The 72,089-nt window shown below is 40.4% G+C and overlaps 3 protein-coding genes and 1 pseudogene across 5 annotated transcripts; 2 read left to right on the top strand and 2 right to left on the bottom strand.

Annotated features, from left to right (window-relative positions):
* Positions 1–1,484: 1,484 nt before the first annotated feature.
* emc7.L (ER membrane protein complex subunit 7 L homeolog) lies at positions 1,485–9,272 on the bottom strand. Its single transcript, XM_018231284.2, has 5 exons — positions 8,981–9,272; positions 6,588–6,707; positions 5,940–6,078; positions 5,502–5,582; positions 1,485–1,807 (listed from the first exon to the last, which is right to left on the bottom strand). The coding sequence occupies exons 1-5, from the start codon at positions 9,229–9,231 to the stop codon at positions 1,658–1,660; spliced, it is 741 nt and encodes a 246-aa protein (XP_018086773.1). The 5' UTR covers positions 9,232–9,272; the 3' UTR covers positions 1,485–1,657.
* A 5,873-nt stretch (positions 9,273–15,145) lies between these two features.
* On the bottom strand, positions 15,146–32,488 carry katnbl1.L (katanin p80 subunit B-like 1 L homeolog; the record flags this gene model as incomplete). Its single annotated transcript, NM_001095820.1, is given in 10 exon segments — positions 15,146–15,711; positions 17,775–17,868; positions 18,219–18,308; positions 18,641–18,730; positions 19,257–19,307; positions 20,497–20,615; positions 22,149–22,413; positions 24,432–24,475; positions 27,904–28,025; positions 32,413–32,488. Coding segments are annotated over 9 exon segments (894 nt in total). The 3' UTR covers positions 15,146–15,678.
* Positions 32,489–40,434: 7,946 nt separating this feature from the next.
* Positions 40,435–53,888, top strand: znf883l.L (zinc finger protein 883-like L homeolog). 3 transcript variants are annotated; one of them, XM_041573414.1, is made up of 8 exons: positions 40,435–40,504; positions 43,514–43,640; positions 44,913–45,275; positions 45,793–47,046; positions 48,762–48,888; positions 50,210–50,488; positions 50,582–53,406; positions 53,491–53,888. In XM_041573414.1, exons 2-5 carry the CDS (start codon positions 43,607–43,609, stop codon positions 48,836–48,838), a joined length of 1,728 nt encoding a protein of 575 aa, XP_041429348.1. In that variant the 5' UTR covers positions 40,435–40,504; positions 43,514–43,606; the 3' UTR covers positions 48,839–48,888; positions 50,210–50,488; positions 50,582–53,406; positions 53,491–53,888. The 3 variants fall into 3 exon arrangements, with proteins under 3 accessions (XP_041429348.1, XP_018086771.2, XP_018086772.2); XM_018231282.2 differs by having other exon boundaries at positions 48,762–50,488; XM_018231283.2 differs by lacking the exon at positions 40,435–40,504 and adding an exon at positions 43,320–43,379 and having other exon boundaries at positions 48,762–50,488.
* On the top strand, positions 53,726–53,893 carry LOC121397435 (annotated as a pseudogene).
* The last annotated feature ends 18,196 nt before the right edge of the window (positions 53,894–72,089 follow it).

Here is a 72,089-nt window from a genome sequence, read left to right as displayed (position 1 = left end):
ATTTTTTTTGGTGTTACTGTTCCTTTAAGCCAACCAACAATTTTCTGGATGAGGATATTTACTGGGCGGTGCAATTCCCATCCCGTTCAACTATTTACACTACAGCTGTCTTATGGCTGGGACAAATGTTCAAGCAGCTTTTAGCATTAAGTTACATGGAAAGTTAATTTACAGTAGGGATGCAACGAATCCAGGATTCGGTTCGGAATTCCGCCTTTTTCAACAGGATTTCGGCAGAATCCTTCTGCCCGGCTGGAACGAATTCTAATTTGCATATGCAAATTAGGGGCGGGGAGGGAAATCGCATGACTGTGTCACAAAACAAGGCAAGTAAAAAAAGTTTTCCCTTTCCCACCCCTAATTTGCATATGCAAATTCGGTTCAGTATTTGGCTGAATCTTTCGCGAAGGATTCTGGGGTTCGGCCGAATCCAAAATAGTGGATTCGGTGCATCCCTAGTTTACAGAGATATAATAAGAACAACAGATGGGTAAGAACGCTAAGCAACAGGTGTAATGCAACAGCAAACATGATGCAAATATGATCCCTGCAACAGGAACGTGCACGACCCAAGGCTGTGTTTAAATTTTGGGTTTTTTTCTGTACATTTTCAGTAGAGAAGACAATTGTATGATCCCAAGTGACAGCTGGGATGATGTATTAATAATAATGCTGACTGAATGTGAATGCCTGAGGCTGGATATGTATCACAGGCAGGTGATCTACAACTTAAAATCACGTGCACTTCCCATATTAGTTCCAGTGTAGGATGAAATAAGTATTTATTAAATGGCCCCCAAACTGGAAATAACAAAAATGATGTGTTTTTTTTGTTGTTTTTTTTTGGAAGATTAATAAATATAAAGACTACCCCAGTATTACATTAAAGGGGAGTCAAACCCAAAATAAAAAATTTGCCTAGTAAAAGAAAACATAATTCTTGGCAACTTTCCAATATAGATTTATTAAAAATTTTCAGTGCTCTTCAAGTTATTTGTCAAAAAAAATTGACATTGAATACAGTTTTTGCCCAAGGGTAGGACTACATGGACGTTTTTGCCGGCGTCAAATCGCATGCGACGGAAATACAGTAAGTAATGGAAATGTCGGGTGAAGTCGCATCGTTGATCAGACGTGACACAACTGTCGGATGCAGACGCACTATCCGATGCATTCACTTACCTTATTTCGGTTGCATGCGATTTGACACCGGTGTATTGTTGCGGCGTGTCGGATCGCCCTGAAAACGTCCATGTAGTCCTACCCTAACTCCTAGTTGTTACATTTTAAACAATGTTGCAAAAGTCTTGGTTCCCCAGCAAAGTTAGGCCTGTTAATCAGCTGCCTTGTCTTACATTGTATCAATAGTCTCTGCCATCAGGGCAGAGAATAGAAAGGGACAGACACTGCTTTCAGTAGCATGACATGTACAAATAAGTTAAAAACCATAGAAAGTGTGTAATGAATGTATATTGCAAAGTTGCTTAGAATTAGGTTTTCTTTTACTACGCAAATTTTTATTTTGGGGTTGATTTGCCCTTTAAGACCACAATGAGCTAGTTGGGTGGGAGCCACTAGACTGAAGGGTATTATTTATATCCGTTAGCAAGATCACATTCTCATTGGGTGTGACCGAGTGCAGCCTGTGGGACAGGCACTACCTCCTCTTCCCAACAACACTCTTTCCAGCTTTTCCGCTCCCGCTGGACTTGCTTGATGATTTGGAGGTGAAAAGTCTGGTCATGAATTCTGAAACGTCAGGCAGTTCTGGGTTGGTGTTGAGCATATTCATAGATTGCTCCATTTCCTACAGAAATAATAATAATTAAAAAAAAGATAATATCAAATATGAGTTAATACACTGTCCCGCAAGGCACAGAAAACACTGGTTCCCTCATATATACCAGAGACTGCTTGCAACAAAAACACCTTTGTAAATAAATATATATGGCTGTTTTTGCGACACTGTGTGGCAGATTTATTAAGGGTCGAAGTAAAAATTCTAATTTTGAATTATCCAAACTCGATTTGAGCTTAAATTCTAATTTCACGATTTTCTCATACTCTGGTCCGATAAAAAATCGAATTCGACTACCTTAAATCTGCCGAATTATTGTATAAGTCAATGGGAGAGGTCCAGGGATCAATTTGGTAATGTTTGTAGCCTTCCTGACTAATCAAGTTTTTTAAAATTCTAATCGAGTTTTAGTTTTTTTTCATTCGAATCGAGTTTTTTTTCATTTGAATCGAGTTTTCCAACCGAGTCTGTAGAATTCTAATCGAGCTTTTAGAATTCTAATCGGGCTTTTAGAATTCTAATCAAGTTTTTAGAATTCTAATCAAGCTTTTAGAATTCAAAAATTATAGTTCGAAATGAATTCAATCGATTTCTCGGATCATATAAATTCATTTTAGCTTACAAAATTTTATTTTATTAATAAATTTAAATACTATTTAAATAGTAGAATTTAGAATCTATGGGAGTTTAGGGGAGTTTAAAAAAAAAAAAAAAACCTCACGAGTTCGAAATACGACCCTTAATAAATGTGCCTCCCCGTATAGAGCAACAGGAAGGAACCCTAAGCAGAGTGCAGTGAAGAATCAGGATTATATAGGGCGAGCGAGATCCCTACAGCTGATACTAAGCAACTAAGTGCCAGCGCATGCAATTACAGTGCCGTACTCAGAGAATTCCCCTGGGACTGAGAACATTCATCCTGTCCGCCCCCAGACGATAGCTTCCATTCAGAATGCCTGTTTAACCCTTTCAGTACAGCGTCAGGCTTTATGTTCTTACAAGACGTGACACAAAGGCTGACATCAAAATAAGTGATGCTAAACTAGAAACCTCACCCTATAAATTATTACCTAAATGATTGCATTGATGTTGCACTTTTGCTTTGTCTACCACATGATCTCTGCTGGTGCTGTGCCAAGTAGTTACTTAATTCCCTGGCTGCTGTTTCTATAAGGATACACCCAACTGCCACACTGCATACTATTATATCTATAATTATAATATAAACATGTAGAAACAAGTGTCACATTATGAAGTAGGGCTATGACCTGCAGATAAATAAGGGTGTGCATGTAAAATAACCATGTTCATACCAAGGGGCGAAAGAATAAGAGAGCAATTTCCAAACAGAAAAGAAAGCCAAGCAACAGTTTGCCTTGCACATTACAGATTTTTAGCAGGTCCATATTGTTTACCAACATAAATATCCAAACTCACCAAGGGACATTTCAACTCTTTAAAGGGAGTGGTTCACATTTAGGAAAACTTTAGTATGGCTAATTTTAAGCAATTTTTCCATTGGTTTTCATTATTTAGAAAAAACTTCAGTAGGACATTACCCAACATTTTGCCACACCTCAGTGAATTTGACTCTTTATAAACGATAATGTATAATAGTACTCAGACAACTAAGAAATGTTGTTTAAATACTAATGGGCAGATTTATTAAAGGTCGAATTGAAAATTTGAATTAGAATTTTTGATTTTTTTTATGGTCAAACTGGCAAATTTGACTAGGGAATTATCCAAACTATATAGGGTTTGATGGTGGAGACACGTATAGTCACCTGACGCGTTTCATGCCTCTCTTTGGCACTTCATCATCCTCTGATGAAGTTCCAAAGAGAGGCATGAAAAGCGTCAGGTGAATATATGTCATAGGGCAGGAAGTACAACTGTAATTGATGCCTATTTACCATTTTAAAAAGTACTAAATAAAGCTCCTTTTTTGATTTTAACTCCTCATCTGCGAAATATATATATATATATATATATATGTGCGCAAGGAAAGCTCGCACTCACAGGTCTTAGGGGGAAAAAAAAGGATGTATTCAAAAATAAGGACTAATGTTTCGGCTAGGTCCCTAGCGTTTCTCAAAAGTGACGAGAAACTAACAGTGACAACCATTTTAAATCACAAGTGGCGGGAAAATGGACTAGGGTGACTTCATTAGGCCACACATTAGTATACTAAAAGAGAAAAGTTTTCCAAGATCGGAACATACCTACTGAGGAGACTAGTAGAAAACTGGAGGATGCGCTAACAGCAGATGCAGCAATTTGTGGCTAAAAGTGCGATAAAAGTGGCAGATCTTGGAAAACTTTTTTCTTTTAGTATACTAATGTGTTACCAACACGTACTGACTTGATCTTTTGTCATATTGTCTGTTTTTCCCCATATATTACGGATTGCCGAATATGAATGTGTAACACTGTATACTATTATGTTGTTTCTGTTACAACCCGACAGCCGAATATATATTTGCAACAATGCAATTATCCTGTTTTTGTTACAACCTTGCTATGTAAACACAGTACTGCACTATACCTGTGAGTGTGAGCTTCCCTTGCGTTTGTATACCATTTTAAAGCTTTGCACCCAGGCACATTATACTTTTATACGTGCTGTGCCGGCAATCTATATACTACTACTAACCGGGATGGAGACCAGTAAGAGGAAATACCAGTGCAGTGTGGAGTAGGCACAATGGTGGCTAGTTGGACAAGAACAAGTAAGTGCTATTTTTTCTAATAATTATCCAAACTAGATTTGAGTCTTTTTAAAAATTAAAATTTGATTTTCAAGATTTATCATACTCTGGCCCTTAAAGGAATAGTTCAGCGTGAAAATAAAATCTGTGTAAACAGATAGGCTGTGCAAAATAAAAAAAAATTCTAATATAGTTAGCCAAAAATGTAATGTATGAAGGCTGGAGTGACTGGATGTCTAACATAATAGCCAGAATAGCCAATTAGCTCTCTAACTCTGAGTTAGTCATCGACTTGAAAGGGGCCACATGGGACATAACTGTTCAGTGAGTTTGCAACTGATCCTCAGCATTCAGCTCAGATTCAAAAGCAAAAGATATGACCCATGTGGCCCCCCTTCAAGTCTATGATTTGTTACTGCCTGGTAACCAGGGTAACCAGTCAGTGGAAACCAAGAGAGTTGAAAAATTGGGCTGTGTTCTGTTATGTTAGACATCCAGTCACTCCAGTCTTTATACATTACATTTTTGGCTTACTAACTATATTAGAAACATTTTTTATTTTTACACTGAACAATTCCTTTAAGAATTTGAATTCAACTTTTCGCCAACTAAAACCAACTAAATTACTGTTTAAATCAATGCGAGAGGTCCGGGGATCATGCAGCCTTCCTGACATTCAAGTTTTTTTTCAGAGTAAAAACTTGAATCGAGTTTAATCGAATTTGAGTCGAGTTTTTGGGTTGTTTAAATTCGTCCGAGTTTTAATAATTTGATTTTATTAATAAATATCACCAAGTCGAATTTCGAATTCATTCTACTTAAAGGGAGTTTAAAAAAACTCACATGAGTTCGAAATTAAACCCTTGATAAATGTGCCTCTATGTATCATTAGAATCCTCAAGGATATTTTTATTTTAAAAAGCTTAAAGAGCAATATTTGAAATAACCTTTAGCTCTAAAGCAAAGCTAGATTTCAAAAGTGGTTTACTTACCTTTCTCATTTCAGGATCACTGGTGTTCACAACTTTGGGCAGCAGCACAAAGATTAGCAGTGGCAAAACCATCATCATTACCTGGGAAAGTAACAATAACAATAGTATGTAGACATTTTTGGGCAAATGGGGAAAATTAAAGCAATTAAAAGCCATTCCCACTGTATACCACAAGAACCAGATGCAGGACCAATACTTTTAACGGTGTTAATATAACAGGTATGCAAGAATTTGATTACGACATCTTTTAACAACAGAAAAATCACTCTTACATTTAGCACAACAGAAACCAGTAATGCTGCTTGGCAAGTCACACACACTTCCACACAGGCACCACATACTACAGCTGTATTACTATACAATGATATTATTGGTTGTGCACTGAACTATGCGTTTGCTAACCAATCATAGAATGGACAGCATTATTAGAGCTCTTACCATTGGGTTCATCAGAAAATCAGTCCAACCCCAGGTCTCCCTCTTAATAAAATAAGATGGAGGCCCGGAGGATTTCATTTGGAGAGGGTAAGGCAGCCGGACAACTTCGGAGGTTTTGATGTGATTAACGTATCTGGCCCTAAAGGCACAGAGAAAGAGAGGGAGACATTCAAGACACCAGTAATCAAAAACAAATGGGCAGTTTTAGGAAGGGACAATATTTTTTTTACTAATGAAGGTTACTGGTATTTTAATAATCTATACAGACTTTTCATTTATCAGTTGTGCTACACTGTTCCTCAACTTATGACGATGCTGGCTGCTCATCAGACCTGATTACTGTATAAGAGGATTCTAGTGAGCAAAGCAACAAGGTGTAATAACATATTTAGGGTCTGGTTTGGCTAGGGGCAGCCTGTCGGGACATATGTTTGTAAATGGAAGCTGTAGTACTGGAACCTGGGACTTCAAGAACAGCTGAAAAGCTGTCGGTTGGTATGACATATAAATTATACAGATTTCCATTTGTTATGAGGCATTGTATTTATAGTTATTTGTCATTTTACCAAAATTATAGTGTGTTCTAGTGACCGAAGTCTGAAGTGCCCCAGAGAGTCCCACCCGGCCTGATGGTAGAGAATTCCTTACCTCATTTTTCCCTTGGAAGTGATGTCCACTCTAACAGGCTCAAACCGATAAGCTGGAGAAATAACTTCTACCACATATGAGCCAGACTGTACATCGTGAACAGCAAAACTGCCATCAGTCCTGTGAATAAAACTCAAGAATTAAATGCAAACCCAAACTTCTCATGCTTTGGCCTTTCTGATTGGAGACCGCCTGTCACCAGTGGTGTGATGCATAAAAAGAAATCGCAGTGGTAATTTAGGTCATTTTGGTTACTGCTGTTTGTAAAGCAAAGCATAGCAGATGTCAGACCTCCCTTTGTACAATTGCCCTTAGTGCAGATCAATAATGCCCACCACACAAGACACAAATGTTACACAGTACCTCCAACTGTGAATGTAAACAAATATTTTATACAGTAACTTAATACCACATTTCACATGTACACTTTTTTTTTTTCATGTGCTTTCTGGTTTTCATAAATGGTTAATGGTTGCAAATCATTAAAGGAGACATAGGATTAATGAAAAAAAAACTAATTTTGTAGGCAATTATAAGTAATATATGGTATTGCTCTTACATGGAGCTAAAAATGTATATTATCTTTATAAAAAGCCCCTTTATTGGAGCTCCCTATAGATGTTTTCTGGTCCCTGTCTGTGTTTCAGTAGGAGGGGGGACAGCCAATCACAGTCACACAAGCACAGACAGGCTTCAGTTCCCTATCAGGTCCTGCTAGCTGCTGATTGGTTCCTGTACTACAGTGCAGTGAGGTGAGAGCCACCGGCCCCCCTGCAAAGCCTGGGAATTCAGGGAGCAGGAAGTGGAAGAGAAGGGAGGGATTATTAGTAGTGATGGGCGAATTTATTCACCAGGTGCAAATTTGCGGCGAATTCACAGGCGTCAAAAAAAAATGTAGTTGACGTCAAAAACGGACGCCGGCGACGTTTTGCAAATTTTTCACACACACATTCGCCCATCACTAATTATTAGGGTTTTTGCAGAAATATTCAACAAATCAGCCTGAAAGACTACTTTTTAAAGGACAATTCTTCTATATCTAAATGAGTATAACGCACTGGTACATGTCTCCTTTAAAGGGTATATCTTTCAAAAATCTGTTGTTTTTTTTTTTTGCATTATAATACCTATTATTATTGTCCAATAAACACTAAAGAATGTTACAGTGTCAGTTTTAAACACAATTGCAATTGGATCTCTGGTTCCTTAGCAGAAGTCAGTTCTCCTCCAGTTTAGATTTCTGCTACATTTCTTTATGCAATGTAAGAACCAGAACATACAGGACTACTGGCACCTACTGGGGATATAAATAGTTGATGATTTGTTCATAGAATATTTAAAATTTTAAATCCTTTGATCAAGTAAAGGCAGGCTTTTACGCAACAGCAAATGCATGGTTGCATTATTACCAACTCAAACATGCATCAACTGTGCAATGGCCAACGTCTCGATTACTTTTCAATTAATAAATATGGAAAATATACTGGACAATTTGGCAAATATATGTAGCCTATGACTAAGTGTTTGTAGACACAATAGATTAATTAAATAACCTGGTGGAAGATTGCCTTTATTTGAGTGCCTGCTTCAGAGAATTTTCGGTGTATCTGCTCCCCGTGCTGAGGGCGCAGGGCTGTGCACTTCCTTAATGTGGTGAGTAACCACCTTACAATTTGGAGACCCTCCTTCAAGTTTTAAATATATGTAGAACCCACGCCCTGGCATGGATTAAACATCGACATCGATAGGCTCTAAAGAAATGTGCTCAACATTGCGTAAAAACCTTTTTAATATATATTTCGTAAGTAAAAATTGTACTCGGATATGTACACTTATAAACAGTCAGTCTGTAGGTTTCTCAGCTCCAGGTTTCGCTCTGCCAAATTAGTAAGAGTACCCACCTGTTTTTATTATCTTTCATGTATTTTAGGTTACATTAAAAGTAGAGATGCAAGGAATTCAGGATCTGGTTTGGGCCTCTTTTAACAGGATTCGGCCGAATCCTTCTGCCTGGCCGAACCGAAATTTGCATATGCAAATTATGGGTGGGGAGGGAAATCGCGTGACTTCTTGTCACAAAACAAGGAAGTAAAAAATGTTTTCCCCTTCCCACTCCTAATTTACATATGCAAATTAGGATCCGTTCGGTATTCGGCCAAATTTTTCACGACGGATTCGGGGGTTCGGCTGAATCCAAAATAGTGGATTCGGTGAATCCCTAATTAAAAGCAATAAAAACAATTACAAAAAAAAAACTTTATATATAACCAAACGCTGGTATCAGTTACATTTACATAGAAAAAAATCAAATAACAAAATAACACTAAATGTATATCGAAAAACGAATATTTCATTGTGTAAAAACTTCATTTTTGTGTGGTGTCCCTTCTTACCGTAAAAAGCCGACGTGTTCTTCGCCATCGACTAGCACCCGGGCACTGCTCACCCAGTCCTGAGGCCTCACCCCGGGCACCACAGCCCTGCCCTCCACCTTAAACTTATCTCCGCCAGAGCCTGGACTCAACACGTCCAGATCCGCGATGCACAGCTGAAGCAATGCGAACAGCCACAGAGAAAGGCTGCGCCATTGAACACAGATACCAGGGACTACGGCCGGCATGACAGAGGCAGGACACTGAAACATCAATACATCCGGTTTAGCACTTCCGCCCTGTATCTCTCGGCCAATCCCTGCCGATCATAACCGGAAGAAACCACCGAGATGTCTACGTTTATTAAATTGGAACGCAAGGAAACGTTTTGCGTTCCAAAATTAAACCATTGTTTTCTTTATTCTCATTTGCTTATATATTTTTCTAAATACCGTTTCACCCACATTATACTTTTAGGCTACTTGTGTTACACCATCGGCTTCTTAAAATCCCTAACGTTAAAGAGCAGCTCAGACCGTATTTTTATGTATTTCTTACTGACCCCAAATTTTAAAAGCTGCATTTTGTTGTTTTATAACACCGGCTACCGTTAGTTTTTCCCAATTGCTTGTAACAATTTGGATATTCTGGCAATTGGTCCAGGGGGTGCCAATTTTATTTATTTATGGCTGTTTATGTATGTTATGTGGTCATATTAGTGTTGCTACATTTTCTGGCAAAAAATACCGCCTTCCTATATATTTATCTTCTTAACCCTAATAATAACATTGGGATCAACCATCATTTTCACCAGCCAGGCCAGTAAAATACCTGCCAGGTGGTAACCCTAGCCTCATTATACTTACAGGGATACTGTCATGGGAAAATGTTTTTTTTTCAAAATGCGTCAGTTAATTGTGCTGCTCCAGTAGAATTTTGCACTGAAATACATTTTTCAAAAGAGCAAACCGATTTTTTTATATTGAATTTTGAAATCTGACATGGGGCTAGACATATTGCCAGTTTCCCAGCTGCCCCCAGTCATGTGACTTGTGCTCTGATAAACTTCAGTCACGCTGTACTGCAAGTTGGAGTGATATCACCCCCTCCCTTTCCCCCATAGCAAACTAACAGAACAATGGGAAGGTAACCAGATAGCAGCTACCTAAAACAAGATAACAGCTGCCTGGTAGATCTAAGAACAGCATTCAATAGTGACATCTAGGTCCCACTGCGACACATTCAGTTACATTGAGTAGGAGAAACAGCCTGAGTAAGGGGAACAGCCTGCCAGAAAGCAGTTCCATCCTAAAGTGCTGGCTCTTTCTGAAATCACATGACCAGGCAAAATGACCTGAGATGGCGCCTACACACCAATATTACAACTAAAAAAATTACACTTGGTTCAGGAATTCAATTTTATATTGTAGAGTGAATTGTTTGCAGTGTAATTTAGAAATAACTACATCATAAAAATCATGACAGAATCCCTTTAAAATGCCAGAGTTTAATGTACATTTCAGTGGAGACATGCACATGAAGGAAGCCAAAGGAAAATTAGCTACGCCACTTGACAACATTTTGCTGGAACATGCCAACCCAGTCCCTTCTTCAGCGCTTACTTTAAGGGCTCTTACGTTCCGTTTTTCTGCGTTCAGCCGCAGGGGAGCGCAGGAATAGACGCATCACATTTTTTCCAATGGGGCTGTACTCACAGCGCCGAACGCAGGTTGAGAGGCAACATGCTGCATTTTTCCTGCGTTCGGCGCCTACACGAGCCTGTGTGAGTACAGCCCCATTGGAAAAAATGTAATGCGTCTATTCCTGCGCTCCCCTGAAGCTGAACACTGAAAAACCGAATGCAGGGGAGCGCAGGTAAAAACGCTCGTCTGTAGGAGCCCTTATGAGCTGCCACTCTTTACAACATTCTGGCCCCAAGCCTCCTTGCCCTTTAGTATTGTGCTAAGTGACCATGAGCCCACATATCTCCTCTGATGAATAGTGTGCAGGTGTGACTATTGATACTAGAGAAACCTGGAGCTATCCTGGACATAAAACTTCCAGGGTTCCTACACCAGGCTGTATCAATGAGAACAGACATGCAACAAACAAATCATACCTTGATTAAGTTTTAAAACTGTGCAGCAGAAATTATATAATTGCCACTCTGAGACTTTTGACAGCAAGGCACCTCTAATTCACAAAAACTTTGACTAAAATAGTACTCTCAAAGAGAATCATAGAGAGGAAAATGCTCTTCCCTACCTGCAGAAGTTTCCCATTAATTTGAATGACTGCAGGTGTCAGAGTGGTCAGAAAAGCAAATGGCCCTTAATTAAGGCTAGAGGCAGCGTGTGTGTTTTTATAGACTTGAGCATTCTCTTAGCTAAGCAGAGTCTTGCACTGCACCTTAACCCACCAGCACTGTCCTCTCAAAGTTGTTGGCACCCTGAGCCAAGAAGGAGAGGGAGGAAACCATATTTATACAATATAAAGAACACCAAGAGGTGTTTCTATAAATATATAATTTAAAAAACTGACTGCTATAAAAAGATAATGCTAGAAATCCTGGCGAATTTGTGTATTTTTTTCTTGACCCATTCCATGATACTTGCTTCAGTTACTTCTCTTGAGCTTCTGGCCACTGGTGGGCACTGTTGCATTAGAGTCTAGTACAGTAGATATTACAGAAGGGCACAACCCTCATAAAAATAAGCCAAATCTAAAATATTTCAATTGTAGAAAACCTATGCCAAAAAATGTTTTTAATGACCCAACAGTATTAATACTAGAGCCATCACCATGGAACCACAGCCCACACTGCCACATTTATTCTGGAAGAACAGATACTTCTAGAACATTACATGTCAAACTGACTTTCTTACATAGCACCATGTTTTTTTTTAAAAAAGTAGGGTTTCAACAACTTTGCTTGCAGTCGAATTTTTCTACAAGGTTTTATTTTCTTCCAGGGAGAGGAAGAAAAACCCATCTGAAAAGGTTCCCAGTTTGCCTCAGAAGGGCCAATAAATAAATTATTTTCCGATTCCAAAAACAGGATCCTTGAATCGAATTGTACTGAAGTATTAACACAAATAACCTTGCATTGTCTGTTCTCTGCTAAAACCATTGTATCTGTCAATGCATACACTGTACTGGCCCACCTCTCTTTTCCACAGTAAGTAATACCGTTGAGATTCTCTGCAATACACCTCAATCGGCAGATGTTGTATTGTCTTAAAGGGATACTGTCATGGGAAAAAATTTTTTTTTCAAAATGCATCAGTTAATAGTGCTGCTCCAGCAGAATTATGCACTGAAATCCATTTCTCAAAAGAGCAAACAGATTTTTTTTATATTCAGTTTTGAAATCTGACATGGGGCTAGACATATTCTCAATTTCCCAGCTGCCCCAAGTCATGTGACTTGTGCTCTGATAAACTTAAATCACTCTTTACTGCTGTACTGCAAGTCGGAGTGATATCACCCCCCTCCCTTTCCCCCCATCAGCCAAACAAAAGAACAATGGGAAGGTAACCAGATAGCAGCTCCCTAACACAAGATAACAGCTGCCTGGTAGATCTTAGAACACCACTCAATAGTGAAAACTCATGTCCCACTGAGACACATTCAGTTACATTGAGAAGGAAAAACAGCTGCCTGCCAGAAAGCATTTCTCTCCTACAGTGCAGGCACAAGTCACATCACCAGGGGCAGCTGGGAAATGGACAAAATGTCTAGCCCCATGTCAGATGTCAAAATTGAATATAAAAAAATCTGTTTGCTCTTTTCAGAAATGGATTTCAGTGCAGAATTCTGCAGGAGCAGCACTATTAACTGATTCATTTTGAAAAAAAAAAAAGATTTTTCCCATGACAGGATCCCTTTAAGTGCAATCATCAATCCAGGGCATGAATAAGCAGTATGAAAATAATTTGAAGACTTGAATGAAAAGAGAGCTTTTGTCTGGTTGTTCTGAAGCACCTTAGAGAGTACGTGAAGCATGGTCAATGAATACGTTCATAAATGAATATGAATCAAGAGTTGATGTTTGCACATTGAGTTGAATCCACCTTTGAAGTCTGACATTGCTATGTTAGTTGACCTAAAAACATCTAACTGTGGGACCAGACTGACCAGCACTTATTAATTTAATATTACGGGTTGACTGCTGTCTTCCATAGCTATCCTAGATGTTGACCTATTTAAACATAATAGCAGATCCAGTAGTGACTCTTGGCACACTTAAAGCGATACTGTAATGGAAAAACATGTTCTTTTTTTCAAAACGCATCAGTTAATAGTGCTACTCCAGCAGACTGCTGCACTGAAATCCAATTCTTTTTACATTCAATTTTGAAATCTGACATGGGGCTAGACATATTGTCAGTTTCCCAGCTGCCCACAATCATGGGACTTGTGCCTGCACTTTAGGATGGAACTACTTTCTGGCAGGCTGTTGTTTCTTCTACTTAATGTAACTGAATCCGTCGAAGTGGGACTTGGCTTTTACTATTGAGTGTTGTTCTTAAATCTGCCAGGCAGCTGTTATCTTGTGTTAGGCTAGGGCCACACGGGAAGATTCAGGGAGATTGGTCGCCTGGCGACTAATAGCCGTGTCTTTGAGGCGACTAATCTCCCTGAATGGCTTGCTGGTATCTCGCACCCACTAGGGCTAAAGTCGCCTGCGCCTATTCACACACGGCGATAAGTTTTTCAAAGTCACTCGAAATTGCATGACAAACCAATTTCGAGCGACTTTGAAAAACGTATCGCCGCGTGTGAATAGGCACAGGCGACTTTAGTGCTAGCGGGTGCAAGATACCAGCAAGCCATTCAGGGAGATTAGACGCAGCGATTAGTCGCCAGGCGACTAATCTCCCTGAAATCTTCCCGTGTGGCCTAGCCCTTAGGGAGCTGCTATCTGGTTACCTTCCCATTGTTCTTTTGTTAGGCTGCTGGTAGGGGGAAGGGAGGGAGTGATATCACTCCAACTTGCAGTAAAGAGTGACTGAAGTTTATCAGAGCACAAGTCACATGACTGGGGGCAGCTGGAAACTGACAGTATGTCTAGCCCCATGTCAGATTTCAAAATTGAATATAAAAAAATCTGTTTGCTCTTTTGAAAAATGCAGTGCAGAATTATGCTGGAGCAGCACTATTAACTGATGCATTTTGAAAAAAACATGTTTTCCCATGACAGTATCCCTTTAAGATGTGGGAGGAACTCATGCAGATACTGAAACTTAGGACCCAGCACTGGAAAGCAGCATTGTTAACCACTGTGCCACTCAGCTGTCCTACACCTATTAACTCATGCAGCCTGCCCATGAGAGATATGACTGGTAATTACAAAACTGATGCTAATTTTGAACTTTTGAATTGGGCCAGCGTGAATCATTTGGATGTACCAGATAAAGTTAAGTTGAGGAAGCACAGCATCAAACACTAAGGGGCAAATGTATCAAAGGTTCGAATAGTAAATTTGAATTCGAATTTGAGTTGTTTCAAGATTCACACATTTCAAATTTTAATCCCCCTATTCGAATGGGAGATTTATCACATCTCAACCATGGAAACAGTCCTAATTCTAATATTCACCACCTAAAACCTGCCGAGTTCATGTACACGTAAATGACAGAAGTCAGTTGAGCCATTTGGAGATGTTAATAGCCTTCCTGACTTTTTTTTCGGGAGAAAAACTAAATTCATACGAATCGAATACGAAAACATTTTCTAGTCGCAACCATTCGATCGAATATTAGACATTAAAAGCTTTTCTTAAATAAAATCACAGTCGAAATTGTGAGCATTTTCGAATTTTACAGCTTGCACATATTATTCCTAATACTCCCCAATACAGAAATTGTCAAGATTAGTTTAAATCCTATCATCTATCATCAACAATATGGCAGTAATGAGCAATATGTTCACAGGTAAAAAAAAAAAAAAAAAACACAATTTGTTTTACACTTTTGATATTTATTTATATATTCATAAAATAACTTGCCAATTTATTTAACCCTTTAGTGTTCTTGTTTTGCAGACCACCAATATGAAAGATAGCTCACCTGGAATAAAACTTCACTGAAGGCCTAACCGTGAAGACGATTGGGAATTCTCAAATTCCACCGCAAGCTTTCCGTAACAGATTTGTTAAAAAAAAATAAAAACAGGTTTCTTTTCTACTGCAAAGTGTCTTTAATATTTAATATTATGCTTCAAATAATATAACACAATTAGAAAAAGAGAGCTCCAGTTTCCTGTGTCCCATGCTAAAATGTCTGAATTAGAGGCACAAGGTATTGCAGGGATCATAGGCACCTGGAAGTGCATTTTGCTCTCACCAGTTTCTGACATGGTATTAGATCCCAGTTATAAAAGGTTCATATTTCAGTAGCACAGGTGCTGGCCTCAGAAGAGAAGGGAATGCTCCTCCTGTGTCTAGAGTGCAGGAGTACAAGGTAAACGTCCCCTTCCGAACCAGTTAAGTAGCTAGCTGAAGATAACTCTACTTCAATATGAAGCAGGCAGTCACCACTTCAGTGGGTGCATAATTGAACTGTGGGAAGGAGCATAAGTGCTCTGCAATATGATAGTGGTTTTACAAGAGGTCACGTGGCAATGTAGCCATTCAAGTCTTTTGAAAAAATCCATTGCAAGAGCTGTCCATTATGGAGCACATTATAACAATTCAAGGAAATCTGTGAAACATCCATTCAACGGAGCTGTGATAAATATCCATCCAGATCCTGGGGGGAACCAAGAAGTTGAATATAATTAAACATTTAAAAAATAAACACATGCAAGTGCACTTACATATAAACAAGCTATGCAGTATTGCAGACTAATATCATTGGCAGTACCACAACATTAGCAGCAACTAAGTTTAAACTCATCCATGTAAATCACCACTAGTATAAACACCCAATGATCATTATCTGGGCCCCTTGCGGAGCACAGAGCATATATAGACCTTTAAGCTACATACAGTCAGGCTCTCTTTTTCCTTAAAATTCAGACAAACTGTATCTAAAATGTTAATGTCACATAACCTTAAATTACAAGGCAAATAAAGGGAGAACTAAACCCCCCTAGTAACAAAAGAATCCTTAACTGCCTGCCTTTGAGCCCCTCCCCTTTCCCTCCCTGCACTGTGTATTAGTCAAAAAGGTCCCCCTGAAAAAGCACCTGACCCTTAAAAGCAGAGTAGAGCAACGGAGTTCCCGGGCACCATCTTCTGAGCGTTCGAAATTTATTCGGGTTTCATCGCCGACACTAAGCCTGCGGGAGCATGCGCAGTTGAAGCAGATTCATGACTAGTGCATGCTCTCGCAGGTTTCATGTCTGTGAAGAGACCCAAAACAATGTGAAAGGGCAGAAGATGGTGCAGGGGAGCTCCGCTACGCTGCATTTAGGGTCAGCTTTTTTTTTCAGGGACACCTTTTTGCACTGTGCAGGGAGGGAGAGGGGCGATGGCAGGCATTTAAATGGTGGCTTTTTTTACTAGGAGGGGTTTAGTTCTCCTTTAAGAAGTCACTTCTATTTACACTGCAACTTTGTCACTTGTGCTCAATTTTGTATATGGATTCAGTGCATTCCTATTATCGACCCCCGGCATATTCAATTGTCCAACATGTGTGCTGCGGCCTGAGCTGCGCATGGGAGTGTAAATGGTGGGAAATCATTGGCAGACAATCCCTGAGATGTCACGAATATCTCTGCCAAAGGACAGAAAATTACAAACTGCTACAAGGAACAATGTGGCGTTGAGGTGTATTTGTCTTCTCTGTTGTCTTTCACATGTTCATAGACCGTATTTATACTACCAAATATTCAGAGAGGGGGGTTAAATGAGAATTAAACAAACTTATCAGAAGCCCTTTGCTTGTTATATTTCCATTAGTCAACACCACTCCCCTTGCTGCAGCATCTTATTTCTACAGTCTATAGAGCTGAATGCAGCACAGTGGTTAGAATACTGATATGTTCAGGGGTAATGAACAATCTTAAACGGATCCCGTGATCAGAAAACATGTTTTTTTCAAAACGGATCAGTTAATAGTGCTACTCCAGCAGACTTCTGCACTGAAATCCATTTCTCAAAAGAGCAAACAGATTTTTTTATATTCATTTTTGAAATCTGACATGGGGCTAGACATTTTGTCAATTTCCCAGCTGCCCCTGGTCATGTGACTTGTGCCTGCACTTTAGGAGAGAAATGCTTTTTGGCAGGCTGCTGTTTTTCCTTCTCAATGTAACTGAATGTGTCTCATTGGGAAATGGGTTTTTACTATTGAGTGACGTTCTTAGATCTACCAGGCAGCTGTTATCTTGTGTTAGGGAGCTGCTATCTGGTTACCTTCCCATTGTTCTTTTGTTTGGCTGCTGGGGGGGAAAGGGAGGGGGGATGATATCACCTCCAACTTTAAGTACAGCAGTAAAGAGTGATTGAAGTTTATCAGAGCACAAATCACATGACTTCGGACAACTGGGAAATTGACAATATGTCTAGCCCCATGTCAGATTTCAAAATTGAATATGAAAAAATCTGTTTGCTCTTTTGAGAAATGGATTTCAGTGCAGAATTCTGCTGGAGCAGCACATGAACTGATTCATTTTTAAAAAAAAAATTTTTTTCCCATGACAGTATCCCTTTAAAAGGAAACAATAATCACACAAAAATATGAACAATTTGTATTTTGTCACTGCTTGACTACAGAAGCAGAACTGCATCACTATCACAGAAATGTGTTATGGCCATGCCACGGCACATTCATTCAGCTGTAACCCAGTTCTAAAAAGCTATAGTTACCTTGGCTATGTTGCCTGTATAGCCTGGGACTGATGTCAGGTGATTCTCATGCTGCCACATTCCACTTAATTGGCATTTTAAAACCAGGATGTTTCTTTAAAATAAAATTTAAAATATCTCATTAACAAAAAGTTACATAAAATAGTTTCAAAGCTTCATAGTTTGATTTTAAGATAATATACTGCTGTGACAACAAATCGGCTGACTGACAAAAAAGTAAGAATGAAAAGGAAATTGATTCCCAGCAGCTTAGTGAAAATCTGCAGTTTTATAGTTTTTTCTTTAAGGAAAGGCTGACAAACATAACTCTGAAGGGCACGCAGAATACACAGAAGTGGTTGTTCTTGTGGGATCTTATGGATAAATAATAGTACATAGCTTTTCAGAAGCCTTTATCATCTTCAATATAAAATGTTAAAGTAAGAATAGCACGTTGATACTTACTCATCTGACGAATTTTCAGAATTCAGAGATAACGGAGTCCACCATCTTTTCACAACCGCCTGGAGCCAGTTAAGCCCAACTATCACATATCTGCATAATTATATGTAGAACCAGATATTTATATTTTAACACAGCATTATTAACCAGAAAACCCCAAACTCTTTTACAGATCTCAGACTACCAAGTTACACATGGCAATTAGTCTGTGACTCCAAAACGTCTCATAAAAGTTTTAATGCCAAAACACGAGGAATGGTCATGAATCATGGGTGTTACACTATTACAAGGATGGGCTACAAGAAGCCCTCTTAAGATTTTTTAGCTAAAATTCCCACTTATCAACATATGGAGTGAATTAAGTACCCACGCCTGTGCCTGGAAGGAAGAATACAAAGGACTAAAATGAACACAATGCAACTTACTCTTCAAATTTACTTTTAAGCAGAGATTTAACTTGTGGTAAAAGGTCCACACAGCAGCCAACTGTAATGGAAGCTTTGTCTTCTTGTAGACTACAAGAAAAAAAAATAGTTTGAGTGAGTAACCGCATATTTAAAATTTCACATCCTTAATATAGTCTTGTGCTGAATGGAGTATTCTGGTCAGAAATACGCTCTTCTTTGGCAACCAAAATTCCTTATCTTTTGCCTAGGGAATGTATCCTAGGGATTTACAGAGGCCATAACTAATCCTCCTGCAATACTCAACTGTATCAGGAAGTTACTCTTTCTGGCATGAATATATAATGCTCTCCCCATTCTCCCAAATGTACAAAACCCTTGGATGATAAGGCACCTGGTAAACAAGACCCAGCAAAGTTAACTAAAGGTGGAGTAATTTGTTGCCACTCAATCTTTCCAACTTAATCCATACATGTAAACCATACTGATGTTTATGCTGTGAGCACTGGCAGGGAGGCACTTTTTTTTTTTAATCTCCACCTTACTTGCTTCTGTTTCTTTATGATTTCTTTTCACAGCCCTAATTCACAATTTCTAATTTTTTAAAATACAAAAATAAATAGCATACAATTCGTACCTGTTTGTAAGGACTGGTAGACAATCTACAAACACCCCTAAGTCTTGCATTCTGCAGAAAGAGAAAAACACAGAAAAAATGATCAGGGAAGAATCCTCAACATCACTATAGGGTTTTTAACTTTCATTCTCCTTCAACTACTCTGAGCATCATAAGGAATTCAACCCCCACAGTTTGGGAAAGTATGGTTTAGATATGCTCACAGGCTTACTTACAAGTATAAGTGATTCTCTAATAAGGCCCAACAATACCCCCATCCTAATTGCAACAATATTCTGAAATTTCCCTGCAATTTTATGTCAGCAGGGTCATACTGTTGTTTAAAAGAACAGTAACACCAAAATATTTATTTTACAGAATCCACCTCTAAACTGGCATATTTTACTACCCTTTACATTTTTCAATTGCTTCACCCAGAAATACACTTTTCCTAAAAAGGGCAGTTGGGCATGCATAGCTGCGTGTTCTCACTGCTGCTCTGAACAGCTTGACAGCTGTCAGCTGTGTGCAGGGTAAATATTTGTTTGCAATGTGTCACAACCCTCCCCAGAAGACAGCTAGAACAACAGAAACACACATTTTCACTGCAGATGCTGCTTAGAAGTCTGAAATCCAAAGCTCCTATGACTTCCAGTTTAGAGCAGGAGCAAGCACAAAGAGGAATTTAGGCTTTCTGGAATAAGGAATTGCAGCAGAGAACAAATGTGCCGCCCCAAGCCCAGTATGAGGTGACAGATCAGACTGTTTGGCTTGTTGGATTGTTGGACCCTGGGGCAAAGCTGGAATGTGGGGAGGGGTGTATATGTGTGAAAAGATGCAAACATTTCTCCCTAATCCAAATTTCTGAAAGTGAGTTTTCCCCTAATTATTAAGACTGCAGTTATCAATATTAACCAATGAAAAATTTATTTTGACCTGCCTCGTACAGAGAGAAAACCTCTTATTGGTCGCCAAGTCACTGTACCTTTTACAATTTGCACAGTGTTAATAAAAGAAGCATTTGAGTCGTTAAAAAAAAACAGAGAGGTACAAAAATGCAACAGTTAGGCTCTCTATCTAAATGTCACAGTTTGATTCACAGAACGTATTGTTACTCGTGTGTAGATTTTAGAGGAGGGGCTGAAAATCTTCTGCAGCTGAGACAGGCTTCAATTTAGTTTGTATTCCCAGAGGCCATTAAGTCAGAACATATAAGCAGCAGTCAGTAAATATTAACTTTATTCAAGCAACAAAGGAATACCTGACTAAGTATGCAACAAGCTCGTTTATGCTGCGTTTCCTCCAGAAGGTAAGAGCTACGTTTAGCCTGAGTTTCCTGCTAAAAAGAACTTGCTCCATTGTCTCGTGGTCTTTAGAAACCTAAAACAGATAAAAAAAATAGTACATTTAAAATTTTTAGACAGGTAATTTCCTAGAAACAAATATTTTTTTTCAACTTATATCACATGATATTCAAAGGTGTTGCAGGTTATGGCAGTTTAACTTGCAAGCAGGATTATCCACTAAAGAATGTGTAAATTCTCTGGCACTACAGATTACTCACCACCAGGTGATCTGCAATTCTCACCAGAACTGCCAGGGTACAATGACGAACGAAACCAGAAATAAAATCTAATTCCTTCTATTGTGACTACATGGGCTTCTGTATCAGACTTCCGGTTTTCAGCATAAACCGCCAGGGCTAGGGCTTGAGCATGCTCAGTTTGCTCCTTTCTCTCCCTCTCTCCTCCTCTCCCTACTGTAATCTGAGCCCAGAGCTATGAGTGAGCAGGGAGAGACTAAGGCAGGAAGTGATATCACACCAAGCTAATATGGTAGCTGTTTACTCGGGTATGGTAAAGCATTCTGCAGAATAAATATAGTTTTTTAGCTTGCACTATTGTGGCTAATCTTTTGGCAATAAACTGCTTTGGTAGCTTTCTTTCTCTATTAAAAAATACAGTTGTAAAGAGATTTGGGAGTGGAGGAAGGAGGGTGCTAAAGCTTGGGGATGTGACTTAATATCTCTGCATGTTTACAATCAAATCACTGCAGAAGCACTTACAATTCTTTGTTTTTGTGACCTGCACCTATAGAAGGTGTTCAATTCTCTCAACAAGAAAGCAAATATTAGTGAATTGCCCTTAAATGTGAGCAAGAACTCCCACTTCTTTACAAAAGCCATATAGGAAGACTGGTTATCCAATGAAATCAGGCATAGGGGCCCATTTACTTAGTTCGAGTGAAGGAACAGAATGAAAAAAAAATTTGAATTTGAATGTTTTTTTTGGCTACTTCGACCATCAAATGGGCTACTTCGACTCAAACGATTCGAACTAAAAATCGTTCAACTATTCGACCATTCGATAGTCGAAGTACTGTCTCTTTAAAAAAAAAACTTCGACCCCCTAGTTCGCCACCTAAAACCTACCGAAGTCAATGTTAGCCTATGGGGAAGGTCCCCATAGGCTTTCTAAGCTTTTTTGGGTCGAAGAAAAATCGTTCGATCAATGAATTAAAATCCTTCGAATCGAACGATTTTTCGTTCGATCAAACAAATTGCAGTAAATCCTTCGACTTGATATTCGAAGTCGAAGGATTTCCATTCGGCAGTCGAATATCGAGGGTTAATTAACCCTAGATATTCGACCATAAGTAAATTTGCCCCATAGTCTGTGACTACAAGACACACACAAACATACAAAAAGCTGAAGAGCAAGCAAAAGTGTTTTCCAGCAAACAAAAAGTAAAAATTAAGAAGACAATTAGCTCTCCTCAATCCCAGTACAGTACATAGCATTCACGTTCCACACATCGGCATATGTTAAATACAGAGGGGAAAAAAAACTCTTAACGTGTGTGACTTGGACCAGAATACATTGATCTCTTATGTATATCAATCAGAAGTCATACCTCTGCAAAGAAACTACTGTACTTGTTGGAAGGGCCTTCAGTATGGGAGTCACTGGAGTTGAAGCTGCGGCGGTCATTGTGAAGCTTATCGTGCAGGTTTCCTGCTGCTAGCTCATTTTCTTTATTTGCCATGTTACAGCCCCAAGCTTTTGGGAGCTGCTTCTTTTTGTATGTGGGACTCAGGGTTTGATACTGAGCTTTCCTCTTGCAGTACACCACTTTGAAAAGGTTTTCGTTGGAGTGTAAAGACTGTTCGATCTGCGTTCTGCAACAAAAAAAAAAAGATACAAGTTATTTTATTAAAGCACATCATGTTCCTGATGTTCCTTAATATTATGGTGATAAAAAAAAGTGGAATAGAAAAAGATACAAAAAGAGATAGCCAATAGACGGGGATACTGCAAGGAAAAACATAACAAAATGCAGTGTAACATGTTGGCAATGTATAAATGTGTTAATAACATGGAGTCCATAACTCCTCCCAGAAATGCCATTGCTCATGAGACAACCCAATAGCCATGCAAGTGCTGGAATAGAACAAACTTCAGGGCAAGGTCACACGTGGTGTTTTTACGTTACGTTTTTAAAAATGTGTGGTCGAGCATAAATCTGCCAATGAAACGCATGATATGTAGTTTTCTTTTCCCAACATGCATTTTTGTTTTTTCTTATTCCCTAAAATTTTATTCAAGTTTTGCAAAAAAAAAAAGCAGAGTGCAAAACAGTTTACATGCAGAATGTAGCCGTACTGCTTGTCAATACGCAATGTAATTACGTCACCGGCTTAATATGCCATAAAAACATATATGCGTCATTTATCTCGCAAGAATTTGCAGCTATATTTAAAATACGCTGCGTATTTACGTAAAGTGTAGTTTCAAACATGCAGCTCCCATAGAGTCTATTGATTTGGTAATTTTTTGGCTATTGGAGTTTCTGCTGAAAAACACCAGTACCGGCGTCCCGTGGCAGACTCTGGCTTGCAAGTGCCCTGTAAGAATTGACATAGTGCGCATTGAATTAGTTTCAGTGGTAGTACATTTTATGTGTATTTACGCCCGACCGAGCTTTTTTAAAAACGCAACGTAAAAACACCACGTCTGGCCTTGTCCTTAGACCTAAATCATCATTCTGCTACAGTGATAACCTGACACCACACTCAATTGTTTATCCCGATATATAAGGATGTGTGAACAAGGAGATAAGGTGACAAGTTGGCATGTTTGCTGTAGGAGCTAATGGCTACCCAGAAGCCTGTGCAACCAGACCAATATGCAGAACAAATCTAAAGAACAAATCACGTTATTATACTAAAGAAAATAATGTGCAAGATAAAGTAGGAGCTGCCTCTCTGTGTTATAGACAAATGGCTTGTATATATTTTTATCGGTGTATATGAATTTTTATTTTATTTTTTATATCAGCTTATTCGTTCCATTCGTTCAGCATTTACCTAGGCAAATATACAGGCTTTGAAGCAGGGGTGCGAAGAAAGCACAACCATCAAGCAGTTCACCACTAAATCTCCACTACTGTGTATGAATTGTCATTATACTCAAAATCTGGTCAGCTCCAAAGTTTCCTCATGAGGCAACTTCGGGCGACTTTGGAAATCGAAGTGCCGCAAGTGCATTTTTTCATTTTAGCAGGCGGAAGGCAGTTCTGCCCGTGTGCTAAAACCCTAAGAGAGTGCCCCCCAGGAGCTTTTTACCCACACTGATATCCTATTATTAGCTTCAACTATATTTAACTTTTCATCCATTCGGAATTCCCCCTCCACTCTGTCTGTAGCTATAAGCTACAACATTTCAGCTGCTACTTCACACACTTTAGAAAGCTATAATACTACTTCTTACAGTATTTACTGTTTATACCAAAACATTACAAGGCTGCTGTACTTGCCGGGTTATACAGCAGCTCTCTGCCAGATGAAGAGCAAATAGTTGTTTTAAGAGCTGGACATAACTACTATCAAAGTTTGTTTCCTCAAACAACTGCTTTTAGAGTTCCACAAACACTGAGAATTATCCAAATACAGCAGTTGGGAAGTTTCTACATTAAAAATGATGCTCATTTGCTGCTCTGAAATACAGATTACAAGCAGAGGCACCAAGTAAGGGTGTCTGTTAAACAGGCATACATGTATGAAATTACCCTGTAGGCAAGCACAATAGGAAATAAGAACTAAGGAGCCAGGGTGAGCAGGATATCGGTTTCCTGATAAGGAAGGAAAGCCTATAAAAATATATACAATAACATACATACACACACCAATTAGCTTACCTGTTTCTGTCAGAAACCAACTCTTCTTGTGAAATGTTATTTCCCTGTTAAAAAGAAGAGACAACAGTAGTGTTACAAAAATATTCTTTGTAGGCAAGAACTTGACATTTTATTGACATTTTATTCAGGTATTGTATAAGCCAGGAGGTCAGTTCTACAGCAATTGGGCTTGTATCAGTTCTGCCCTATGTAAATATTGGTATGCAACTCCATAAAGAAAAATGCAACTTAAGCTGGCCATAGACTCAAAGATCCGCTCGTTTGGCGACATCGCTCCCCGATATGCCACCAACGGCATGGCTATAATCGGGGGTAATTCGAACGTTCGGCCGTACGTTCGAACAATCGAATTACGATACGCCAAGGTTCTCCGACAGGTAAAAATCAAACCTTCCCGATCGACATCGTGGCCAGATATAGATCGGGAAGACCCGTCGGAAGCCCCCATACACATACAGATCAGCTGTCAAATTGGTCTAAATGACCGATATCTTTATCTGCCCGTGTAGAAGAATTAAACTGTTCCTTACTGTAAGGCAGTGATGCCAAACCTATGTTCCTCTGGCTGCACTACAATGCAGTTATAGTTGAGCATTCTTGTTGTAGGATCTAATGTAGCTTCACAATTTATATCCTCAGATTTAGTAAATATTTATGTAATATGAACATAGAAGGATACATTTGCGGAACAGGTGAACTGAACTCTGTCAGTTTAATTAATTATATTGCTGAGTTTTTTGCGGCAGGCACTCACCTCCAAAATGTGCACCAACCTACTATCTATCTGCAGCTGTACTGTACCACTATCATACCCTAGACTTAAGCTCAGGCAGTATATTATTCAGGTATGGGACCTGTTATCCAGAATGCTTGAGACCTGGGGTCTTCCGGATAACGGATCTTTCGGTAATTTGAATCTCCATACCTACTAGTCTACTTGAAAATCATGTAAACTTTAAATAAACCCAATAGGCTGGTTGTTTTGCTTCCAATAAGGATTAATTATATCTTAGTTTGGATCAAGTACAAAAGGTATTATTTCATTATTACAGAGAAATAGGAAATGATTTTTAAAAACTTGGATTCAGACTTTAGATAAAATGGAGTATATTGGAGACGGCCATTCCATATTTCGGAGCTTTCTGGATAACAGTTTCCGGATAATAGATCCCATAGCTGTACTGCACATTCACAAGTTTAAGTCTGTGCTAGGAAGCCCAGGAAATACAGGGTGGCCATTTTACAAAAAGATCTCCAGGCCACGTATGTTTTCCCATTTACAAATTACTTTATTGCTGGTGGGAAACCATTTCGGGTAGATTTGTCACCCTTGAAGATTTAAACGTGGGTGACAAATCACTTCGGGTGCCAATAGCCTTAAAGGACAAGGAAAGTTAAACTAAAAAGAAGACTAGAAAAGTTGTACATTGTGTTTTGGTGTTTCTGAAGATTTTGATTGAATATTCTTCCTGCCAAGACCTCAACTTCTGAAAATCACTGCCTTTTCCCTATAACCTTATTTGCACTTAAGTTCTCCTGTACTGATATTCTGGTACAACAACATATGGCTCAGTGGCCCACAGGGTGTGGCCTAATATAACTAGGAGTGTGGGCTGGTGAGAAAAGCAAACCATGAAAAAAAAAAAAAAGGAAAGGAACAGCCTATTAAAGGAACAGTAATACTAAAAAATTTTATGTGACAAATCCACTCTAAAATGCTTCAAGAACAGCTCTATTCTGCATAAAGTGTATTATATTCAATGCTTTGTCCAAAAAAATATTAAATCTCTACTTCCGGATGTACACTGTAGAATGGCGAAAGGGCGATTGTGCAAAATTCGAGGTGCGGCGCTCCACATCTCTGCCTAGACTGCTGAACCGGAAGTTAGTTTTTGCTGCTGTACTGAGGATTTTACAGACCTCTGCAGGACTTCTGTGCTGCGAGTGGAGAAGGAATGTCCGCAGTGGTAATTTACTGGGTCCTGTGTGTTAAGATTTATGGCTGATCTACGTGCTACCTTTACCGTTTGCAGCACTGAACGAGCTAAAGCAATCTTAGGAATAACCGCTTTGGACGTTCCTTCTCCACTCGCAGCACTCACAGAAGTAAACTACACTGCGGACATTCCTTTCTTGCTTGCAGCACAGAAGTAAGTCCTGCAGAGGTCTGTAAAATCCTCAGTACAGCAGCAAGAACTAGCTTCCGGTTCAGCAGTCTAGGCAGAGATGTGGAGCGCCGCACCTCGAATTTTGCAGAATCACCCTTTCGCCATTCTACAGTGTACATCCAGAAGCAGAGATTTAATATGTTTTTTGGAGAAAACATTGAATATAAAAAACTTTATGCACAATAGAGCTGTTATTAAAGCAGTTTAGAGTGGATTTGTCACATAAAAATTTTTAGTGTTACTGTTCCTTTAAGTAACTTTCATCCTAGTCAGGGGCATGAAACACATGTGCACCTTTGTTAGTTAGCCATTTTTTCCCATTGGCCCAATTCTACTTAGCTGGTAGGGGCCACAGCTCAGGGACTGGTGGATTTATAAATTGGGGCCCACTGGAGGGGGGGAGGCTCAGCTAACTAAGGTGTTTAGAGCAAATGAATGTTTGTTCTGCAAGACATTCCTAGATACCCAACCTGGGATTAAGTGCTTATTTGCTCTACAAGAAACCTCCGTCACTTGGTAACTGAATCTTGCTATGAGCTAGGAGGGGCCTGGTTTGAGAGGCAATTTGATTTGCAGTACTAGATCTATCAATAATAGATAATAAAAGATACATAATGATCTGTAACATTGTAATGGTATCTGGAATAAATGCTGGAACACAAAGGGGGGGGTTTAAAACCCAAAGGGGGTTATTTATTAAATCTGAATTTCAAAAACTCAAAAAATTCAATTTTTTTTACTATAAAATCCAAATCTTTAGTGTACAAAAAAAAAATACATTTTTTGGAATTTATTAAACCCTGATGGTGTTCAACGTTCGAATAAAAAAAGTACTCCAAACTTAGACCTGCCAAGTTCATGTAGAAGTCGATGGGAAAAGTCCCAAAGATATCCTGATCTGCGCTGGGTTTCATGCAATGATCCGAAGATTTCCTGGTTTTCTGGCAGAAAAAATCGTACTATTCATTTTTTTACCATTTTGTTTCAGTTTTTTCCCTGCACAGGAAATTGTCAGAAAAATGTATTTATAAATAACGGGAAAAAAACAGTGAGGAGTAATTTTCAGAAAAAACTCGGATATTTCGGATTTTGATAAATAACCCCCCAAAGTGTCTGAAAACCACTACAGTAACATGTACATCGTGTTTTATACCCTCCCCTGGTAAAAGCAAAATTTCAATGGATCGACCAGCTAGTTCTCTACAAAGCAGGGAGCATTAGAAAGCCTCCATATTTTGCCTTCAGATTGTATAAAGGGCCATTGTTCTCTAGTATAAACAAGCAAAAGTTGAAAGTGTCTTTACCTCCTTCATATTCTGCTTTGCTGAAGGCGAGATCCTTTTCCTTGGGAAATCATTGGAAGAACTTTCATCTAGGTCCCTTTTCTTAGTATGGTGGGCTCCTGATGCCATAATCCCCAATGAAGCTGCAGCCAAGAGAAAAGATAAAATAACACGTCAAACACATGCACACTATAGTGGTGCTACACAGTATTACATGTAGAATATCCAATACTGGTTAAGGGGATTACAGACTATTCATGCAGTCGTACTACAACTAATATTACGTAATGTGTTTTAAAGGAGAAGTCAACCCTTTACTTTATACTTACCCATCGGCGCAGATTCTGGCATCGGAGTTCCACGCAGCCATCTTCCAGCGATTCGGCAATTTTTGTGAGTTGCGGCGCATGCACAGTTGTCACAAGCCGGCAAATTGCTTCACCTGCGCTAGGATGCCGATCTCCCACTCAGCTTGCCGAAAACCCGGAAGATGGCTGCGTGGAACTCCGATGTCAGAATCTGTGCCGAGGGTTAAGTATAAAGTATGGGGCATTTACCAAGGGGGGCAGTTAGACTGGGGGGAGGAGGGTCTACGTGGGGTGAGGGGTACAGGTTTTTTTCTTAAAGGGTTGAACTCTCCTTTAAGGTGTGCCGATAGAATTATTATAGGGCACACAATCATAGATAGTGAGTGAAGTTGAGGCACGAAGATATACAAATAAAAGGTAATTTAATTCATGAACAGTAACATGTAGCTGCGTGTCTACTGAGTAACATAAATGCAATCTGAGGTTACATCATTGTAGGCTGAAATCTAGTCAATATTTTGGGATTGGTCCCACGTTTATAAACCATACTCCCAGGCTTGAGACATGCTGGTACAATTAGTTATTTTCAAAGGGAACAACATCCTGAAAAGTACTGGTAATTTAATGGCAATAAATTCCTGACTAAATTAACTAACTTTTGCAAAAGAACGAGTTCGCAAACAACAAACAAAAGTAGGGCAGCAAGAAAACATGCCTATTTTATTATGCAATGGTCCTTTATATTAAAGGGATACGGTCATGGGAAAACATGTTTTTTTTTTTTTCAAAACACATCAGTTAATAGTGCTGCTCCAGCAGAATTCTTCACTAAAATCCATTTCTCAAAAGAGCAAACAATTTTTTTATATTCAATTTTGAAATCCGACATGGGTCTTTTCTTAGCAAAAAGGGACTGTGCACCCAAGTATACTGTATAATTCATATATTTAAATCACTAAGCTTGTAACAAGTCTTATACTAGTGGCTATAAATTGCGACCAATTGGTCATGAAAATACTGGGCCATCCCCTACTTCCCCCACAGGCTACTAGATCTAACCAGTTCTATGGGCAAGCCAGTTACCCTATTTCTGGGAACAGATCCCCTCTAAACACATTCTTAATCTCTTTTTACACCCTCTAGTATTATCAGTTCAACTATTTGTAGTACAAAACTGTTGGCATGGAAGTGTCTGCTAATCACTCATGCAATATTACGTGATTAGTAATGTAATTAAAGAAATTAAAAAAAATCACCTCCAAAATGTAATGAATCAGCAGCAGTTATTTGTGCCACAAATTAAATGCTTTGGGCAGACATTGAACTCTAGAAGGTGCACAATTATTTCTGAAGATCACCCAGAGGTAAAATATGCTACTGTTCTAGAACATCAACAAGAGACAGAACTCCAACACAACTTTAATTGCATCTGAAACCTTAAAGGGATGGTTAACTTTTCAAACGTTATAGAATGGCCAGCAGGTAAGCAATTTTTCAATTGGTCTTCATTATTTTTATTTTTTTATAGTTTTTAATTATTCTGCCTCTTTCCAGATTTCAAATGGGGGTCACTGATCCCATCTAAAAATAAATGCTGTGTAATACTACAAATGTATAGTTATTGCTTTTTATTACGCATCCTTCTTTTCAGGCCCTTTCCTATTCCAGTCTGGTATTCAAATCAATGCATGGTTGCTAGGGTAATTTGAACCCTAGCAACAGTTTTGCTGAAATGGCAAACTGGAGAGCTGCTGAATACAAAGCTTAAATAACTAAAACACGACAAATAATAAGAAATTAAAACCAATTACAAATTGTCTCAGAATGTCACTCTCTACACATCATACTCAAAGGGGAACAAACCCTTTAAGACAGTATTCTATAGCTGATTTTCTACACAGCAACAGGTTCAACTCAAGTTTGTGAGTGAATGTTCCTCTCACTGGAGGAGTCCCACTGGCAGAGAAGCAGAATTAACCAACCCACCTGCATCAAGAGCCTTACTGTGATATCTATTAGGAGTCATTCACAAAAGTCCCCTTAGACCAGTGATCCCAACCAGTAGCTCGTGAGTAACATGTTGCTCTCTAACCCCTTGGATGTTGCTCTCAGTGGCCTCAAAGCAGGAGCTTATTTTTGAATTCCAGGATTGGAGGCAAGTTTTAGTTGCATAAAAACCAGGTGCACTGCCAAACAGAGCCTCAACGTAGGTTGACAATCCACATAGGGGCTACCAAATGGCCACTCACAGCCCTTATTAGGCACCCTAAGAACATTTTTCATGCTAGTGTTGCTCCCCAACTCTGTTTACTTCTTAATGTTGCTCATGGATTCAAAAGTTTGGGGATCCCTGCCTTCGACAGTCTTCAGTTTGCCTATAAATTACTGTAGTTACAAATCTGTCTAATAGGGCAACATCTATGTGAAATCACTGTGGTGGGAAACATCAAGAACAAAGCACCCTGATATGGACCTTATGCGGTAATGCACTGATGAACTGAAAAGATATTACCTCCTAATTTAGGTGATAACTCATGCATTACTGTATATTTACCTTTATTAAGTAGACCCCTCAGTCTCTATTCTTTCCCATACAGCTTTCAACACACACATACAGGTATGGGATACCTTATCCAGAAACCCGTTCCAATAAGCTCCGAATTACAGAAATGCTGTCTGCCATTTTATACATATGATCCAAATTGTTAAAAATGATTTCCTTTTTCTCTGTAATAATAAAACAGTACCTTGTACTTGATCCTAACTATGATATAATTAATCCTTATTGGAAGCAGAACCGGCCTATTGGGTTTATTTTATGTTTACATGATTTTCTAGTAGATTTAAGCTATGACAATTCAAATTACGGAATGATCTGTTATCCAGAAAACCCCAGGTCCCAAGCATTCAAATACAACACTGTCTTTTCCTGTCAATAGTTACATTTTAAGGATGAATAATTTTACGGTTATTGTCCTAGACATGAGGAAATGAAGTTCTGCAGTTATAAAACGTAGAGGAAGTGTAATTAGCTCCTGATCAGAGAGTGTGTGTTTGTTTTCTTACATTGTAAGCTTCACTGGGACAGGGACTAATGGGAATGAAGTGTAATCTATATAAAATGCAGTGGAATATATGATGGGCTGAGCTGTCTATATAGATCAGTAAACTGGCATATACATATAATACCCAGCGCATCCAGTAATTCACAAAAGTAATGCCCATTGAAAAATATATAGTGAATAAAGTACGACTTATTGTAAAATATAAGGATATTATAAGTCACTGAGGAGTTCCAGGGAACTCCAAGGTTACTTCTAATATCCTCATTTTTTCCAACAAGGGGTACTTTATTTATTATAATACACAAGTTTTAGTGAGTCATGTGACAAAAATGACATCACTACTCACCGTTTATAAGGATATAATTGACAGGCTATTTATTGCTAATAATGATATACCAAGTCATCAACGTTACCTGCAAAGTTACAAGGCCAAGTGCCTCTATACAGGTCAAGGAACTCCAAGGCGAGTTCTAATCTCCTTGCATTTTACAAAAGGGGGCAGATTGTGTATTATAATAAACAATGAACACTGAGTTAAAACAAATGACATCACAACTTTTAACGGATGACATCACCAAGCACCGCTTATAAAGACTGATTTATAAGAAAAACACTAGCAGATATGGATGGCGCTTGTGTTCTGCTATATAAAGCATTATGTATGTGTTTATTAGATTATCTGCACCAGGGTTTGAAAAAAACCCTTGCGAGTTGCCAGGCAGAGTTGACTGGTATCTCAATGGTTATGACCAGGCCCGGACTGGCAATCTGTGGGTTCTGGCAAATGCCAGAGGGGCTGCTGTAAGGTGCTATAGACACTCACTATTTAGTGGGCTGGTGGAGGACTATTTGGGCCTCTGTGTACTTGGAATGCCAAGGTCTATTTTGACTCCCAGTCCACACCTGGTTATGAGAGCATTAGGATTCTCACAAGGTACCACCAGCAACTACAAACATTTAAGGGGAGAGGTGCTGCTTTAAACTACAAAAAAAAGTCAGAAAAAATGGCAAAGGATACTGGGAGCTGTAGTTTCTAAGTGCAGGGTGGAGTTATCAAGCTACAGTACAATAATCATGGCCTAGAGACACTGCACGGGAGTTGACGCCCACATCACTGAGCACAAAGTCCGGCTAATTGTGAGCGAGCAGATTCTTACCGGCTCATGGCCCCAAGGCGAGGGGAGCAGAGAAGCTCTTTGGCAGCGGGACACTGTCCTGTACAGCACGGCTTCCGGCTCCGGCAGCAAACTCACTTCTTCCTGACAGTAGGATGCGCCATTCAAACTGCCACGCGCAGCACGCCGGGAAAGCATGAACTGCTGCCAGACGCACCTCTGTGCCTAGCGCTCTGATTGGCTGCGGATGCGGGAAGCGCCTTACGTAAGACAAAGTGCCAACCTTTCAATGGCGACACCTGACCCGGCGCCATGCTATTAGGGTTGGCTGCTACTTTACTCTGTACAGTACTAGGAAGGGTGGTGCTGTAATAGTAAGGAGAAAGGGAAACATAATCCGTGAATGTTACATCAAGCCTTTAGAAAATATAAAGGGTGTGCAAATTAGTTAGCAACTAGATGCCGTTCGCCTTTGAAACACTTTTTTTCATTGGAATTGTTTTCAGTTCCGTTGTTTTCCGATTGTTCCCCAGAAATAAAGACTTTACTTTCCATGCCTTCATTTTTTTACCGTTTATTAAAAATCTAATTATAAAGTTGAATGTCCCTGTCTCTGGTGTTTCAATATGGCAGCTCAGTAATTCAGGTGCAGACTCTAAACATATAGTGGATACATTTCTCAGCAGCATCTCTGGAGTATTAGCAACTATTGTATCAATTCTAACAGCTGTTTGTAATGAAACTCAGAGATTCTGCTCAGCAGGGACACAGATAAGAAATGGATCAACAAAATGTATCAGTTTAAAATAGTTTACAGGGTCGGTGACCCCCTCCCTCCCAGCACTGCTTCAGGAGGTGAAAAATCTAACTTTATGCTCCAAGATTAGAAAAACATTCACACATAGAAAATAAAAAGTAACTGGAAAAGTATTTCTGGTGAACTTTCTGAAAACAACTAGGTTGCTCACTTTTAAATAGGGATGCACCCAATCCTTCTGCCCTGCCAAACCGAATCCTAATTTGCATTTGCAAATTAGGGAGGGAGAGAAATCGTGTGACTTTTTGTCACAAAACAAAGAAGTAAAAATGTTTTCCCCTTCCCACCCATAATTTGCATATGCAAATTAGGATTCAGATTTGTTTTGGTATTCGGGCGAATCTTTCACTAAGGATTCGGGGGTTCGGCCGAATCCAAAACAGTGGATTCAGTGCATTCCTACTTTTAAATTAACTTTTAGTATGATGCAAAGAGTGAGATTCTGAGACAGTTTGTTTAAATGCTTTTCATTTTTTATTATTTGTGGTTTTTGAGTTATTTAGCTTTTAATTCAGCAGCTCTTTAGTTTGCAGTTTAAGCGATCTGGTGGCTAGGGTCCAAATTCCCCTAGCAACCATGCATTGATTTGAATAAGAGACTGGAATATGAATAGGAGAGGACCCGAATAAAAAGTCGAGTAATAAAAAGTAGCAATAAGACCCCTTTAATAGCTATGGTACTACTTACAGGCCACCCAACCAACCTTTGATTAGGGCACTCTTTGACTCTTTTCGAGTTGATGATACAGATGTAGGAAAACCTTGATAGATCAATCATTCAGCCATAGTTCCGATAATATTTACTGGAGCAATTACATTTCCACCCCAACTAACACCTAATTGACCTTCAAACAATTTTTCTAAATATTCCCCGAATCAGACAGAGCCCCACAATTTGGGAACCAGTTAAGGTTCCCAGATAACTTGAAAATTCCACTTGAAAATTCAGGGACTGTAATAAATACACATTGCAGGGCTGCAGTGAATGCAGTTGATCGCAATCAGTGCAGCTCTTCTAGATGGATTTTCTAAACATGTCTCTGATTTTTCAAGTGCTCTGGTAACCCTTGAATTGCTTTACATAGACCATATATGGCAGCTCCTGCTGCAAAGGAGCTTGTAATCTGTTTCCTACACACACCAACACACGCTAGGGTCACTTTTATCAGCTAACCTGCTTGCATCTTGCATGGCCATTCTGCACCATTATTCTATCCTGTCTTTTTCTGAATCAGTAGAGAAGTAGATATTTTCTTTCTAAAATGTGATGAAAATCTCCACCATGTACAATGCTGGCTCGCTTCTAAAGGGACTGTTTGCTTTCTCAGTGAGATCTGCTACCTTGGTTAAAGTGTTTTATAATGACATCCAATGGTGTCCTTGTTATTTAATTACTATTTTCTGCTCTAGGAAGAAACTTCACTTTATCAAAGAGCATCATGGTGATGTGTTTTTAGGTCCCAACCCTTAGGTTAAGAAATCCCCAGATGCCTTTGGGATCTGTCCTAAGCAAGATGATTATATGTCTTCTAATTGTCCTGCTTTCCGCAAGACAATCCCAAACCACAGACCCCAAAATGAGCTGGATTTACTGGAAAGTGAACAGAGTTTGAGACCGATTTGGAGCACGGTTGAGGGGGACTAGGGGTGTGGCTTAAATTAATGCATTTAGTGGATTCCAATATTTGGATATAATATTATAAATATTACAGATTCATTAACATTTATGTCTTTATATCCGACAAGCACAAAAAAAAAGAGCCCTGTTCTTACTCCTTGTCAGTAGATATAAAATACAGGCATCAGTTGTGCACTGAACTCTGCACATCAGTTACATTAACAGGTGCCAGCAATAATGGCACCTCTAAAGGCCATACTTTATTGTGCTTTGTAAGATTTCCCTGAGAACTCGTGCAAGATGTGACCAAGACAAGTAACCATGTGCTATAATCTGGATGAACAAAATGTTGAAAAGCTGGTAATTAAAATGAGTTGCACATCCTGAATCACCAAAACATATTGCTCCTTAGTATGCCTGAGTGATGTTCAAGCAATGCTAATATGCAGTGATGGCAAGCATACTCACACCTGTTTAGCTAGTTCTGTCATTGCTTTATTACGCTGTTAAGGCGATGATGGCTCTTAAAGACAAGTTTAACCTGCACAATATAGGATGTGCTAACATGTACCATCCTGCCCAGAAACAACTGTGCTGCCACACACTAAGTGCACTTTTATTTACAATTTCTCTGCCTTTACTTTACCCAGACATTTTTTAACAAAGGTCTAAAACTTTGGGGTCACCAATTTGTTAATCATCCCCATTGATTACAACACTATCTGCTGTGAGAGGAGAAAATGAGGATATACGTAGCATGCCTATAGAAGATACAGTGCCATTTCTTTAGCCGACATGCTCTATACCCGTTTACAACAAAAATTAATATATTAAAGCTATACTGACAGGTTTCTAACTAATCCAGGATCTGACATCCTAGGGACAGCACTTTGTTGCAGTGGCGCATCTATCATACAGTAGGCCACCGTGCAACTACAGAGTGGCCCAGACTTAGTATAAATCCTCTATTCAACTTCCATACTCTCCCAACTATCGGTTCAAGTACAATCCTCATCTTCCCTCCAACCTCCACCAGTGGAGTCTAACACATGGGTGGGTGGGGGCAGGTCATAATGGGTAATGTGGGGTGGAGGGGGCACCTAAAATATTTTACAGGGGGAACTTAAGAAATTGTCAAAATCACTCTATTTTTAAAGGTACACAAGTCTCTAAATACTGACCCTACTCCAGTGATCCCCAACCAGTGAAATCTAGGCTTGGAGGCAAGTTTTGATTTAAAAAAATAGGTATACTGCCAAATAGTGCCTCCTGCAGGCTGCTAGTTCACATAGGGGCTACCAAATAGCTAATCACAATCTTTTTTGGCACCCCAGGAACGTTTTTCATGCTTGTGTTGCTCCCCAACTCTTTGAATGTGGCTCATGGGTAAAAAAGCTTGGGAAAGCTTCGGGAACCCCGCCCTATTTCATGTTTTCCTGTGACATTTTACTGTGACAGTATACTTTTAAGAAGGAGTCATGAATAACTAGCTCTCTGTACAGAAGATATACTGTCATATTTTAGCCAACAGAGGGCACTGTTACCTTGTTTTTGAAGAGTAATTATGGTTACTCCCTTACAAAATAGTATGACTGCAAGGGCCAGCCTAGGGCTAAATATCATCCTGTGCAAAATATAGAGTTATAGTTGCCAACAACTTGAAAAGCTGTGTACACAGAACAGTGGGCCTTTATTTGCCATCTGCTTGAAAGATGGTGCCATTTATTTATTATTAAAAATGTTATATTGTCAATTGTGTACTTCAGGGGGCCCATTTACTTAGCTCGAGTGAAGGAATAGAAGAAAAAATACTTCGAATTTCGAATGGTCGAATATTGCTACTTCGACCATCGAATTGGCTACTTCGACTACGACTTCGACTTTGAATCGAACGATTCAAACTAAAAATCGTTCGAATATTCGACCATTCGATAGTACTGTCTCTTTAAAAATACTTCGACCCCCTAGTTCGCCACCTAAAACCTACCGAGGCCAATGTTAGCCTATGGGGAAAGTCCCCATCGGCTTCCAAATAATTTTCTGATCGAAGGAAAATCCTTGGATCGATGGATTAAAATACTTCGATCGTTTGATCGTAGGAATAGCGCTAAATCCTTCGACTTCGATATTCAAAGTCAAAGGATTTACATTCAGCAGTCGAATATCGAGGGTTAATTAACCCTCAATATTCAACTCTATGTAAATCTGCCCCCAAGTGTTATAGACGATGCATTATATGATACCCTCTGCAACTACACATATGAAAATACCCCAAAGGGCTGCCCATGCAGATAACTAAGGTTCTGTATGAAGAAATACTTATACCAATAAGTTTTTACTGATTATTCATTAAACATGAAATTTAATTTACATATAAAAATGGGTATATATGGGTGTAAAGCTGCACTCTGACAGGGATTATCTTCCATGCCAGCATTTTTGGCTAATCAATTATTTCCCTTCTGACTGCCACATATGAAAAAAATATAAGTTAACTTTTAGTATGTTGTATAATGTCTTATTCCTAGCAACTTTGCATTTGGTCTTCATTGTTTATTTTTTATAGGTTTTTTTTTCATTATTTGCATTCCTCATCTTTCCAACTTTCAAATGGGGGTCACCGACCCTTGTAACCAAACCAAATAACTATTGCTTTGTAATACTACAATTTTATTGATATTGTTACTTTCTTATTCGTTATCTTTCTATTCAGTCCCTCTCCTATTTATATTCTAGTTGCTCATTGAAACCACTGTCTAGTCCCTAAGGTAAAAAAGACCGTAGCAACCAGATAGCTGCTGGAACTCCAAACAGGAGAGTTGCTGAATAAAAGCTAAATAATTGTAAAGCCATAAAAAATTAAAACCAAATGCAAATTGCCTTAAAATATCATTGTCTTTGTCATGCTATAAATTATTTAAAAGCTGAACAGTCCCTTTACACTATAGCAGATAAACATCATAGGGGTGCATTCACTTATCCTGACACAGTGAGCAGAGTGCAGTTTTGGAAAAAATTGACCATGTTTTTTTGCCTGGTGTCATTTCTGGTGTTTCCGAGTGCAAGTGACATCATCTGCTCCTGATTTTATTAAGGCAGGGTGCTAAGGAAAACCTAGAGCTACCACCTGGTGAGGAGGTGATAGTAGCTGAAGAGTTCACGCAGCACCTTGCGTCAAAAGGAGTAGCAGCATTCAGTTTGGAGTGGAATGCAGGGAGAACTGATCAGCGCTGAGTGCAACTAAAGGTGGCCATACACGGATAGATCCGCTCGTTTGGCGATGTCGCCAAACGAGCGGATCTCCCTCCGATATGCCCACCTTGAGGTGGGCAATATCGGGCTGATCCGATCGTGGGCCCTAGGGCCCAACGATCGGATCCTAGCGTTCGCCAAACGGGCGGTCGGATCGCGGGACCGCATCAACGAACAGATGCGGCCGCGATCCGACGGGATTTTTAACCCCATCCGATCGAGATCTGGCCGACTTTCGGCCAGATCTCGATCGGGGAAGCCCGTCGGGGGCCCCCATACACGGGCCAATAAGCTGCCGACACGGTCTGTCGGCAGCTTTTATCGGCCCGTGTATGGCCACCTTAAGTGAACTTAGCTGAGTGTATGTTGATACAAGTCCCATCTAACAGCTAGTTATAGCTGTATAATATAATGATATCAAACGTTACCAAGGACTTTTGTGGTAATATAAAGGTGCATGGTTGCAGGCAAAATGTATACTTCAGGTCATGGTAACAGGGGTACATTATTTTGTATGAAGCACTCGTTTCAGTGTGTTATGTTATGCAAGCTATAGATAAATATATAATAAGGGCAGTATTTTTTTTAGGAAAAGATGGCAACCCTAGGTGTGGGTTCATGTACATGTAGAATGTGAGATGAGTCTTTTCCCATGTGAAAGCCGTGGTCAGGGAACCAAACATGGGCATTACAACAAGCTTTGTTGCATAAGACAACTAGTCTTCAACTTAGGTAAGCCCATTTCACTTTTAAGCAAGAAAAATTGTAATTTCTAAATTCTAATAGGAATAAGGTTTAAAAAAATGATGTACCTACGTCTTTGGATGTGTTACATAAGGGATACAACTTAGCGCTCTTAAATAAAAATGTGCCGTATCCCTTTACCAAGATACAAAACATCATTTTTCTACACATTGTAACAATATACATCATTTGAAAAGCGGTATACCAAATCAAAAAATGTACTGCAGCAGAGAAACAGTAAATAGGGTGTCAATCAAGTGTCACCCAGGTTCTTTACTCAAATAAAGTGTCAGTTTTCTGTGCAACTACTAGACCATAGGTGTGTTTTCCTTTTTATCCTTTGTCTGTTACATAGGGGCAAATTTACTAAAGGGCGAAGTGACTAATGCGGGTGAAAATTTGCCAGTGTGACGTCATTTCGGTACCGATTTACGGTCGCTGGCGTAACTTCACTAGCGAAGGAGATAGACTCTAGCGGTACTTCGCTCCCTAATGCCTGGCGAATTTGCAATCTGGCGAATGGACGTAACTACGCAAATTCACTAAAATGCAGATTTTACTGAGCATTAACACTTACTCCAGATTTGCCTTCGCCACCTAAGACCAGGTGAAGTACAATAGAGTAGATAGGACTTCCTAAAAAAATAATTGAACATTTTTTTAAGTCCCAAAAAAACGCTGGCGTCTTTTCCTTTTTCAGTGTGATAGGCTGAAAAAGAGTGTAAATTTTTTTGGGGTAACCGGCTTCCCCCATTATTTCCTAACACATGGCACATAAACTATACACTGGGCTCATGTGAAGGGCAATATAACAACTCTATTTTATTTTATTACGGTTTCCTAAGCTTGTATAGTGTAATGTATTTGCTGCAACATATACGTCCATTCAACTGTAACTTCCCACCAAATGCAAATTAGCCGACGCTAGAGCAACTTCGATTTGCTTGGCGCAGTAACGCTAGCGCAACTTCGCCAGCGTTTGGCACCCTGGACGCAATTTTGGATTTTAGTGAATTAGCATTGTCCTGGCGAATCTACGCCTGGAGAAGTGTTGCGCTGTGAGCGAAGCCGTCGCAGGCGAATTTTCAGAGGTTAGTGAATTTGCCCCTTAGTTCCCATCTTCTCTCCTCGATCCATTTATTCATTTCGCTGGTCTGCCCTGACCTGACCAAACGTATTTTCTATTAAACCTTAGGCAGTCTTTGTGCTCATTTAATCCATATAAGGCCATTTACTGCTAGTTTTCACTCCTACCCTTTCCACTCATATCACTTTACTCTTGCATGTGGAATTGTGCCTATCCAATTTAAACTGCTTTTGGTTTCCCTCACTACAGAGCCTTCCAGAATTTGTGGATGGCTTGGCCCTTCTAAAGGTGATGAGACCTGAATGTAAAGCTGCAGTAAGAGGGCGCAGTCACGTTGTCTTCCAGACACTACAGTAACATTTTGGAAAATATTCCTCTCGGCCAATCATGAGCCTAAACCTTTGTTTATGGAGGATTTGCTCGGGGTGCTTTGTGGGAATTGTAGTTCCGAAGCAAAAGCATTACGCTGTTACTAGTGGGGTGAAGGACTACAATTCACAGGGTGCCTTGGCAACTCTTACGCGTCACGTGGAATTCGGCAGCCAATCAGTGCGCCGAATTCAGCTAGCGCTCTAAAGGGTCAGCGTCTCCAAGTGCAGGGAGCTGAGTATTGAGAGGTAAGTGCTCCGTTATTGCCATTAAATCTGTGCTGCCCCTCTGTATGTTCATCCGCCTAATGTCTGGCCTGGTAACATACACAATCGTGCGGCAACACTTCTACCAAGAGAACGATTTAAAGGGGAACTCAGCCTAAAAGCCTTTTCTATTGCAAACTGGAAGGAAATGTCATTCTAAGCAACTTTCCAGTATACAGTGATTACAGTTATTCGTAGGTGTCATGGACAGTGAAAGCAGCGTTTGTTTAACCTTCATGCTCCTTAAAGGCATTCTGTTTATGATGTATTTTTTTGTATTTCTAAATGACTCTGTTTACACTACAGATAATTCACTCTACTATATAAAATTTCATTCCTGAACCAACAAGTATTTTTAATTGTAATATTGGTGTGTAGGCAGCCATCTTAGATCATTTTACCTGGTGCTTTCACAAAGAGCCAGCACTTTAGGATGGAACTGCTTTCTGGCAGGCTGTTGTTTCTCCTACTCAATGTAACTCAATGTGTCTCAGTGGGACCTGGATTTTACTATTGAGTGCTGTTCTTAGATCTACCAGGACACTGTTATCTTGTGTTAGGGAGCTGCAATCTTGTTACCTTCCCATTGGTCTGTTGTTAGGCTACTGGGGGGAGGGAGTGATATCACTATCAACTTGCAGTGCAGCAGTAAAGAGTGACTGAAGTTTATCAGAGCACACATGAATGGGGGCAGCTGGGAAACTGACAATATGGAAAGTTGCTTAGAGAACCCCCCCCAATTAAGAATAGAGGCTTGGGGTTTTAGTAATTGACATACTGCTTCCTTAATTTATTATGAATCTTGTACGAATAATACAAGCTACAGATGATCTCTCCCCCCCCAGTGAATAAGGACTGCCAGTAATATACAAAACTAGCCTTTTCCATACTAAATTACCAACCCCTATGACCACATTGGCTGCGGTCGTACTTATAAATCAGGTAATCCCTTATCCATATTAGGGAGATAAAAGGAGGACATAAAGGTCATTCTGTGGTTCCTATTTACAGTTAGATTTCTACAGATTTGGGGATTCCCATGAGATTACATGAGGCTTAAAGTGCATAATTTTTTTTTTTTTTATGATGAAAAGTGTGAAGTTGTTTTATTCTGTCCCAGAAGTGTCTGGATAGGCAGACTCAGTTGACAGTGTCAATGAATGGTGTGATGCCTTTTCACAAGTGAGAAAATACTGGGCTACTGGTATTGCTACTCATATTACAAGGGGATCCAAGGACAAGTACAGTGTTGTTTTTTGCTTACCTCTGGGTCAGCTAGAAGGAACGCACAATGTATTTTGAGCAGCCCAACTACAATATTATTATAAATTTATCATGCAAGGTAACTGTGCCATTGAGGATTTCAATGCAATTTCAGCAATCTGGTTGCTATGGTCATTTTGACTCTAGCAATCAGATTGCTGACATTGCAAACTGGAGAGCAGCTAAATAACTAAAACAAAAACACATGAAAACCAAATGCCAATTGTCTCAAAATATCACTCTCTACATCAGAGGTGTCCAAACTGCGGCCCGAGGGCCACATGCGGCCCAGGATGCATATGAATGCGGCCCATCTTGAAGCTCTTGGTTCCCGAGGAAATAGGAGGAGGGGGGACTCTGCCCATCGCCCAGTTAGTAATAATAATATAATAATATGTCTATTTATTATCCAGATTTCCCATATTCTAGTGTATAGCTCCATCTGGTTATCCAACTGGCATTGTAGTTCTTTTCTGTGTATTTCCTTTACTTTTACAAATCAAACTTGTTTGTGTATTTCATGTGTGGCCCCCTGATACATTTTCTTTTTCCAATGTGGCCCGGCGAGCCAAAAGTTTGGACACCCCTGCTCTACATCATACTAAAGTTGAACAACCCTTTTAATGAAAGCAAAGCAAAGCAAAGTTTATTTTTGTGATAACAAAGTTACTTGTAAAATGAATCTGCAACAGTAGAATTCCTCATTGGTCTTTAAACATGTTGGATTGTAACTGTGTTAATAAAAGCTACAAATGTATCTATAACATATTTTGCAATACACCAGTGATACACTTTGTATGTATAAGATATAGTGTAACTTATAATAGGCGAATAGTTGATGTATATGCCAGTGCAATACTTGGGTATAACCTAGTTATAGCCGTGGAAACTTATATGACAGCAGTTTATATTGGATACCGTAAAGTTTTGAGCCAGGAGTAATCCTAGGGGCATTTTGCCTTTGATAAAGCTCTTGTTTAAAGGAACAGTGACAGTAATGTTTCAAATTAATTTTAATATGATGTACTATTGCCCTGCACTGTGTGTATTAGCTTTAGAAAAATAAATATCCATTATATGAACAAGCTTATGTGTAGCCATTGGGGCAGTCATTCAAACACAAGAAAGACAGTATATAACAGATAAGTTCTGAAGAATCCTATTGTATACTACAGAGCTTACCTGTTATCTGCTGTGTATCCTGTGCCTTTTCTCCTTTTTCAGTTTTAAATGGCTGACCCCATGGCTACTCGGCAGATTTATTGTATAAACTATAGTAGAATTTCAGTGCAGAGCAACTGTACCAGTGCATAGCAACTGTACATTATATTTTCATTACTTTAAAACACTTTAATGTTTTTTGGTGTTACTGTTCCTTTAAGAGAGAAGGCAGCCCACGGGGGAATAATCAACAGATTGCCAGTCTAGGGCTGGGGCAGTCCAGTTTCCTCGTGAGGCAACTTCGGAAAACAAAGCACCGCGAGTACCATCCCACTGGCGATTTTTCATTATAGCTGACGGGAAGGTAGGGGAAGGCAGTTCGAGGAGATTGTCACCCAGAAGAAGAGACGATTAGTCGACAGGCAACTACATAGTAAGTAAGGTTGAAAAACTAAATCTCCCCATGTGCCCTTACCCTAAGTGGTGGGTGCGTACCAAATGCGGTGCCTTGTGACTAATTAACTCCTTTGGGAGCTCTGTAGTAACTGTTCCTGTCGTTTCTTCCAGCACCCAGTTCATTTCCAGAACATCTCTGTTCTTTTCTCCAAGAAGGAGTAGGGAACTCCAGAGGACTAACTGAGAAAGCTGCATAAAGATGTTATGATGGACAGTTTCAAGCCACTCCACTCTCTAGGTACATTTTTTATTGTAGTAGAATGTACAGAATAGGGATGCACCGAATCCACTATTTTGGATTCGGCCGAACCCACGAATCCTTCGCGAAAGATTCGGCTGAATACCGAACCGAATCCCAATTTGCATATGCAAATTAGGGATGGGAAGGGGAAAACATTTTTTACTTCCTTGTTTTGTGACAAAAAATCATGCGATTTCACTCCCGTCCCTAATTTGCATATGCAAATTATGATTCGGATTCGGTTCGGCCAGGCAGAAGGATTTGGCTGAATCCTGCTGAAAAAGGCCGAATCCCGAACCGAATCCTGGATTCAGTGCATCCCTAGTACAGAACTCCAGAAATATAGTTAACATTTCTCAATTGCCTTTATATGAGTGTAAAAGCCAACCAGTTTACTAGGCAACACACAGCTCTTACTGTTTAACACATAGATAACATGGGTTCTATCCCTCCATGCTAAGTTATTATGTAAACACCATCACTAACTTGTTGTTGTGACATAGGGCTTGGACAATGTTCCTAAATGGATTCAGATCCTAATGCCAGCTCTGAAAAGAAACATGTTACAAATATACAGTGTAAATCATTTTTCAAAAGGGAAATGAGATTAATTACAAGTATGGGATCCGTTATCCGGAAACCCATTATCCAGAAAGCTCCGAATTACAAAAGGCCGTCTCCCATAGACTTCATTTTACCCAAATAATCCAAATTTTTAATATCATTTCCGTTTTCTCTCTAATTATAAAACAGTAACTTGCACTTGATCCAAGCTAACATATAATTAATCCTTATTGGAAGCAAAACTAGCCTATTTGGGTTTATTTAATGATTACATGATTTTCTAGTAGACTTAAGGTATGAAGATCCAAATTCCAGAAAGATCCATTATCCAGAAAACCCCAGGTCCAGAGCATTCTGGATAACAGATCCCATACCTGTACATGGTCCAGACAACCATCTTCCCTTAATGTGGCCACACATGGAAAAAGGTTGTCCTGTTCTATCAAGTTTGTCTGAATCACTTTGTGTGAAGGTCCTTTTATTGAGCAAGTGTTTTTAAAAAGCATTTTAAATAAGCCCACATGTTATGCAAGGCTGTACAACTGATGGGGTATACGTGAAACATACACTTTACATACAAATACTTAAAAATACAGGAGGAGCTAACAATCTACAGCTTGGCTAATGATCCTACAGATGATGAATGTTTCAAAACATTCAGGATATCCACTGTTGGGTTACATCTTATCTGTGTCTCCTGCCCAGGTTTTGTTGGGGTCAAGCCAGATACAGCATTAAAGACTGAGCAAAGACCAGCCCTGTGTAAGAGTGATCTTCAGGACACTAAAACAAAGCAGTTGCCTGATAGTCATGGGCACAAAATAGAATCACCAGTGGTGGGTCCATTTGTAGAGAGCTCAAAAGACATGTGTGCAGAAGACTTGCACAGGGAGGAAATACACGGAAATCAGATGCATCTAGCAAAGAAACCCGGTGTTGGAAATGTACAAGCAGCCCAGGAAGTAGAGCCAACTAGAAGCTATCTACAGGAAAATTGTAGGACAGAGCTTTGTATGGAGACTTCCCAGGAGAAGAGAGAGAAGACACCGCCCCCTCCCTTCTCTACTGGTAACTATCAATTTTATTATGGTGGCTTTTTTTTTATAGCATTATTAAACCCAAAAAATGTCTCTCTATTCATGCTGATTAAAAAAGTATTTTTTTTATATCATATTAAAATAAGCATAACCCCACATGGAGCCTAACGCGTTTCATGCTTACCCAGCATAGGCAATTCCAAATGGGATACATATCTCCAAACATATACATATACAAATAATTATATATATATATATATATATATCTATATATCTATATATATATATCTATATATATATATATATATATATCTATATATCTATATATTTCTACAACATATTAGCATGACTACATTTTTTTTTTAATAAGCCAATCTAAAAAACAATTGGTGAATTCTGAAAAGCAGAATGTTTGCGTCTTTTCAAAGTGCCCCGGCGATCAAAAATAAATGTGCCATTGACCTAAAAGTTTTAGGAAATAATATGCCAATCTCAAAATGAACTAAATTTGATCTTTACTGTTTAATGGAACCATTCCTTTTTTCCAGGCAGTTGTAAGCAGGAAGACTCTTACACACCTGGGCAGTCCACAGACTGGACAGTGAGAGAGTGTGTAATAAAGGATGAATATGAGTGGGACTCGTGCCAGCAGGACGACTCTCCAGAGAACTGGATGTTACCAGATCACTTTAACCAGCCGGATTATGTACGGTGTAACACTGTGCAACATGCAGAGGATACCCCCGCCCAGGATGAAGGTGGGGGAAGCTTGAGCTGGGGTGATCTGGAGCACAATCAGAAGCATAGATTTCAACCGACAAACCCTGAAGAATATGGGGATTATGTATGTACTATATGTGGAGACAAATTCAGTGACAAAGCAGAGCTTGTTGTTCACTCCTGCAAAGCCAAGTTGTATTTGTCAACTCCATGTGAAGAAAATTTAGCATGGGGCTCGCAGTATATTACCAACCTGATAGGCCCCAATGGAAAAATGCTGTTTGTCTGTGGAGACTGTGGGAAGAGCTATGCCTACAGGTCCCATTTTGTTATACACCAGAGATCTCATACAGGCGAAAAACCGTTTCCATGCACTGAGTGTGACAAGAGTTTCACTTGCACTTCCCATCTTATAGCGCACCAGAGAACTCACACTGGGGAGCGGCCATATGTGTGCCCTGAGTGTGGGGAGAGCTTTACACAAAGCTCTACACTGATTATACACCAGAAAATACACACTGGAGAGAAACCCTTTGAATGCAACGAATGCCCGAAAAGCTTCTCCCGGCATTCCCACCTTGTACTGCATCAGAGGACTCACACAGGAGAAAAGCCCTATGCATGTACTGAGTGTGGGAAAAGGTTCAGCAGCCTCTCCAATCTCACTGCCCATCACAGGACTCACACCGGAGAGAAGCCATACCTGTGTGTAGAGTGTGGGAAAGGGTTTACCCAAAGCTCAGCTCTGGTTTTGCATAAGAAGATCCACACAGGTGAGAAACCTTACGAATGCGGCGAATGCGGGAAAAGCTTCAGCCGCACTTCTCATTTGACTCTGCACCAGAGAACCCACTCTGGGGAGCGGCCGTACGTGTGCCTCGAGTGCGGCAAAACCTTCTTACGGAGCTCACATCTTGTCTTGCACCAGCGAACTCACACGGGAGAAAGACCGTATTCTTGCAATGAGTGTGGAAGAACCTTCACACAAACCTCGCATCTTGTTAAACACCAAAGATCTCACACTATAGAAAGGACACCGAGCCCTACAATGGGTGAAGCCATTTCTCCTATGAGGACAGCCAGTTAAGTTATTTACATGCTCTTTTGTCACCAAGGAAGTTTTGGAATTATCCATTGCACAAATACTTGATAGCCTTCTAGTATTACTGTTGAGCGAAAATAGTAACCATTAACTTAATCATGGAGACATTGGTACATAAGCTTTAATTCCCTTCAGTTATGCTCAATAGCTGATTTGCCCTTTTACATCCTGATAGGTTACGCGAATTTCCCCAATGGGAATCGAAAATTTTCAGTTAACGCTTCCAAGGTGGGAATTTACAAAGGCGTAGTTGGGAAAACGGATTCATGCCTAAAAATCCAATTTTAGCCAAAGTTCGTTTCATTTTTTGCAAGTTACTTTTTAAGTTTTTTTGGTGTTCAGCAGTGGGAAAGTTTAACCATTTGTGGATTATAAGGATATGATTATTTGACCATATATAGGCCACAGACTGTTATATATGACATGACTCTGTTTGTACTACTCATGCAGTATAATGGGGAATGAATCTTTTTCTGGCAATTATAAGGTCACTTATAAGGTTATAGAGAATAACAATATGTAAGAATGGTTGAAGCCACCAAGGCAATCCATAACCATATAAAGGTTTGAGGCTGCAGGCCTTCTGCCATTGAAGGTGACTACCAGTATAACAGACAGTATATTCATTTTTTTTTTTTTCATACACAAACTGGGTCATGCATCACAAGTGATATCACTAAGCAGCTTTTCATATGGATGTGTAATGTGCTGTACATATAAGTAATCACTACTGCTTCTATATTTTCATTTGTATAAGGTTTGCCCAGTTGCAGCAACCCATAGCAAAAAAAAACATTTACTTTTATACAGATGACCAGTCAGTGTTACCTGCCAGAAAGTAGTTCCATCCTAAAGTGCAGGCACAAGTCACATGACTGGGGGCAGCTGGGAAACTGACAAAATGTCTAGCCCCATGTCAGATTTCAAAATTGAATATAAAAAAATCTGTTTGCTCTTTTGAGAATTGGATTTCAGTGCAGAATTCTGCTGGAGCAGCACTAATAACTGATGTGTTTTGGAAAAAACATGTTTTTTTTAACATAACATTACAGCACTGCTCTAGTCAACAGCACTGTGCACTTTCACTGGTATTAAAGCTTTTCCTCCGTTTCCTAACATGTACCCTTGAGGACTCCTGGAAATGGACATCAATGCTGAACCCACAGAAATTAAATAAATCTAAAAAAATAAATCTGTGTTCTGCATTGGTGTCATTCCTGCGGTTACAGATCCTCTGTGCAATACATTAACATGCAAACACATTTTGATCCATGTGTGCGAAATTGTCATGGGTACATGCCCGAAGAGCAAAGCCATACAAATTGGTAGCCAGTTTTTGCCACTGCTGCAAACCGTGAGATGAGCGGCCAGCCCTAGGCAGTTTCATTTGTAGTCCGAGTGTGCGTCATGTGTGACCTAGTGAAACTCTGTATCAGTATTTACAGTGGAATTGTTTTTGGTAAGACATTTGTGCCACGTAGAAAACATGGAATGTTGGTGAATAAATAATAGCAGCGTTAATGCACTGACCATACACAAACTGATAAAAACCATTTGTATTAGGACATTATGCCCCTTGTTTTTTACTGTTGTTGGAAAAGTATAAGCTTGGAATTATTTCTGTGTATAAACCCAAAGACACTAATATTTATATATGCACACACAATGAAATGTTCATAACCTGATTACTTGCAGATGTTTTTATTGCTGAATACAGAGGTGTATGTCAGTGCGGTATTTCAGTCCGGTGCTACTCTCTGCACCAGACCTAAGGACGCCCCCCTCTAGCCAACTGTGTCAGACGCCTGCACGGATAACCCAGGTATGCAAGGTCTGGAGGGATCTGGGGAGATTTGTTTTTTCTTTAAAAAAAAAACAAAACATTTTTATATAGGCACCAATAAAGCTGCTGCCCTAGGCAATACAGCCCTGGTGTATGTATTTGAGCAACTCCTTTGTAATGGCCAATATGCAACCTCAATAGTTATAGAAAATGGTAGAGAAAATACCAGACCAATAAAAGTTATCCTAAAGAAAATTGACAAAAGAAATTCACAAGAGAGGGTTGATAGTCCCACCATGTTATGCTTTTGTGACACGTGCACTCTAGGGAGCCTTATTTATTAATGCTTGTGCTCGAAAATTCTTATATTTTATTGGCTATTGTGGACAAAATGTATTTGTAAAAGCAACAATCGGATTTCTGCAAGCCAGAATTCTATGGTTTCCAGGATTTATAATACAACAAATACAAAACGAAACGGAAATTAGTGGGAAGTAAAAATTCTACATTTGCCATGCAAATAACCGTTCTTGACAGATTTGTGGAAATTGGCTGAGCCCATCACAGTTCAAAAGTAGGAAGAAAGATGGTGCTCCAGAATAAATTGTAAAAGACTCACCAAATAATAAATGTGGTCCGAGTGCACCAGCCCCGGACCCCCCAGCTTTAGGGAGAGGTACGACAACAGATTTGTGGAAAAAGCAGGGCCGACTGGCACTCAAACGGATCCACAGGACTGATCAGAAGATCAGTTAAAAAATTATTTTATTTATACAAAGTTAAAAATTTATATTTGCATCTCCATCCGTCCTACGCGTTTCACATCCACCCTACACAAAATGCGTAGATGCAAATATACATTTTTAACTTTGTATAAATAAAATTATCTTCTGATCAGCCCTGTGGATCCGTTTGAGTGCCAGTCGGCCCTGCTTTTTCCATATATCTAGAGCCCATCACAATTTCCTTGGATAGTATGGTATGACACTGGTCGTGGTGATGCTGCTTTCACTGTTTACAACAGTGACAGTTGGGCTCATTTATAAACACTGGGCAAATTTGCTCCTGGGCAGTAACCCATAGCATCTAATCGGTGACTAATCAGTGACTAACTTTTTTCAGCCAGCTACACTGAAAGCAATCATCTGATTGGTTGCCATGGGTTACTACCCAGGTGCAAATTTGCCCAGTGTTTATAAATGAGCCCCACTGTTACACTGCCTACCAGTGCGTTTATATAAAACCCATTATGGAATCTTATTGCTGTTATGATACTTTCTAACAACAGGTGGCTCTGTGTAAACGATTGCTGTCATTATTAATACATTTGGTTTAGAAACTCTGCATTTCCCTACTGTAGGAATGGCCCAGGGCAGGCGGACCGGTACCAACAAATATTTTCTGTCCTAAATACATGGAAGCCCGGCTTGAAGGTCCGTTATGTTGAGATTGGGGTGAAAATTGATAGTTTCCTGTATAAGTAACAGGAGGGAGGTCCTGTGTGATGGGTTGAAGATACGTCCCCTATCTGGGTACCATATATTAAAAGGATTTTTGGAACAGGGAGATGGAAGAAGAGCTTGCTCTGTCCTCTCAGCACATCAACAGTGGAAGAAGACTGCCCTGACCATCACTGCAGGTAGCGCCAATGGGGGAGAATCATGCTGGTGTCGGCTTGTTTGCTGCAGGTAAAATGCCTCCATTTTGTACCTTACCTGTCTGTCTCCTTAAGGTGCCAACCTATGCAAATACAGGCTGCCGGGAGAAAGAGGCGCCAGGCTTCTGCCATAGAAGATTAAAAGATTACAGAGTGAGCAATGTCTGAGACCACAGAAGTAGAAGAGACCCTGAAGGAGTTCTGCCCTGCGTATCTGTGCTGTTCTGGGTATGGAAGAGCCGCTCTCCATATGGTGGGGGGGGGGACTGATTTTGTGTGCACACTTTAGTTGATAGCAGATGTTCCTAGATCTGCTACTGCATTATGCCTAGATCTACCATAGCAGTACGTCTAGATCTAATATAGCATCAAGCTAATATATATTTATTGATTGTACTATGGACTAGTCATTCCAGTCGTTAAACATAGTAATTTTTTTAAGGGGAAGTTCCCACTCCCCGCATTGACCTGGTATTGCAGTACATCCAGGACCAGTGCTTCCCTTACCTGTTCTAAGATCAGATCAAGTGCCAAGCCAAAATATTGGGGGGGGGGAAACAATTTTAGTAGTCTAGAGTCCCACAGTCCCATCAACGGCAACGGAGAAGAGCAGAGCAAGCGATTAGACTAAACCACATAAGAAGGTGTTTGGGCCTGCCATTATGTGCTGTTTTTGAGAAAGCAACTGCCTTTATACCGCTCTCCGACCAACCAACAGGCGACTTTGTGTGAGACTGCTGCTACTGTAACAATACTGCTGCTATACATTGGAACAAACAGGGTGCATTGTATTATTGAAGCTACTGCTATTACTGTTAAATATTATAAATGCTTTATAACCTACAGGTAGTTGTTCATCTAGGCACTATAGACATACGTGTATCAGCAGACGGATCTGTTTGAAAGACACAGTAAGATATTACAAGGGATTGTTGTTTGGCAGGCACCGTGTTAATAGTAACTATGTTATAGATAGCTCTGCTTTAATGGGATACTGCCAGAGTTTTGATGGCATAATAGCTCTGTTACCATGTATTTATTTTCAACAAAAAAAAAAACTTTTTGTTTTCCCACTGCTCGTGATCCTTTGTTTTCAGAAATGTTGGGTACAGCACAAAGCAAGTCCACTCAGGCAGCTAATACCTCAATTCTTATCTCCCTGTTGTCCAACATTTCCTTCTATTCTCTTGCTAGGTGCAATTCTGATAGTGGCCACCAAGTGTTGCAGCCATTGCTAATTGTCACCTGTAGGAATCAACCATATTTCTGTTACCTTGCTTATGTATAGGGGACAGGGGTGTCCGAATGTATTGTTTATTACTGGATGTAAGGAATTTAGGACTACAATTCCCTCTGCCTCTCACTGTATTTAATATATGTAAAATCGTGTAAGGATATCGTTCTTGAAAATCAAAGTACCATTACCCAAAGTATTTATGTGGCCCTTTTCTGTACAAAAGAAGTAAAAGGCATATAGGGGAGTTTCTTAACACTGTATTTTAACTGTCAGAGAAACACCTGAAACCACCTATTGTTCTTTCAATTGACGTAAATGCAAACTGACAGAAATGCATATTAGAGCATTTTAATAACTACTTGTAGTGACCGTGTTAAGCTGGCCATAGACGCAAAGATCTGATCGTATGAATCGAGGATTCGTACGATTTTCGCACCGTGTGGGGAGAGTCCCAACATGTTTCATCCAGCGGAGATTGGTCATTTGGTCGATCGGACAGGTTAAAAGATTTCTGTCGGCTGCGGGTAATATCTCTGCGTGTATTGCCGATCGTACGATTATCAGAGGGAGACTGTCACTAGCTTTTGTCGGACATAACTTTCGTACGATTGCTGTCAGGGGCAGAACATCGGCTCATCTGTTCTTTTGTCCTTTATTTGATCTGAATGGTGAATGGCAGGTCGGGAGTTGGAGAAGTCCGACCGTACGTTGATTTGTACAATCGGATCTTTGCGTCTGTGGCCAGCTTTATTCAGTTTCAATTAGGGTTAAGGTACACAAGGTCTTTAGTTCAGTCAGTGTGCGTTCAAATACTCCTGTGATGTGCAGATATATCAAATACCCGCTGCTCAGGTGGGTCCGGGACCCAAAGAGGGGTTGCTGGTTTGGGGTTGGTTGGTTTCAATGATAATACAATACCAAAAGTTGACAAAAGAAATTATCCAGAAGGGGGTCAACTATTGTTCCATGTGCAGGTGCAGGAGGTATAATAGTTTTTAAAATTTCCTGTACGCCAATCCCCATTGCTCTGGTCCTGATGATGAAAAGATAGTGGGCCTTGGGGTGCCCGCTATGTAAATCCAGCCCTGTGTCAACCTAAAGTCCCCTTCCACACATGCATTCTGTAGGGCTCAATTTATTAATATTCATGGCTGGATGATCACACATTTTATTGGCTATTGGGGCCTCACTTTGTAATTTTTGCACTACGGAATTCCATGGTTTTCAAGATTTGCAATACTTCAAACTCAAATTGATTAGATGTTTCATATTATTTGCTCAGATCTACAGAAAATCAATGGGAAGTGGATATGCAAAATGCATTGCTTCTGAAACTGTGGGGCTTGCCTCTCTTAGGGTTGAGATTAAAAATCTTGCTGTTTTAGATACACCCAAAATCCCAGCACGAATAGTGAATTATGTTAAGGTTTGGGGTGAAAACATATACATGTGATGCTTGCTTTCTAACAGCAGGTGGCTCTCTGTGAAAGACTGGAGTGTGTAGTATCTGTTATTAGTGGTTTAATATCTATGTCCCCTATCTGGTTTTGCAGTACCCCCAGGACTAGTGCACCTCTTTTTCACAGCCCCTCAAAATCAGTTCAGCTTTGTGGGGAATTGTTGATCTTATAAGAAGAGAAGAAGACTTCTCCGTAGACTTCAGGTAACAGCAGTGGGGGATGGGATTAAATGTTGGCTGCAGGTGAGACGCTGTTGTTTCGGACCTTACCGGTCTGTCTCATTGCAGAGCCAACCTATTCAAATACAGGCTGCCGGGAGAGAGAGAAGAGAGACAAGTTTCTGGCTCAGCAAATCAAAGGACTAAGCAAAGACAAAGCCCATAAGTGACCACATAAAGACAGGATAAGGTGAAGGAGTTTTGCTGTTTGTATCTGTGCTGTTCTAGGTATGGACAAGCTGTTCTCCTTATGTTGAGGGGCCAGGCCCTGTAGGGGGTTGTTTCTGAATGTGAGAGTCAGGTTATCACTTGCCTTTTGGCTTCTGTTTATCTATATCTCAATGTTAAACACATTTAACAATGAATTCACTTTAAGTCTTGTGATTATTAATGAATTAATTTTTCGAAGGGGGAGTTCTGACTCCACGCATTGGCCTGGTATAGCAGTACCTCCAGGATCGGTGCACCCTTCCCTCAACTGTCTCAAGATTAGATTCAGTGTTTGCTAAGGACAAGTAAAAAATCGTGGAGAATGATGGTGTTCAGTGGTCTAGCTTTTTTTCCCCCAGAGTCACTCCAGCAACAACCGAGGAGAACAGGGCAAGAAAGTTTTTTTTTTTTTTTTATTGGCAGTAAACAGCTGCATTCCAGCAAAGGGGTGATAAAAAGAGTTTCTCCTGCCGCTGCAAACAACAAGAAGGTGTTTGGGTCTGCCATTATGTGCTGCTATTGAAAAAGCAACTGCCTTTATGCTGCTCTCTGACCAACCAACAGGTGGCTCTGCGTGAGAATGCTGCCACTGTAACAGAACTGCTGCTAGACAATGGAGTCAGCAGGGTGTGCTGTTTAAAAGCAATATAATTATTGTTATGCTGCTTTACTGATGTACTATCTATATTACTCTAATTGCAAATTATGATTTCTACCATTTAAAATTTTAATTTTTTATTTAAAAAATAGAGTGGGAGCAGCCATTTCATTTCATTGTATATACTCCTGTGTTTGCAGAAACAGCCAGCACAGCACAATGCACTTCCGTTCAGGTAGCTACTGCCCCATTATTCAATTCTTATCTCCCTGCAATGGTTCCGAGTGCAAGCAAGGAGAAAGCTGATTTTTGGTTTTCCAGAGGCCAAGTATCAGCCCCTTGTGGCATCAGCTTTAGGCTAGTTCCACACAGGGGCTGCATCTGGCCTGTTCTATGCGTGCATTAGTCCTGTCTGCACCAGAGTTAAGGTGGCCATACACAGGCAAAATAAAGCTATCTGCCCATGTGTGGGGGCTCTGGACAAGTCCTCCCAATCGATATCAGGCCAAAAATCGAGCAGATATCGATCGATCAAGCTTGATTTTTTTCTACGATCCAGGACCGCATCTGCTAGTTGATGCGGTCCTGCGACCCGTCTGAGGATTGTTCGCCTCAGGGCTGAACATTCGGATTCACACGATATCGCCGGCCGTTAGTGGGCATATTGGGTTAAGATCAGCTCGTTTGGCGACCTCGCCAAACGTGTGGATCAAATAGCCCCCTTTACACAATGGTTCCGGGTGCGGATACGCAGCTGATCTCGGCAAAGTAAAACAACCGTTTACATTCTTGCTCTGAAATCACTGCATGTGTCTGCGCCCTAGTTCCGGATTCTTTACTGAGCTAAGTGTAGAAACATGTAGGTGCTATCAGCTCAGCTAAATCCCATTACTTGCCTATTGTTCCAGGCTGAAGATAAGGTTGTAAAGAAGTAAGATCAGCTAGTGGTGGAAAGGATAATTAAATTAATTAGCAGGGCAGCTCTAAAGAAAGATTGTAGCTTATCCAAGGACTCTTCCGTACTAACCAACATGGGGCTCTGGTGTGTAGAATAATGTCATTGTAACATAGAAGTGGTGATACAGCTATCTCACCAACAAAGGGTGCTAGGCAAGACTGCAATTGCTGTAAATCTTGCTTATAACCAACACAGGGAGCTAAGCGATTCCACAGTTGCTGTAAATCTTGCTTACAACCAATAGAGGATGCTGGGCAAGACTGCAGTCAATGTGAAGCTTGCTTACAACCAACAGAGGGGGCAGGGCGAGACTGCAGTCAATATAAAGCTTGCTTACAACCAACAGAGGGGGCAGGGCGAGACTGCAGTCAATATAAAGCTTGCTTACAACCAACAGAGGGGGCTGGGCGAGACCACATTCGCCATACTATCTTGCTTACAAACCAACAGAGGGGGCTAGGGAAACCGCAGTCTATGTAAAGCTTGCTTCCAACCAACAGAGGGGGCTAGGGAAACTGCAGTCTATGTAAAGCTTGCTTCCAACCAACAGAGGGAGCGAGGGAAACTGCAGTCTATGTAAAGCTTGCTTCCAACCAACAGAGGGAGCGAGGGAAACTGCAGTCTATGTAAAGCTTGCTTCCAACCAACAGAGGGAGCGAGGGAAACTGCAGTCTATGTAAAGCTTGCTTCCAACCAACAGAGGGAGCGAGGGAAACTGCAGTCTATGTAAAGCTTGCTTCCAACCAACAGAGGGAGCGAGGGAAACTGCAGTCTATGTAAAGCTTGCTTCCAACCAACAGAGGGAGCGAGGGAAACTGCAGTCTATGTAAAGCTTGCTTCCAACCAACAGAGGGAGCGAGGGAAACTGCAGTCTATGTAAAGCTTGCTTCCAACCAACAGAGGGAGCGAGGGAAACTGCAGTCTATGTAAAGCTTGCTTCCAACCAACAGAGGGAGCGAGGGAAACTGCAGTCTATATAAAGCAGGGATCCCCAACCATTTTTCACCCGTGAGCAACAATCAGATGTAAAAAGAGTTGGGGAGCAACACAAGCATGAAAAATGTTCCTGGATGGAGCCAAATAATAGATGTGATTGGCTACTGGTAGCCCCTATGTGGACTGGCTGCCTACAGGAGGTTCTGTTTAGTAGTACATCTGTTTTTTATGCAATCTAAACTTGCCTCCAAAACAGAAATTCAAAAATAATCACCTACTTTGAGGCCACTGAGAGCAACATCCAAGGGTTTGGGGAGCAACATGTTGCTCACGAGCTACTGGTTGGGGATCACTGATATAAAGCTTGCTTCCAACCAACAGAGGGGGCTGGATGAGACCACAGTCGCCGTACTATCGTGATTACAACCAACAGAGAGGGCTGGGCGAGACTGCAGTCTGCATAAAGCTTGCTTACAACCAACAGAGGGGAGAAGTCACAAATCTCAGCCTCTCAACTTACCTTTCCTTCCCTCTCCACACATGAAGTTAATAAAGTACTCTGTTTAAATATTCCAGGTAACTCCTCGAGTCTATCTCTCCTGTCTATTGTTGGCAGCTGGGGACATTTCCCCAAACCCTGGCCCTTACCCCATCCCAGATATATCACGGCAACGGGCTCCTTTCATTCTGAATGTATTCCAATGATACAGAACTCTTATCCCTATACCCAAGAATCCAGTTAATCTTTTCTGTGCTAAATTTTGGAAGGCGCACACCCTAAAGTGAATGCTGAGGAGCCAATCCAGTGGGGGCTGCCCAAATAAAGCCTCCTAGTGAGTATCATAAAAATAAATAAAAGGATTGGACACTTGGTCTATATAAAAAAGCCAAAATGCATAATGTCAAAAACGTACATCATAGCAGACAGCCCTATGCGTTTCGACCACCACAATGGCCTTCATCAGGGGCAAAACACTTTTAAATACAAAAATTTAATAAAAAGGCAGAAAGATTGCTTGTGCTGTTTAAATACCTTAAGAAGTATCAGATTACCCCAGGGCTGTCTGCCATGATGTATGTTTTTGTCATAATAAATTATGATTTTTTTTATATAGACTGAGTGTTCAATCCTTATATTTAATCTTTCCTGTGCTCTCTGGAACACCTGATCCGTTTGCAACAAACTCACTGCTGTACACGACCATTTCATTGCCAATTCCTTCAACATACTCACACTTACTGAGATCTGGATTTCTCCTACTGACACTGCTTCTCCTGCTGTCCTGTCCTACACCTTACTCATACTCCCAGGCCTGGAAACAGAGGTGGCTGGGGGTGGGGTAGGTTTGCTTCTCTCTCCCTGCTGTACTTTTAAAGTTCTTCCACCTGTTCCTTCTCTATCATTCTCCTCTTTTGAGGCTTACTGCATTAGGCTCTTTTCTCCTGTTTTGCTCTGCATTGCTTTCATATATCGACCTCCAGGAGCAACAGCACAATTTTGGAGAACTTTGCTGCCAGGCTTCCTTACTTTCTTTCAACTAACACCCCATCCATCATATTAGGTGACTTTAATATACCCGTTAACAACATTAACAACTCTTCTGTCTCTAAACTTCTCTAAACTCCTTCTCAACTAAAACATGCTCTTGTCACCCCTATTCTGAAAAAAAACTAATTTGATCCCTCCAATCTTGACAGCCTCCAACCTTTCTCTCTGCTACCTTACATCTCTACATGAGCACCTAGTCTGCAGCCGACTAACCTCATTCCTCTCTGACAATAACCTGCTGGGCCCCTACAATCTGGTTTTAAGTAACAACACTCCACTGAAATTGCCCTAACCAACTAACTAATGACCTTTTAACAGCTAAAGCCAACAATCACTTCTCACTACTAATACTGATTGATCTCTCAAATCTGCGTTTGACACTCTAGATCACCCTCTGCTGACGATACTCAGATCTATCTCTCCTCTTCTGATCTCAACCCAGAACTCCTAACTCGTGTCTCCTCCTGCCTGTCCGCTATCTCTACATGATACCTTCCCGGAAGTATCCATCATAGCTAACAATTCCACTATCACCCCATCACCCAATCTCCCCAGGTTTTGGAGTTACCCTGCCCTGTACTTCACTCCTCATATCCAGTCACTTACTAAATCATGTCACTTCCACCTAAAAAACATATCCAAAATACGATCAATTATCACCCAAGATGCTGCCAAAATTTGATTCACTCTCTAGCAGGGGCGCGCCACCAACGAGGCGATTTGAGAAACTCGCCTCAGGCGGCACACCGGAGAGGTTTCCGGGGGCGGCAAAAAGCCGCTCCTGGTACCTTTTAAAAGCTGAATTTCCGTTTTTTAAACCGGAAATTCGGCTTTACTAATGCAAGAGAGCGCAATTGCGCTCTCCGCATTAGAGTTCCTGCCTCCCCTCCTGACGGGTAAACCTGGGAGCGGGGGCGGCATTGCAGGAGCCGCCTCAGGCGGCATTTTCCTCTGAATCGGCGCTGCTCTCTAGTCATTTCACATCTAGACTACTGTAACTCTCTTTTAATTGGCCAGCCCATAAAAATCCCTGCAGTGAGGCTAATAAACCTCAGCAACCGCTTCTACTCTGCCATGCCACTCTGCCAATCCCTACACTGGCTTCCGCTACCTTTCCGAATAAAATTCAAACTAATGACACTGACATTCAAATCACTTTATAACTTTGCCCCACCCTACATCTCTGAATTCATTTCTACATACTCACCCAACAGCTTACTACGCTCCTCTACTGACCTGCTACTCAACTCTTCTCTCATTACCTCCTCACACACTCGCATTCAAGACTTTGCAAGGGCTGCACCCCTCCTCTGGAATTCTCTCCCACTGTCTGTCCGACTTTCTCCCAATCTTTCTGTTTTAAAAAGATCTCTTAAAACGAACTTCTTTAGAGAAGCCTACCCTTAACTACCAAATGCAATACCACATACAGCACTTCATCTCACCCACTTAATTCTAATCTTCCCCACTCCCACACCTCGTGTATTATTCCCTTCCCTTTAGATTGTAAACTCTTTTTGCACAGGGCCTTCCTCACTTCTGTACTTGTATTGGTTGTGATGTATGTAACTCCATGTGTTATTTGTATGTCATTTCACCTAGAATAAACACGTTTACTTTACAGCACTGCAAAATATGTTGGCGCTATATAAAAATATGTTAATAATAATAATAATAATAACAATAACAAAGGGAGCTGGGCAAGACCACAGTCGCCACTATCTTGCTTACAACCAACAGAGGGGGCTGGACGAGACTGCAATTGCTGTAAATTATGCTTATTACCAACAGATGGTGCTAAGTGAGACTGGAGACCCTTTAAACCAGGGCTGCCATCAGAAATCACAGGGCCCCATCCAGTTCTGCAAAATATGTTGGCGCTATATAAATACATATTAATAATAATACAATATTTTCTGGGCCCCCTGGTCCCCGCCCACCTCAGCCCAGTGCCCAAGCCCCACCCCAGATCCCACCCAGGCCACACAAACGGTGCTAAAAACGGTAAACCCCCACACGCACAAGTTATAAAAAGCCATTGGTGGTCAGGACCCCCTTATAAGTTAGAAAAAAGGCAGCCAGGGTCCCACATAAGTGTTTTTTTTTAAAAACATTGTTGGTCAGGCCCCCCTACAAGTTAAAATGAAAAACATTGGTACAAGTGCCCCCCATAACAGTATAAAAAAAATTGGTGGTCAGAGGCCCCATAGAATAATTTTTTTAAAAAAAACCTTTGGTGGCATTACAAACATCGGTAGTCTATAAAAAAAAAAGGCTCCTTTCCTGGCTTCAGATCTTTTAGCGGCTTCAGGACTTCAACTTCGGATCTTTTCGATGCTTCGGTTGTTTTTGCGGCTTTGACTCTGTTTGCGGCTTCGGCACTTCAGATCTTCGGGGCTTTGGAACGTCGACTCTTCTGGACATTGGCCAAATTCAAAAAGTTTTCTATCCTATGAAACAGATTCACACATCTAAAAACAATGAAATATATTAAAAATAAAAGGGCAGGGGCAGACGGGCAGATTCGGGGAAATTCAATCGCCAGGCGACTAATCGCCTCTTCTGCAGGGCAGCAATCTCCCCGAACTGCCTTCTTCCTGCCTTCCGCCTGCTTGAATGAGAAAACGCCTGCGCAATGCACTTGCGGCGAATAGATTTCCGAAATCACCCGAAGTTTCCTTGTGAGGCAGGAAGAAGGCAGTTTGCGGAGATTGTTGCCCCGCCAGGCGACTAAATCCCCCCCGAATCTGCCGTCTGCCCTTAGCCTAACATGGGAGACTTGCTGTTAATACTCTTTATTTCTAGTGTGCCGATACGTTTTATTCAGCACTTTGTTCATAAAACAATGGGCTCGTTCTTCCCATTGTCCCACGCTGTTCAACTGATAATTAGTTTAACACGTAATGGGATTAGTGGGCATGGGGTCTGTGAGGGTGGGAGATCCATTGTTTCAGGGAATGAAGACGGGGCGGGGGAGAGACAGGAGTTAAGATCCCTCTTGGACTATACACCTGTATGCTTTCTCTCTAATCAGATGATGTGGCTCTTTGCAAAGAAATCATTACTGCTGCTTTCTAGACAACAGATGGCACTATATTATAGTGTTTCTACCGTTTTTATGCTGTGTGACCAATAGATGGCATTGCCAACGTTGCTTTCTAACCAACAGATGGCGCTGAGTAATAGAGCTGCCATAGTGCTGGTCCTCTTGCATCTCACTCTTGTTTTTGTTTATTGTTTTCTTATATTTTTATCAAAAGTACCAATTTTTACAGGCAAATAATATGTTTGTGGAGGCAGCTATCAAGAATAAAAGCCGAGAAATCCAAAATGAAACCAAACCACTTAATAACAAATGAATGTACAAATCAGCAGCTATGGGGTGCAGCAATTGCAGAACATCTTTAATTCTAAAAAAAAAAAAAAAAAAAAAAAACTTGAAAAGTCCTGTCTTTTTTAATCTACAATGCAATGCAATCATATTGTTCTCCAATGCAATGTAGCATTTTCAATATTTTTTGTCAGTGACAACTAGATGGCAATACAGGATAAGTAACTTGATTAAAAGGAGCAGTGTGAGCCTGACATGTTGCTTATCATTGTGTCTGTTATGATAAAAAAAACCTCTTTACTTTATATAAAGGCAGATACATAGATTGTTTCAAGGAAAGGATTGGATTCCCTTTTAGCAATGTTATGTGGCAATAGCTATTGGTACAAATCAGAAGTCAGTTTCCCCAAAAGGCCCCAAAAAGCTTCACTTGAAAGTAGTTTGTAAGGAGGTGATTTTAAGTGGTCTTTTTTTCTTCCAGTTACACTGTGAAACATATAATTTTTCACGTCATGTGTTGTACAGATCCTATAAGATGGCCTGGGGCCCATCAGAGTTTTTTATCCTGGTGCCCAGCTGGCCTAGTCTGGTCTTGGTTGTCAAGAGTCTCTTGCTGCCTTCATGAGCTCCAATTGGCATTAGCTGTATGAGTTACATTTTTCCCACTCAGGGGACATTGGCACAAAGAGATTACCTGTGACCCAGGCTCTATCTTGCATCCAAGGATATACCTCGGGTAGGGTTGCCACCTGGCTTGTATTTTACCGGCCTGACCGGTAAAATTGGTGTTATTAATAGGGAAAAAAGTTAAATATATAGGAAGGCCGGTATTTTTTTACAGAAAAGGTGGCAACCCTAACCTTGGGGCAGTTCCACAAATGGTAAAGCAGGTCGGCTGCACAGTTTGGGCAAGTGGAACAATTATTAGGTAGGATTGAGTGTAGAAATAACTTACAAAAACTCCTGAAACCAGCAGCTGTACTCAAAAAGAATACTCCTGGTAGCATATTTTTCATCTTTATTCCAGAAGCCATTTAAAGTGATACTGACACTAAAAAACTGCTTTTTAAAATATGAATGTACATTAAAATTCACCTATAGGTCATGTTGATCGTTTTTTGCTGAGAGGTTTGTTTTTGTAAGTAATTGTTAATTGAAGTTTCTAAATCTGATTGTTTTGCCAACCTGACTGTCCCATCTCAGCCTGTCAGTATTGTATTTCTGCGAAATAAAATAATTTTAGTCCTATTTTGGGATATTCAAAACACGGGAACCCCTGTTTCCTTGCATCTGTTGCACCCTGTATGTTTTTTACTTGTGTACAGTTGCACACGATTCATCAGAGCAGATTGAATGGGCTTAGTTGCAGTTAGCACAATTTGTAAAGCATGTGTACAATTGTGCATTTATTTTAATACTTTAATTTTGTAAATTAGCCTTTTGGTCTTTACTGGAATGCATACAGTATATGTTCTGTTTCTTGGTGGCCTAAATGACAAATCCATTTGGAGTTTAAACTATGCATATTACTTCTTCCATAAATCAACCATTAACTTAAAGTTTAACTTGATGCAGAATATCAAGGGGTGTTTGCGCACATCCGCATAAAAGTAACACCCATTGGATTTCAATGTAGGCTGCACATTGCACACATGCATGTGCTTTATTTAGTGCAAAGTGCGATAGGCAGGTAATAAGTAAGTACAGGGCTCTCCTCCATCTTTTGCCTACCAGTACTGCAAAGCTTACACATCTGGATAACTTTCAAGCTAGGGGACATCCAAGAGAAAGCTCTTTGACCACCCCCAGATCATCACTTTTTAAAACAGCATTGCTGAACACAGTTAGTGCTGTATTCATGGGAAAGGTGAAGATGTTTGTAGATTCAACCTACTTTTTTTCAGTAATGTCCCATCTTTGCCACTTCTGCTGCAGGGAGCCAGCCTATTGCATCCTAACTGAAGTACTATCATGCACATATGATAATAGTGATTGACTGTGAACCACAGAACACTGTGTTTAATAACTTATACATTTGCCAAACAATCATACAGTAGCACTTTTTCTGTGGAATATTACAGAGAAACAGTGACCCTATGCTCAGCCAGACATTGGATGATCCTGGTTTCCACTAACACGATTTCTTACAAACATCCCAGCCTATGACACTGTCCTGCACCCGTCACCTAATCATGTCTCCTAGTCCCTACTTCATACATCTGGACTTTTTTGTCACACAGGCAGAGGCAGATTAAGAGAACATTAGGCTGCGGAATATTCTGAAGACATTGGCCTCTTCTGTGCTTGTGAGACTAAAGGTGTCATTTACTCAGGCCCCACACCAGTGCATATCTATATCATTTTTATATTTGATAAGGGTAAAGCTTAGGGTAATGTTACACAAGATTGTGGCTTAGCTTCTCTCCACCTGCATTTTTCTCTGTAGCTAGAGAGAAGCCTATGCACTCCCCTCCACTCCCCTCCACTCTGCTGTGTCTTTGCACCGACAGACACTCAAAGCAGATACGGGTGAGTAAATCCTCAGTTTTGTGTTTTCTCACTGACAGTGGCGCAGGGGTAGTCTCGTGTGACATTACCCTTACAGTCCTTTGAAAGAGGTAATGTACCTTTAAGTAAGATTTTGGTAGGGTTTCCCTTATCTAGTGTGGTCATTCTAACTAGGGTGAAAGTGTTTAGAGAGCAGTTACTTATTTACTTGTCTGGTTCCTATAACAAATACATGGAGTTGTCTGAGTTATGTTTATGGTTCAATTCTTTTTAACCAAGTGTACTATTACAAATGACATGGGCACCAAAACAAACTATGTATGTATGAAGTAGGGAACTAGGAGACACGAATAGTGTCATAGGCTGGGATGCTAGTCCATTAAATAAGAAATGGTGTTAGTGGATATTAGGATCATCCAAGATCTGGCTGAGCATGGGGTCATTTTGTTTTTTTCTAATATTCCACAGAAAAAGTACTACTGTATGTTTGGCAAATGTAAAACTTATTAAACACAAGGTTCTTTGGTCACAGGCAATCACTCAGTGGCGTAACTATAGAGGAAGCAACAAGGGGGAACAAGGGGGCCCAGACCACAGGGTCTGCTATGTGGAACACCCCCTCCTCAGCCATTATCTTACCTTTGGCTGGGGAGGGGGGATACAGGCTGCTCCGACGTTAGGAGGGAGGGGGTGGGGAGTGGGCAGGCATGAGGCGGGAGTGGGCAGACGGGTGGGCGGTTTGGGAAGTGCAGTACGCCTGGCCCTCCGAAAAAAAATTTACACTGCAGATGTGCCGCTGCAATCACTTTTATCATACGTGCATGATAGTACTTCAATTAGGATGCAGTCGGCTGGCTCCCTGCAGCAGAAGTTGCAAGGATGGGACAGTATTGAAAAGTAGGTTGAACCCGCAAACATCTGCACCTTTCCCATGAATACAGCAATGCTGTATTTAAAAAGTGATGATCTGGGGGTGGTCAATTAAAGGATAAATGCAGCTTCTGGAACCAGTTATGCAACATGCATGGGTGATGCCAAAGCCAGTTCTCTATCCCCTGCATGGGCACAGATTGTGTTGCCATACCTCCAACATTTTGTTCTCCGTATTGTTTGCTGCTGGTTTCCAGATACAGAGATGATCACACTCTTCTTCTGCCTCCATGTCCTCTTATCACTTCTCCTGGTAATGTGGAGGATACACAGGAAACGTCTCAGTTTGCCTCCAGAACCGTTACATCTGCCCCTGCTGGGCAATATACTAGAAGGGAACATTGTGCTGTACACAGTTACACCCAGGTGTCCTAACTCTGACCTAAACTAGAAATGAATCTAAATCTCTGTTTCTCTTGCCTCAGTTTTGGGAAAAATATGCTTCAGTGTTCACAATATGGATGGGTTCTACACCAGTGGTGGTACTATGTGGGTATGAGGTACTGGAAGATGCTTTGATCACCCATTCACATTCATGGACCTTTGCCAATAAAAGAAAGACTGTCAAAGGGATATGGTAAGATCACTGGTACAATGAAAAGCAAAGACTTTGGCCCATAAAATATCCCCTAACCTGGTGAATAAAACTAATGGAAATATGAAGGAAAAGTTTGATAATGGATATTGGTGAAATGTTTTTACAAAATGTAAAAAAAACCCAAGGTTTGTCTAAAATGGTCGCAATTCAGTACACATATTGATTAAGTTACTTGCACCCAATTTCTGCACCTCCACATAGTTGCCAAAGCATCATCCTGGTTGCTTCAACATGCACCCAATTAATTAAATGCAAACTCTATTTAGAATGTACCCTACAGAAGTGAGAAAAGTTCCAATCTTTCTATTTTGGTATTTGATATTTGCAAGCTATGCCCAGCTGAGCCACAAAGTTTGCAAGTCACAACTCTAATAGCATTAAGCTATGCAGTGCAACCATTGGTTTGTATCTTAATGACTTAAAAATAAATAAATCGTTTGCTAACCCCTGAGACTAAATACCTGTTTCTTTGTTTTATACTTTCCCAAATAATTTTCACCTATATGATAAATGTGCTCTCTTTTCTTTGCTGGGAAATTCCTTTGTGGGGTGAAAAAAAAAAAGAAATAATCGTCCAAGGCAGCTGCAGATTTACAAAGTGTCAGTCGGAAAGCTTTAATTAAAAGGCGATATGAGATGTGGACAAAATTGGGGAAACTTTGTGCAGTGAGTAGCATGAGGACAGCAGAAAGAACCCTAAATTAATAGAACAAGATCAACAGTAGCAGTTCACATCCAGAGAAAGGAGATCTTAGGCTAAGGGCACACTAGGCGATAGCGCCGCGATTTGACTCGCGGCGACTTTTCGCCGCGACTTTTAAGCCGCAATCGCTGGGGAAACTTTTGCGCTGGCGTCTATGGGGAATCGCGTAAAATCGCCAGCGTAAAAACACACGGCGATCTTTTTTCTATTGTCGCTCGAAATCGCCTAGCGAGGCAATTTCGAGCGACAGTAGAGAAAAGATCGCCGCGTGTGCTTTTACGCTGGCGATTTTACGCGATTCCCCATAGACGCCAGCGCAAAAGTTTCCCCAGCGATTGCTTAAAAGTCGCGACGAAAAGTCGCGGCGAAAAGTCGCCGCGAGTCAAATCGCGGCGCTATCGCCTAGTGTGCCCTTAGCCTTAGGGACAGAGAAAGCAAATGAAGTAAAATTGGTAAGGGCAGGGCAAAAGTTCAGTGTCACACATAAAGACAACTGACTAACAGCAACAGCAGGTCTCTGCTAATACTTCACTGTTTTGGGATTTGACATTGGACAGGTAGTTTAAAATTTAATCTCCAATCCTCATTTGACTCACTTTTGACAGGGAAACACTGCTAGTTAGTACATAAGAAAGACATTTAGGGTCAAACAGTATTTATTAATTACAGATAAACAGAAAATGGGAAGCTTTGGGTGAGGTGAATAGTTAACCAGAAAATCTGGGGTGTTTGAGATTCCCACTGACTGACACAAGAGACAACTACAACGAACAACTTTAGATTCTAAATAGCTGGATCTCTTGTCCTATATAAGCTGTGGAAAAAAGGGGTTCATGTGTCGGTGGCACCGCTCCATAGGGCATGTTTAATAAAGGGTAAAAAGACAGTTTGTCACTGTTTCCAAAGTTCCCTAGAGGAGAACACCACTGCTTCATTTATCTTCAGGTGATCTGGTGTCTATAATGCTAGCTAACTGTACAGAACAAGATTAGAATGATTATAATATTAGCCGTGCAGGTGTTTTATCACCTACTCCATGCTATTTATTTCCCCATGCGGGTGTGCAGATAGATGAAAAAAACAGATTTGAATTTGTTAATCCAGAGGAAGAAGGACTGGATTAATGCGTATTTGCTGTCCAGTCTCTCCCCCCCCCCCCCGAGGGACTGTTGATACCATGTTATAAAGGCAGGAGTCATAATGAAATGTTGGACCTAACAAAGAGGCCTTGCACCCAAAAAGTCAGAAAAGCGCTTTTATGTTGATGTGGCTAATTATTAGTAGCAATGATATTTAACTCAGTGTTGATATAAAATCATGTTATTCTGAATATTTCCACATACAATATATTTTATCATACTTCATAGTGTTGTTGAACCATTTCAAGCAGAACTGCCTGTAGGTGGCTACTAGTAAGCCTTGAATGGGAGTAGAGTTTAACTAGCAGGCAACCAAAAACTGGAGAACCCTACTGGGACACATACTACAGTTAAAATGTATAAAATCACTTCTTATCCAAATGTATTAATGGTCTCACAATTTAAAATGACATGTAGATCATCATTGCTGTAGAATGTTGGTGCAATAGTGTTCAGCAATGGACTGAGAGGTCAGACAGTAGTACAGGCCAGCAGGGAATCTAGAGTGGACACCTCCCTTGAAAATGATATTTTACTACTGAGAATTGGATCTTTTTATTCTATAATAATAAAAGGCCATATATAGGGTAGACCTGTGGCATCGGTTTTGTTGATATGTGGTAAAGTGTGACCTGTGCTTTGGGTCTGCCAGTGACCTAATAATGTGCATCAAAATGTGCATGTAGGTGCCGAATGCAGGAAAAATGCAGCATGTTGCGTCTCAACCTGCGTTCGGCGCCTAAATGCACATGTGTGACTACAGCCCCATTGAAAAAACTGAATGCGTCTACTCCTACGCTCTCTGGCTGAACGCATAAAAAAGGGATTGCAGGGGAGCGCAGCTTCGAACCCTCATCTGTAAGAGCCCTTAATACTTCAAGAGCTCAATTCTTGTTTACGTTCTGCACCTGTGAGCGACCGACCTCAGTCTAATAGCCAGATGGAGTTTGTTTTCAGGTTTGATTCAAAAGGAAAATGCATTATGCCAGTGTTACCAGACGACCTAATATAAATATAGTTGTCACTGCTCTTGGGGTAATTTTTATCTATATTTGTTAGGGAAACTAATAGATCCACTGAATCGTCTTGGATGTTCGGTACAACATTATGAATTCTGTGGTGTTTGGCAAACATTGGGATTATAATGATGAACAATGCCTCAAGTAAACTTCTTGTACAACTTGCTTGCCTTTACTCGATATCCATTAGGAGTGGTTGTTTCTTGTCCTTCTGCACGCTTTGTTATTTACTACAATGCAAATTCTAAAATGCAGTGGGCCTCATGCATAAAGCCACTAGTGCACTGCCAAGAAGAACCTTCTGCAATGTGGCAGTTCATGTAGAACAGGGGTGGCCAACCCATGGCCCGAGGGCCGCATGCGGGCCCAGGATGGATATGAATGCGGCCCAACTTGAACTTCCGCCAATCCATGTTGCAATGTCACGCACAGAGAGCGTATGTATGCGGTCTCTAATTGTGTTCATGTGTGGTTTTAATTTTACATGGAGTGTGCGGTGTGTGGCTTCCTAGAGCAGGAAAAGCAATTAACAAGTGAGCATTCGGTTACTTACAAAGGCAGGTAAGCATTCTTCCGCGGCATTGCCCGCTATGCTAGGGATATATGCAGCGCTGACATTTGTAAGCAACTATTTTCAAGAATGAACACACTAAGGGGCAGATTTATCAAGGGTTGAAGTGAAAATTCTAAGTAAAAAAATTTGACTACTCGAATATCGAAATTTATCATGTACTGTCTCTTTGAAACTTTGACTTCGACCATTCGCCATCTTAAACCTGCCAAATTGCTGTTTTAGCCTATGGGGGACATATATATAGAGTCATTTGGTGGACTTTAAAAAAAAATTGAATTTTTTTGGGACAAATACTTTGATTCGGATTCGATCGAACGCGCTAAAACTTTGATTCCAATGATTCGAATACAGCCTATTCACCCAAAGTTAAAAACTTAAATTTTTTAAATTAATCTCGATTGGTCTTTTTTTAATTCAATTTCGAAGTTATGGGAGTTCAAAAAAACTCCCATTACTTCGAAATTCGACCCTTGATAAAACTGCCTCTAAGAGTAAAATTAGAACAAAAATTATCTGATAAGCAGCTTGAGAATTCACTGATGCCTGGCGAATAAATTCGCCCATCACTAATTATTTATGATTATGGTTATACTGAACCACTGGGGTCACTTTAGGCTACTCACAAGCAGTTGTGGTTGCAGTGCATTTGTGTGCATTCTACTGCACATACCAACATATGTCCTATGTTGTGGATGTGTTGGCTCAAACATTAAACATGGAAGAAAAAAAGTCTTGGTTTGTCCCCTTTACTGGGGAATTGTAAATGTCCTCGATTGGCCCTTTAATGCCAGCTACATCTAAAATCCATCCAAATGCTATTCAGCTTACAAAGCCAGGTATTTTGCACTTGGCTGCCCAGGGAATTGCTCCTGCAGTATTTGTAAAAAATAATAAAAAAAACAAACATGGTTTCCCTGGATCCCATTCTGACAGGAAGCATTATGCCATGTGCATTTCCTGTCATTGTGGGGGGAGACCCACAGCCCATTGAGGGAGATTGTTCTTGTTTAAACATCTTTGAATGAAACTGAAGGGTGCAGTCAAATAGTACATTTTGAAATTGTGGAGAGACAGGCCTCCTTGGTCTTTATGTTTAGTCAAAATTAGTTATGGGCAAATGTATTCGGTAGACTTGGATTCACAGTGAATTTCCGCATTTCGCAACCTGCAACCTGCTGCAAAAATTTGCCTCCCCAAAAAAAGTTGCGCATGTAAAAATTGATGCAAGTTAAAATAGCTTTGACGTTCGTTGACTTTAATGCATTTGGACAAAAAAGTTGTGTGTGTAAAATTTGTCACACGCGTATCATTTGTCCATTGACTTCAATTCGTGAATTTTTTGCCATTTCGCAAGTATTTTGGCAAAGCGAAAAGGGACAGATTTGCCTATCACTAGTCAAAAACATAAAAATTGGTTTGGAATAAGAAAGGGCAGTGTCAGAAATAGTTAAATAATTGACACTCCTTTCAGACACGAATAGGATTAGCGTCAGCATTGGATTAAGAGTCCAGGCACATACAGCCAGTCCATATCAACATACAGCCAGTCACTGAGAAAGGTCAGTTTTTTGGGAGTCATTTTTATCAGGCCTGTGTAACTTGCAGAGTTTGTAAGGGTTAAAAGTTGTTTCAAGTTTGATGTATTTGGTACAGTGGAGTAACCACATATTACTGAGCCCCACAGCAAATGAATTTTAGGGCCCCAACATATCTTTTTTCTCAATATATGTTGTAATTGCTCTCTAATTCGGGCCTTATAGGGCCCCCTATATCTCCTCCGCCCCCACTGCAGCTGCAGGGTCTTCTTCCTCTGTAGTTACGCCCCTGATTTGATATATTTGCTGGTATGGTCACCATTTTATAGTCCCAGGAAAATCAATCAGCATTAACCTCATAAATGCTAGTAACCGCAGTAGAAATTGGAAAAGTCCTTAACCCCAGAAATGCCAATAATCGACTTATAAAATGCATAATAAGCATTAACCCGAGACAGTCTGGCAATGAAAAGGTCAGAATTATCTGGTCACATAAACCAGCTTGTAATACAATATTAGGAGGATACTGCACCAGCCAAGGTTTCAATTTAAAAAAGCCTTTATTCATATCACATGCCTTTCATCTCTGACAAACTTTCTAAATTCAACCCTAGTCAGAAATAGCTATAGTAAATAGATAATCAACATATAGGGGCAGATTTACTAAGGGTCGAATATCGAGGGTTAATTAACCCTCGATATTCGACTAGGAACTAAAATCGTTCGAATATCGAAGTCGAACGATTTAGCGATAATCCTACGATCGAAGGATTATTCGTTCGATCGAATGATTAAATCCTTCGAATCGAACGATTCGAAGGATTTTAATCCAACGATCGAAGGAATATCCTTCCATCAAAAAAACACAGGCAAGCCTATGGGGACGTTCCCCATAGGCTAACATTGAGTTTGGTAGCTTTTAGCTGCCGAACTAGGGGGTCGAAGTTTTTCTTAAAGAGACAGTACTTCGATTATCGAATGGTCGAATAGTCGAACGATTTTTAGTTCGAATCGTTCGATTCGTAGTCGAAGTCGTAGTCGAAGGTCGAAGTAGCCCATTCGATGGTCGAAGTAGCCAAAAAAACACTTCGAAATTCGACGTTTTTTTAATTCGAATCCTTCACTCGAGCTTTGTAAATGTGCCCCATAGCCTAGACATGCTGGTAAGAGTGTTGCTGAAAGCAAGCATGGGCACTGCAGGAATGCAGAATAAGTAGTAATATGTACACTGTCCATTTTAGGATATATATATATATATATATATATATATATATATATATATATATATATATATATATATATATGTTCAAAATTAAAGTCAGTTCTACCCTGCCCCCTAATTCCACAGATTGGTCTCTGGCATCTTCTCCACTGCTGGTCTAATTTTTGTGAACTCCCCTTATTCTTTGTCACACATGCAAGCTCCAGACTGCCTCATCCCTCTCTGAATATATCCTCTGCTTCTCAGCAACAAAACAGTTACACACCGGCGGTTTTACCTGCGCTCTCCTGCGTTGCGCTTTCTTCCGTTCAGCCGCAGGGGAGCGCAGGGGTAGATGCAGTCAATTATTGTGAAGGGGGCTGTACTGACACAGACGCATGTAAGCGGCAAACGCAGGTGGGACGCAGCATGTTGCATTTCACCTGTGTTCGGCACATACATGTGTCTGTGTGAGTACAGCCCCCTTCACAATAATTGACTGCGTCTACTCCAGTGCTCCCAAGCAGAAGAAAGCTCAACGCAGGGGAGCGCAGGTAAAACCACCCGTGTGTAAGGGCCCTTAGCCTTCTCCATTCACGCAGCATAATTCCACTCCCTTTACCAGTGCAGGGCAACAGTACATTATATATTCATTCCTTTAAAACACTTTCAGTTGTTGGTGTTACTGTTCCTTTAATGAGGAAAAAAAGTGGTGGGGTGACATCCCGCCTCAATTCAAGCACAGCCTCTGGATTAACTAGATGTTAGGCAGGTTTGAGCACAGCCTCTGGATTAACTAGATGTTAGGCAGGTTTGAGCACAGCCTCTGGATTAACTAGATGTTGGGCAGGTTTGATCTTGAAAGCTCTGCCCTGACTG

This window comes from Xenopus laevis, chromosome 8L (genome assembly GCF_017654675.1).
Source record: "Xenopus laevis strain J_2021 chromosome 8L, Xenopus_laevis_v10.1, whole genome shotgun sequence".
In the NCBI taxonomy this organism is placed as follows: domain Eukaryota; kingdom Metazoa; phylum Chordata; class Amphibia; order Anura; family Pipidae; genus Xenopus; species Xenopus laevis.
The sequence above is the reverse complement of the archived record's forward strand: the minus strand, read 5'-3'. Positions and strand labels throughout refer to the sequence as shown.

Bases quoted from the DNA above. Each gene is read 5' to 3' on its own strand.
- emc7.L (XM_018231284.2), bottom strand. From the start codon at position 9,231: ATGTTTCAGTGTCCTGCCTCTGTCATGCCGGCCGTAGTCCCTGGTATC. The intron at 6,708-8,980 runs GTAAGAAGGGAC...TTTTATTCACAG, and splicing joins GAACACGTCGGCTTTTTACG to GACTGATGGCAGTTTTGCTG. The intron at 5,583-5,939 runs GTAAGAGCTCTA...TTACTTTCCCAG, and splicing joins ATTTTCTGATGAACCCAATG to GTAATGATGATGGTTTTGCC.
- znf883l.L (XM_041573414.1), top strand. From the start codon at position 43,607: ATGATGGACAGTTTCAAGCCACTCCACTCTCTAG. The intron at 43,641-44,912 runs GTACATTTTTTA...TCTCCTGCCCAG, and splicing joins CAAGCCACTCCACTCTCTAG to GTTTTGTTGGGGTCAAGCCA. The intron at 45,276-45,792 runs GTAACTATCAAT...CCTTTTTTCCAG, and splicing joins GCCCCCTCCCTTCTCTACTG to GCAGTTGTAAGCAGGAAGAC.